Source organism: Lacerta agilis, chromosome 10, assembly GCF_009819535.1.
Source record: "Lacerta agilis isolate rLacAgi1 chromosome 10, rLacAgi1.pri, whole genome shotgun sequence".
Taxonomy (NCBI): Eukaryota; Metazoa; Chordata; class Lepidosauria; order Squamata; family Lacertidae; genus Lacerta; species Lacerta agilis.
The window spans coordinates 51907903-51958942 of record NC_046321.1 but is presented as its reverse complement, the minus strand read 5'-3'; the positions used below and the strand labels follow the sequence as shown (position 1 = coordinate 51958942).

At 43.7% G+C, this 51040-nt stretch overlaps 1 protein-coding gene across 1 annotated transcript; it reads right to left on the bottom strand.

Moving 5' to 3' along the window:
- Positions 1 to 16085: 16085 nt before the first annotated feature.
- TES (testin LIM domain protein) lies at positions 16086 to 42211 on the bottom strand. Its single transcript, XM_033162348.1, has 7 exons — positions 41921 to 42211; positions 31328 to 31413; positions 25633 to 25885; positions 23804 to 24139; positions 20754 to 20969; positions 19494 to 19652; positions 16086 to 16396 (listed from the first exon to the last, which is right to left on the bottom strand). Exons 1-7 carry the CDS (start codon positions 41945 to 41947, stop codon positions 16205 to 16207), a joined length of 1269 nt encoding a protein of 422 aa, XP_033018239.1. The 5' UTR covers positions 41948 to 42211; the 3' UTR covers positions 16086 to 16204.
- Between the last annotated feature and the right edge of the window lie 8829 nt (positions 42212 to 51040).

The window sequence follows — 51040 nt, the reverse complement described above, 5'->3', positions numbered from 1 at the left end:
GGGCACCAAAGATGGTGAGTAGTATGGAAGAGAAATCCTATCAGGAAAATGGTTGAAGCAACTGAGTATGTTTAGCCTGGAGAAGAGAAGGCTGGGGACGAGAATGATAGCACTCTCCAAATACCTGCCACATAGGACTGAGCAAATGCTTGTAATAATTAGTATTTGGCAGTTGACAGTTTATGAGATTTTCTATTTGAAGTTTCCTAAGGCTCCAGTACTTTGGCCACCTCATGAGAAGAGAAGACTCCCTGGAAAATACCCTGATGTTGGGAAAGATGGAGGGCACAAGGAGAAGGGGACGACAGAGGATGAGATGGTTGGACAGTGTTCTCGAAGCTACTAACATGAGTTTGGTCAAACTGCAGGAGGCAGTGGAAGACAGGAGTGCCTGGCGTGCTCTGGTCCATGGAGTCACGAAGAGTCGGACACGACTGAACGACTGAACAACAACAACAAAGAAAAAACACCGAAGATGTCAAAAGCATTCAGATTTCAACATTTCATAGTCGTAATGTTCAAATTTTGCCTTCAGAATTCAAGCTCCAAAGATTTGCACAGCAAAGTTGGAAAGAAAGTATTAGATTGCAAGTAATTCAGGACACTTGTTTCAGATTAGTTCTAATACACAGTGCCTGGCAATTGGTGCAGTACTCAGCAGCTCTAAGTGCAATCATCATCATCATCATCATCATCTTCATCACCCATCCCTTTTAACCAATACTCAGTCGTACCTTGGAAGTCAAATGGAATCCATTCTGGAAGTCCGTTCAACTTCCTAAACGCTAGGAAACCAAAGTGCGGCTTCTGATTGGCTGCAGGAGGCTCCTGCAGCCAATCAGAAGCTGCGGAAGCTCCGTCGGACGTTTGGCTTCCAAAAATAGTTCGCAAACTGGAACAGTCACTTCTGGGTTTGCGGTGTTTGGGAGCCAAAACTTTCGAGAACTAAGCTGTTCAAAAACCAAGGTGCAACTACATGGGACAAAGCAGCATTATTAGTACTCATAAAAGTTAACTTGATAGTTTTGTATGGCTGATGGGTTTGGGGACTTAATTCTCTATTTCCCTCAAAAAAAATAATGTTCTCTAGTCTGCTTAAGGTTCAGGATGCTGAAGAAGGCACTCTTTATTTCAGAAAGTGGTGAGATGAAACCCACCACACCTTGAGGTCAAACAGAAAAACGTTTACAAAGGCAGCAACACTGCTGAAAAAGGAAACATCTATCAAAGGATGTTCTTCAGAAATTTCGGTGGTCGGAGAGCAAATGCGGCATGGCCTTATATTCCAGCATTCTCTGGCATCTCTGCTGTTGCCATGCCAACAAATACACCCTCAAAAAGGCAAATGCCCTAGTCTGCCACCAACTTTGCAGCCAAGTTAAAGCAAGGATAATAAATTACACCTAACATTTTCCTTCTCCGCCCCCACCACAAGTATTATGCTAAATATTCAGCCCCAATTTTAAGAGGACGGATTAATTTATGTCAGGGGTGGGGCTGGGGAACCCTGTGGTCCTACAGATGTTGCTGGACTCTGTGGCAGAATAATGCCTGCTGATGATTCAGGTTCATTATGGGTTAACCTATCACTCCCATGTTAGGTAGGTGTTCCCTGGGAGGCGGAGCTAGTTGGCATTCTAAAAGGAGGGGGAACAACCATTGAAAGGCAGTTGGGGGTTTGGCAGTTGGGGGTGGAGGTTTAGAAAGAGAAACTGCGAGGTTAGGCTTTGGGGAATGGGAGGAAAGGTCATTACCATTGCTAAAGGGATGCAGGAAATATTATAACAAAGCTGAATTACATGAGAAGAAGATTTGTACCAGTAATAACCCGAGACATCCATGTTTTCAAGTTACCTAATAAAGTTAAATGTGCTTAAACGTTCGCTGACTGTGGCAGTGTATCAGTACCTTAAGAGGTGTGACTAAGAGGAGAGAACAAAGCTTTCCTGTGGAAGAGGAAACTGTTTGCTTATTCTCCTGTCATACAGAGGGCTGGACAGTGAAGCCAAGTGTGCCACTTATTTGCCTAAAGGGAAGGCAAACTGCAGTAGTTGGGAACCCTGGTAGGGAGATCCCATAGGTGGCAAGAGGTTTTCAAACGTAGTGCCCTGAGGTACCCAAGAGACAACTCCCATATGAACACTGAAGGATTCATCCTAGTTGTCAGTGAAACTTAGGGAGAATCAGTGTTGGGGGGGGGGGAATAGGATCCCTCACAGACTCCAACTCCCGTCAGCCTCAGCCAACATGATCAACAGTCAGGGATGGGTGAAGTTGTAGTTCAACAGCATCTGGAGCACCACTGGTTCCCCATCCCTCATTTATGTGTTAAATATAGAACAGTTAAAAAGTGAAGAGGGCAGGAGAGGAGGCAGGAGTTCGAGAGAGTGTGAAGGCAGACACTCACATGGGGTGGGAAGGAGAAAGAATTACATTGATTACCTCTATTTCTCCCTCTTACCTAGTTGCCAGTTTTCCTCGACTCCCTCCTTCAAGATTCCATGCCGTTGAGTTAGTATAGGTTTTTTTTGGGGGGGGGCTCCCCCCTTAGTTTATCCCCTTCAAATTTATTTAAATTATGTGTACCTTAGGGTTACCCACAATCTCTTGATAGTTCTCTCTCATGTGTTGGTGGTGCAAGTATAGTTCTATAAGCATGAGTGCAGGAAGACTCAAATCAGTACAGAAATGTAATATCAACAACTTTGTAGGCTTAGGAAAGATTGGGAGGGAAATATTAAATAAGCAAGTAAGTTAGAAAATCAAGATTTTTTAAAAAAACAAAACAAAAGGGGGGAATCAAATCAAGTTTACTTTCTAAAGTACAGAGAACTTATCACTAGCTTCAGCACCACATTCTCCACCTCCTAAACATTTTCCTGGCATTTCAAATTACGGAATAATTCGTTTAGATGTGACAGTGATTAAATACCACCTTTAGCCTGTTTTCCTATGCTCTGCATTGGCATGTTAAGAATACGTTGCTGTGTGGGAAGCCAAACCTCATCTGTATATAAAAGATGCTATATTTACATGCTTCTTAAATTAAGAACACGGCCTTCTCTCCTTTGCTCCCATGGCAGTAAATTCATATAATGAAATTATGGGAAATAAAATTAATGTACGAGCCAGTGTGAACTGGGCTGCATAGCTGAACTGTTGACTTTCAGATCAATTGGAATAAGACATTCTCTAACAGTACATTTCGCATCCGCAATAACCACCATCTCTTTCTTCTACTGCATGGATGGGAAATCTGGGGCTAGCCAGATGTTGCAGGACTACAACTCCCATCATCCATGACCATTTGCTATGGTGGCTGGGGCTGGTGGGAATTTGCGGTTCAACAATATTTTGGTGCCACTGAGCCACTTCAGAATGGAGACTTGAGGAAGGGCCATTTTTTCAGTCCAAAGGTCACATACATTCCATTTGTAGGGGTGCAAGCCATAATGATCAAAGAAAATCACAACTTCAGTGCATTCTTATGTGGTAATATGAACACAGTCTTCAAAAGGGTGGGTTGTATGGGATGTTATATTTCCTTAGCCTTTATTTTCATAGTTAAGAATCCTGTCTCCCATTGCCCACACCAATAACTATTTTGTGAATACATAAAGTATGTGCAATTTATGACATGACTGCAAAGGGCTTGGTCTACAATGCATTGCTGCATGAACACCTGTTAGCCTAGGGAGTCAGGGCAGGATCTATTGTGCAGTCTTATTTTAGTTGTACAAAGAAGGTACGTTTTCATTCTTGCCAGACTTGGTCATAATGGCGATGATTCACCTATCTGTTTAGAAAAGGAAAAACTGATTCATCCTTTATCATGGAGCCTGACAGCTGGCAAATGATTGCAATCCCATTCCCTGCTCTCCCGAATCAGACTTTTCAAAAATTTATTTAGAGTAATCAGAAAGGAACCATCTGTTTTGTGACCTTTTCTGCTGGTGAAATTACTGTTGGCATCAGAAAATTGAACAGACCGAAGCAAAAATGTAGACAAGAGTCTGTTCCACTTGGCAGTGTGAACTGGCCATGGATTGCAAGTCTGCAGAAGTCGATCCTGTCTTATTCATATCCTATCTGTGCCGAATCTATGGAGGATTCCTTTGCTGCAAGCATCTTGAGTTCCGTCCACCCCAGAAATGGGACACTGTAGCGTTGCCAAATGCCCACCATTTAAAGCCCTTGTTGTAGAGCAAATCACGGGAAAGATTTAACACATCATATCCTATGAGGCAAAAAAAACCAAAACAGTAACAATCATGCCACATGACAATGCTCCTTGTGAAAATTGGGTTGGGGCAAAAAAGAATATTTGAGGGCAAGATGGGAATGCTGAAATCATTTCAAGGACAGCCATCTACAAAGGCCAAGAAGCAAATGTGAATGACAGAGCTAAGAGGGTGTGCAAGTACATTCAGGGATTACAGACTGATTGCTTAATGAGAAAGGAGCTAAAAGAATTTAGTTGTGGCTAATAATAAACTGCCCAAAAATCATTAACTCCTCAGTGCTTTATAAACCAGTGAGAGCATAAAATTGGTGCCTGGACTCAAAGATGTCTTTAATGAACTAGTGGAACCTAATATTGCATCCTTCCCTTTTTATTTGTTTATTTTTATTTTTTGTTATTAGGCAGTAAGGTTGGGGCCATCTCCAGACACAAAAATTGCTACTTATGCCTCTGGTTATAACCAAAGGTGGGGCAATTTCACTTGTGATGAAAACAATGCATAATAAAACCAGGTGAGATTTATTGTTCATGAATCTGGATGGTTTATACTTCTCCAGTGCTAGGAAGTTGTGGGTCCAGATTCTCAAATTGCTCATTTGTGCCAGAGGAAGATAAGTTATCATGACAAGGAGATGCTTCAGAAGCCTACAAGATGTGAGGGTGTCCCAGGGAGCTGTTTCAGAGATTCCCATTTCACAGAAGCTGTCAATATTGCAAATTATGTGAGCTTTCAACAATATCAGACTGAGCTTATCTGTGAATCATTTGTCTGGAATCTGGCTTATTTGGGTGGTGTTGTCAGAGATGGGGTTGAATACTTCCTTGACTGGGTTGGAAGGGAAAAATCCTCCTCCCTTTTGATAATAAACTCTAAGAAACAAGATTTCTATAAACAAATAACGTATCCATGTTAACAGTATCCCTGTTTAGGGAGGCTAAATGTAGACAGGTAAACATCTGTTTGCAAATATAGAGATCCCAATTGTGCGCTGGATGTCAGTCAATCCCTATATATCATGCAACTCTGTGGGATTTTGTTGGCTTCAATATGCCATTCCACTCATGCCAGTCCCACCAAGAATTAGACTTCATTTTCCCCTCATGAAAAAAGATTGCTTGATTCTGTTTTTGCGTGTGTGCTTTATTGAACGCTCTCACATATATACAAATCTAACTTGTTTCTATATAATATTACATGCTTTAGGTAAAACGACACGTTCCCCTGCATTTCTCCAACAGGATATTTTGCTGGCAGAAGTCACACCATGGTTAAAACTGTCAGAACTGCCTGGGCAATTTCGGAGACCCAGCAGTCCGAACTCTAGCAGGGTTCGACCAGGTTCGAACCTCCAGCGGTTGCAAGGAGCAGCTAAAAAGCAGAAGCAGCCATGTTGGTTCACGAGGAAAAGAAAGAAATCCCAAATCCACATTTATTGCATGTCAAGGCCACAAACCACCCCCTTGGAAATAAAGACGCAATGACACATAAGTTATGTTTAAATGTTAATGGGCGTATTCTGGCCACAACTTTATTGAATACAGAATGTGAGTGGTATTGGCTTAGGCATTGGCAACCTACGACTATATCTGACTCCTGCCCGCCTTGCAGGGAGTCTGGTAAGGGTAAACCACCAGAAGAGGGAACTCTGCCAATGGCAATCAACTGAAGCTTACCCCGGGGTTCCCGCTGGGTCATGGCATGGCCCTCACCCCTCTGTGGGCTTTGGACAAGATCCAGACCCCCAGATTCCTTTAACAGAATAAATACCCTTGATCATGGAGGGGCAGGTGATGGCCACACCTCACCTCCCCCTCCCACACCACTAAAAAAGAAATCCTAAATTCACATTCATTAGCACATGATGTGAAATACTTCTGCCGGGGACCTTGAAGAGCAGATGCCAGTCCAAGTTAGACAATACTGGGCTGGTTTGGCAAATAGTAGGGTGCTACATCTCTCCCATTCAGCCTTCAGCCAACCTCCCCAAGATGGATCTCAGACTTTGTTCTCTCTTCTTCTCAGAAAGAAAGAAAGAAAGAAAGAAAGAAAGAAAGAAAGAAAGAGAAAAGGTAAAGGACTCCTGAACGGTTAAGTCCAGTCAAAGCGACTATGGGGTTGCGACGCTCATCTTGCTTTCAGGCCGAGGGAGCCGGTGTTTGTCCACAGACAGCTTTCCGGGTCATGTGGCCAGCATGACTAAACCGCTTCTGGCACAACGGGATGCTGTGACAGAAACCAGAGTGCACGGAAACACCATTTACCTTCCTGCCACAGCGTTACCTATTTATCTACTTGCACTGGTGTGCTTTCGAACTGCTAGGTTGGCAGGAGCTGGGACAGAGCAATGGGAGCTCACTCCGTCATGGGGATTTGAACTGCTGACCTTCCAATCGGCAAGCCCAAGAGGATCAGTGGTTTAGAACATGCGTCTTCTCAGCACACCTTGCTAAAAACACTCTTTTCCTGTCACCTCACACCCATTTACCCTGGCAGCCTCTGTTTGCCCAGGCTCAAGATTCCTCTTGCAGGGGCCATCAACACCTTTTGTCATGGTAAGGCCTCTGGGACTCACAATAATATTTATTATGAATTTTGTGTTCTCGTTTTGTATTTTTCTGTTGTGAACCGTCCTGTGATCTTTGGATGAAGGGTGGTGTACAAATTTAATAAATAAATAAGAAATAAATAAATGCTTTTCAAAAAGCTCATTAGTGCAAGGAGCTCAGTTTTCCATCAGAAAAAGTCAGGTAACTGAGCACACATAAACACCCACGTGATACTTGGTGAACAGTCCCTGGTACCATTCTTCCTTCTCCTCTGGCCAGATTCTTACCAGGACAGGTTCCTGACGAGTCGAGTACTAGCCAATCACCCTTCAGCCCTAATATTATATAAGCTTCAGCAAGAGATCACAACTTGCTAGATGCCACATGATGCTATGTTCCTTTGCCCATACAACTTTGGAACTGGCCTCCAAACCCCATTATTGCACAGGAGATGAAATCACCACCTATATTAAACTTGGGGGGTGGGATTCATCATTAAAAAAGAAGAAGAGATGTACTTTGTTGAAATGCTTGCTCAGATTTCTATGCGTATTGAGGAGTAGCCCAGAGACTCAGGGCTTCAGATGAGTCATTCCCCTTATCAGGTGCCTAGACAAACACTGAAGGGAAGGGTGGGATTGGAATAGGTATCTATCAGGGGGAAGCAGGTTAGTTTGTTAAGACATTTTAACACAGGGGTATGAGCACAGGAAAGATAAGATATTGGCAAAGAAAAGTAACAAAAATGCAGGCCAATGTTTTGAGTGGACACGACTCTTTGTATACGCTTCTCTATGGAAAATAATGGCCTGAAAACAAACTTGAGGCAAAAGTTGGGTCACATTAGCCTAGACATTCACCAGTTTTCAGTGGAGGCTGTCCATTAGTGTGAATGCAGTACTACCACGCCAGCCTCAAGCTGCCCTCATCCGTTCCCCACCAGCCTGCCTTCTTAGTAACAGCCAGGCCAGGGGTGGCAATGGCTATCAGCTTCCTCCTTAGCTTCAGTGTTGCCTTTTGTAGAAATAATTGAGGAAGAGGCTGAGTTGAGGACAAAACAAGAATTAATCGGCTCTGCCTGTCATTGGCTCTGAATTCACCCGCCCTTGGCCTCCCTGTTTTCTGCCTCCCAAGTCCCAATGAGCACCAGTCTTCACTGCCAGTTTTGCAGACACATAAAATGGTACATTTAAGCATGACAGAATCCAAATTTTCTTCCTCTCTACACTTGCAGTTCATGCTGTGAGTGCAGTCAACACAACGGAATCTTCTGCTAAGTAAAAAAACATGCGCCAATCCCATCTATAACTTCCCAAAGGGAGAAATTAGCAACAGAGTGATCAATTCAAGTGAAGAAAGTTGATTACAGTCATACCTCGAGTTGCGTATACTCCCGTTGCGTACGTTCGACTTACGGGCCTCCGCGACCCGGACGTCCTCCCTGGAGCACGCGCGACGCATGGGTGCGCAGAAGTGTTCTGTGCACTTTGCGCACGCGCAGCAGCGCAAAAACGCACAAACCTCCGTCTTTTTTGTTTTTTGGGAGGGCGTTCGTGTTAAGCACGCCCGTGTTACATAGCGCGATCTGGAACGGATCACGTGCGTAACACAGGGTACCACTGTATTACTTTTTTTCCACTGTGATACATGCAGTAGGTTTTAGAAGAGCCAGATGCACAGTCCAGCCCTAGCAAATTCAGATCCTTAAGTCACCAGATACACTGATCCTTAAGTCACCAGATCCTTAAGTCACCAGATACATTGAAACAGAAGTCACCAGATCCTTAAGTCACCAGATCCTCACTATATACTATATTCAGTGTATCTGAAGAAGTGTGCATGCACACGAAAGCTCATACCAAGAACAAATTTAGTTGGTCTCTAAGGTGCTATTGGAAAGAATTTTTTATTTTGTTTTAAAGTATGAAGGAATTCATGAAAGTTCAAGTGATCAGTTCTCAACATGATGACCTCTGCTAGGCTTTATTGTCATCTTGTGATGGTGTCATGCTGTTTTAATGTTTCATTGTAGTAAACTTTTTAGTTGACTAATAACCTGAATTATATATAAAAAAGTAAGTTCCTACCACTGAATTTATATATAAAAATATGCTAAGTAAGGGTTAATAATCATTTTGACCCACAGTTAGGTCAATACATAGCGCATTCCTCTAGTAGGCTGTTTTGTCTCACAAGGAATATTGTTTATTATTAAGGACACTGAGGACCACACAGCATTCGAAAGATATCAACTATTAAATTCAACAGGACTCACTTCTGAGTAGATGAGGACAGTGCTGTAAGTTATCCAAAATATTTTTCTACTTTTATCTTCTGCTTTACTGCAATCCATAGCAATAAACATATTTGGTTGCAAATATATTTTAGATATCTAGTATGTAATGAACTATGATTTCCTGAAATGTTTTTAAAGCTACATTCTCATATTGACTACCAAGCTCCTGGCAGCATTCTGAAACCACTTATGTTCATGTTGAGCACAAAACTGGGGGTTTCTATTTTTACAAAAGCTGTGTGCCACCCCTACTCACTGCCAAGTGATAGCAGGATCCTAGAGGGTTCCGGGCACTCACCTAAGGCCTGTGTTCCTTTGGAGAACTGATATATGGGAGAAATATGGTTTATTCACCTATTTACACCTAAGTCTGCATAGAGGGAGACCAGATCTCACAGCATGGTCATTTCAAGAGAGGCTTGTACTCTACAGCAGTGCAGCCAGCCTTCAGCCAGCCTTCTCAAGATGGACCCCAGTCTTCCTTCTTCTTCCCAGAACACCCTGCCAAAAACTTTCTTTCCCTGTCACCTCACACCCAGTTACCCTGACAATCTTCCAAACTCCCAGTCTCTGTTCACACCTCAGGGCAAAGGGGGGGGGGGAGAGAGCAGTTCTCTAGCATTGCCAATGACTTTCATTGGCCCTGTGTTGTTTCTTAATGGCCCTAGCTTAGCCAATCCCTCTGCAGCTTGTATTTCTCCTTTCATATCCCAAACAATCAAAATCCTAGCCATTTATTAATTTCGAGGGCTTAAGGGGAGTCCTCCCCAGTCTGTAACACTATTTAGTAATTAACGCCATAGGTTGCTCTATACTATCCACAACCTGCTATTTATTTTTTCATATAATTTTATTGAAGTTTTAACATTATAAGAAAAGGGGGGATTACAGAAGGAAAATAAGAAAGGACAAAGAGAAGATAACAGAAGAAAAGTATTATGCACCTTCAATGCACATATCGACAGTGGCTGACAGTGGGGCTCTCACATTTCAAAATTCAGTGCCCCCTGCCTCTTACACTCCGTTCAACGCCATTGTAGTGGCTGAACCAGTCACACTACCCTAAAACCACCTCTGATGTGGAACATGAGTGCAACAGAATATTGTCGAGGTTTAACAAATACTTCTACGTATTTGGAAAAGAAAACACTGTGATAATTACCAACCAACCTGCTAGTAACAGGATTAGACAAGAAATGCTTTGGTTTCCATTTCGATATCAATCATACACTTTAAGGCTCCATATAAAAAAATAAATTTAGCATAAGGACACTTACATTATAATCCAATGCATGCCTGCTTAGAAGTAAATCCTGTTGGATTTATTGGCTGCAACACATACTTGCAACTAAAGCTACAGTCATATACACACGGCACAATCTTTACCATGTCTACTCAGAATTATTGAATTCAATGGGCCTTACTCCCAAATAGGTTGGGACTCAACTACATTAGTAAAAAACAAAAACAAAAAAACAATGTTTTGAATGCATTATAAACATGCAACATGAGATGGCACTGGAGAGCAAAAAACAACATTCATTTGCGACATTTACATAGCCGTTCCCCCCCTTTTGTTATAACAATTTAATTTCTGATTTATTTATAGCGCGCGCACACACACAAACCGTGTGTAGATCCACCCTGGGGTTAGAATTCCAGCCCTACTTGGGAGTAAGGATGGTGGAGAAATCATAATCTGGAGGAGAGGGGAGAGAAGGGGGGGGTGGCACCCACCCAAATGTGTCCATGAGCCTAAAAGGGTTAGGGAACCCTGGGGTAGGTAGGTCCTGCATTTTGTATAGCTTATAGTTTTTCAACACTTGGCTCCTTGCAGAGCCTCATGAAGTACTATTCTGAGGATGTAGTGAAGTGGGAGATCAACTAGGAGCGTGTTGAAACATGTGAGGTCCATGCTACACTCACATCCCATTGTTTTACCACATATCCCCTTCTGCCCCTTGGAAGGAGGGGGAGTTGCAGGCACCACGAGCCCTGCACGTGCGCAGGGGATGGTTCCATCCCCTGCCACCATTGGCTGCGCCCTGGGCGCGGTGCCCGGCCAGCTGGCCAACCGGCTCAGCTGTCGGGCGTGGCTGGCTGCACTTAAGCCAGTCCGTGGCCAGGGCTCAGCCTCTTGCTTCCTGCTTCCCACAGCACGCTTTCCCACCCTCCCACCCTTCAGTCAGCGCCCCTTTTAGCGTCCCGTTAGGCAGAGTTCTCTATGACCTTGCTATGGACCTCGGTTGGTCGCCGTTAAGGGGCCTGGTAGGAATTTTCCCATTTGGCAAATTGGCTTCCACCTGGTGGTTTTCGCCTACCTCGTAGCAACTCGTCACAACTTTGGTTTGGTGGTTAGGCATTGGATTATCTCAGTTAGGATGACGGTGGGGGGGGGGGAGGTTCGGCCATCACCTCCCCCCAAGGCGCTGAAGGGTACTTCAGTAAATGAGTTCGGGGGGGCGTGTCCCTGTCCGAAGCCACGGTGGGTGAGGGCCAAAGGCACGCCCCGGGCCGGTGATCACTGGGTGAGTCCCTAGCTGATGTGCAGCAGCAGGGTTCTCACCCGTCGGTGGTTAACCCTTCTCAGACTGCCAGCACAACTTGCTGGAGTCGGATATAGTCGGTTAGATCCAATGCCTAAAGCCAATACCGCTCAACATCCTTAACCAATCAAGTTGTGGCCTTTTATGCCCTTTTAACCTTATTTACCTTGTCCTGTGTCGTGATTTCACCCCAGGAGGGATCGGGTATTGACATGCAATAGTCTATGGATAGTGTTCGAAAGCAATCTGAAACTGCATTAATTCAGATTGGGGCTTTCATGCAAATGATTCGGCAGGCAGAAAAACCATCCTGAGTGTTCGCAGTTTTCTTCATGGCTATTTAATACAACCCCCCCCCAAAAAAAAAGAGTATTTACATTGTGGTGCCTTCTAAGCAGCAAGAGCTTTACAACTAAACAACAGCCCAACCCTCGATATAAGAGACACAGTGTATTCTTGAAATATGTACTAGTGTACATTTTGTTACCATACAAGGCCGCTTTGCATTCTTGCTGGTAACCTTTTATTGCCTCCTCAGTTTTCCAGAGCTCTGCCAAACATCTTGAAATTCACGGAATGATCACAAAGCTTCGTAAATATAAGCTTCACATTGTGCTTTGCCATTCTGTGCTTGAAATTGCACCAAGTATTTAAAGGAGAGGCAGGAATTCTCTTTAATTTGGCTGTCAGGAAATGGGTTAGTATGTTAGTGGAGTTTTAAAATATTTTTTTCCGATAGAGGTATTATTATAAAAAAAATACCACCTCTCTGTTAAAAATACTTCAGCTACAAAATTAAAGGATCTGCATTTGAATCCCTCTTCTGTGGAACACTCTGCCTTCTGACATCTGCACCTCTCTCTTACCATCTGCTCCCTGCAGTGGTTTAAAAAATATCTGAAAAAAGACAACTCTTCTTCTGATGTCCTTACCCCTAATCTCTGTGTTAGGAGTGAGCCAGCAGTAAATCACACTGTGCAAATTGGAGTTAGTCCAGATAGCTCAGTCAGTAAACTTTTAATCTCAGGATCGTGGGTTCAAGCCCCACGATGGGCAAAAGATTCCTGCGTTGCAGGGGGTTGGATGAGATGATCATTGTGGTCCCTTCCAACTCTGCGATTCTATGATTCTAACTCTTTATTAGCAACAACAAGATCTGCACTGGAGTGTCAGGCCTAATGAGTACAGTTGTTAATCTCCAATAGGTCTTGCCCTCATGAAGCAGTTTCTGAGAAGGAAGGTCCCCACCTCTGAAATGCCACTTATGTTCCCTCCTCTCTAGGGTTTCCTCCCCAAGCAATCAGAGACTGTCCCTGTGTGTAGCCAACCTCTCCTCTACCCTTTTCATGCCTTTTCTGGTTCTGGGAGACAAGGGGGAAGGGGAGCTTGTCACATCAGGAGGGGGAAGACACCTCAGCCTCTTCACAAGCCTGATTCACCTATGCTTCATGGTCTCTCTCTCAAAGTGTTGGTGCTGACCTTTAAAGCCCTAAACGGCCTTGGCTCAATATACCTAAATGAGCATCTCCTCCCCCATCATTCAGTCCAGACACTGAGGTCCAGCTCTGAGGGCCTTCTGGCAGTTCCCTCACTGCGAGAAGTGAGGTTATAGGGAACCACGCAGAGGGCCTTCTCAGTAGTGGCGCCCACCCTATGGAACCCTCCCTGCAGTTATCAAGAAAATAAATGACTACCTGACTTTTAGAAGACATCTGAAGGCAACCCTGTTTAGGGAAGTTTTTAATGTTTGATGTTTTATTGTGTTTTTAATATTCTGTTGGGAGCCACCTAGAGTGGCTGGAGAAACCCAGCCAGATGAGGGGGATAATAATAATAATAATAATAATAATAATAATAATAATAATAATAATAGTTTTTTTATTAAAATGGTACAGAATCTTCCAGAAGCCGTTTCTGGTGTCCAGTAGTCATTCAGCATCTTTTGCCCAATGTGCTTTTCTGGATGAAAAGGTTTTGTCAAGCTTTTCTTAAGAGAAATAAGCAGTTGTAAGTGAGACTGGCATATCTTGGGATAAATTACATCTGAGGACTTGTGTCCTTTGAACTATAAAAGCTACTTTTAACTTTTGTTCCTGGAAAGCTTGCAAAAGAAGAGCCTAATCTTATTGTTAGGTTCTAAGTGCCTAGGTTTTCAGACGAATCTCCTGCAAGCACAAAGGAATGCAAAAATAATTCTTGCATTGTTAGCTGTTCAGAAAAATAATCGCACCTTGTTTCCTCTTGCAGCTCACGGCGTCCGTTGTAAAGGTTCAGTTTTATTACTACAGTATTCCATTTTACCAGAGCCAGGTGATACAAGGCTCCAAAAAGTGCTATCATTTGAGCAAGGTGAAGTCTCTGGTTTTGTTTTGGGTTCCCCCCCCCCCCCAGAGCAAAAGTAAGAGAACAACTCTGCATGCATGCAGGACCCTCCCCTCCTGGTAGGTGTGTGAAGCACCACCCCTGGTCCGAGAAGAACATGGGAAGCCTACTAGGTATGTCTCTTTCTGAATATACCCTGTTTCTCCTAAAATAAGCCATAGCCATAAAATAAGCCATAGCAGGATTTCTATGCATTTGCGAAATATAAGCCGTTCCCCAAAAATAAGCCATACCTTGAAAATAAGCCATAGTGACGTGGTACCTCCCATTAAAACAGCCTGGGGAGGCGTGGCTATGCAGCGTACCGATGCGACACGGTTAAAATAAGACATCCCCTGAAAATAAGCCATACTGTGTTTTTTTGAGCAAAAAAATATATAAGACGGTGTCTTATTTTAGGAGAAACACGGTATGTATTAAAACCACTGAATCATTGCCATGGGTCACATTTCCTAACCCCACATACCCTCCAAGAGATTTTAATGCAAAGCTTCAAGAAACAAATTTAGAGAGCGAAGAGTCTAGTGCCCAGTTTTATCCAGACAGACCATTAAGCGCTTAAAGCTATGGAAGAGAAAGCACGGCTTTTCTTCGCAACTGTATTATCAAAAGCTTCAATTTGGTCAGAGAGCGCTTTTTTTTTTTGTCTTTGAAACTATCACCCCCTTCTGGAATAGCCTTGCCATTACAGTTACCAAGAGGCAAACGAAAAATTTCAAGCTAGCAAACGGTTTGGTAAAAGTTTTATTTGAGAGCATGAATATAAGTTTACACATTTCTTTAGTCTTAGAAGAGTTGAATGGAAAGAGTTTGCATAGTTTACAAAGCCAAGAGCCCACATTCCTTTGCTACGTACCTTCTTACATTCGTTATAAAGAAATTTCAGCATCACAATAACTGCGCTAGCTTGCAAGCTGCCTTATACAGAATCTGACCCATTAGCCTATATACTGTTTACACCAGGGGCTGACAACTTGTGGCCTCCAGGTGTAGATGCCCTGTATTAGAAATCTCATTCATGTGCACAGGCACGGGCAAATGTAAATCTTTCCTATTGCCTATAATTCTGGACAATACATAAAATGAAGAGACGAAATGGACACACTTGATAACAAGCCTGATTGGAAGAGGACAGAGAAAGAGGCACAAAACTTCAGATTAATAGAGGGCAAGTCACATTCTAAGCACCCAAAAATCCACAGCTGCTTTTAAAAAAACCCAAACCAAACAGTTGAAACCTAACAAAGAAGGGAAAGTGTTTTAATGCAAATATTAAAACTTGGAGCCAAAGCTTTGGGACATTTGCTTAAGATCCTTAAGTGGAAGTAGGAAGGCTTAAAAGTATTTATTTCAGCCTAATTATGTTTGAGGGCTGCTGTACAGAATCAGCAGGCCAACAAATATGATCTGTGGTTGGACTAGTAACGCTTCAGACTGAAAGTGAGGAATTCAAATGTTTGAATGCCACTTCACACACTCAAAATCTCACCTCCGATATGAATGAAGCAAGCATGTCAGGAAAATTATTCTTGCTTGGCATTCCCCCCATATATTGTGGTATTTGTGAGATTTTTTGAAATGGTAGAACCCAAAACATGTGGCCTTCTATTTGTTACTAGACTCCAACTCCCATCAGCTCCATACAGCATAGCCAATGATCAGGGATGAAGGAAGTTGTAGCCCAGCAACATCTGGAGTATGGTATAACATTTACAACGGTGTTTCCCAAACTTGGGTCTCCAGCTGTTTTTGGACTACAACTCCCATCATCCTTAGCTAGCAGGAACAGTGGTCAAGGATTGTGGGAATTGTAGTTCAAAAACAGCTGGAGACCCCAATTTGGGAAACACTGATTTACAACATACCAAGTCATTGTTTTATTTTTACATGGTTTGTTTAAAAATGTGTATAAAAGAAGACTTTAGAGCATCTAGTATTTGAAATACACCAGGAATACCAGTCTCCCTATATGCGAGAAACATTTGCAACAAGTAGTAACAAAGTAGTAAGAATACAGAAGTGCTGGAAGTACTTAATCAAAAGCTATCAAGTTAGAAATGTTAAAAAAAAATTCTTTGGAATTTGCCATTTAATACGTTCAATTTTGTTTTGAAAAACGCCCCAATACAGTAGAAATGCAGAGGGTTCTGAAGTAAAGCGAAACTTGGCTTGATCCGGGTTCTCTTCCCATTAGGACATCATCTTTTTCTTACATTCCACCGAGCAGAAAACCATTCCTTCTACCGGCATGAACTTCTGGCCAATGAGACACTTGCTGCAACAGGAGCACAGAAAACACTCTGTGGTGGCATGCCAGTTGAAATTGTTGTAACTCACACGTTGAACTTCGGGGTCGATAGCGTTGTGGCAACCCTGGCAGACCTAGCGAGGAGACAAGAGGAATGAAAAATGCATTTGTTTCCTGTTCTATACGACAACGAAACCCAGCATATTCAACACAGATGTTGTTATGGCTTCAGCTCAGCGTTTGGTATTCGCCAGGCGCATTTTGCACCTGGCTATTGCCCACTTGCGACCAAGTGAAGATGCCTGGGCGCCAGGATGGTGCCTGATGTTACCACCACCTGGTGGTGCATGCCTGGGGATCCTTCAACCTTGACTGTTTTCACAGACTAGCAACACATCCTGTAGAATCCTACCAGTTATATTTTATCTGCGCAATCAGAATGATTTTCAGGAACCAAAAAGTCGCATGGAAGAATATGACCTTTGAGCCGTCTTGCCCCAAAACGACAACTAGGGATTCTGTAGTCATTTGGTGCCTAGCTTATATATCCGAGTTTCTAACACTGCTTCAGTTGTAACATAATTTATCACGATGGCAACATTAGTCAGCACCCTTGGTTTCTCCTTTGTGCCTTGAAATTGCATGTGGAATGTAGAAAAGGTAAAGGCTGAGGACTGGATTTTCCCTCATAGAAAGGGATCCTCTGCAGGCAGAAGAGGCAAGGCCTACTGTTTGCCCATTCTGTGGATTTGTCCTGTGCTTCCTTGTGGCAAGAGCCGCTATACTGAATGCCTCCACTTGGTGGCGATATTGTGCAAACTGCGAACACCACACTGTGGACTGGTGAACCATCCTGTCTATTCTACAGATGAGGAGCCGTGAGATACAAATTGCTGCAATGCTAAAATAAGCACCCTGAAAATTCACAGGGATGGGTGCCTCGTTGAAGGATCATGAAAGCAGAGAGAAAATATTGGTAGCAAGTCTACATACTGAGTTGAACCACCTATTCATCGAATCAGAGTTGGAAGGGACCACGAGGGTCATCTAGTCCAATCCTCTGCAATGCAGGAACATTTTGCCCACCTTGGGTCTCAAACCCAGGCCCCTGAGATTAAGGGTCTTATGCTCTACCAACTGAGCCATCTCATCTCTGCTTACAGGTAACATATATACTGGGTTAGTCATGCTCAGATCTGACCCACTGAAAGCAATGGACTTAAATAACAAGTCCAATAAATTTCAGTGGGACTGTTTTGAGTATTACTTCATTGGATATCCCCCACCAAGTCTCAACAACCCTGCTCTTCCTTTCCAAGCAGTTGTTAATCAGCATGGAATGATTGTGCCCAAAAGAGCTGCCATCTCTCTGGCATGCTAGTTTTATACACGGAAGACTTTGTGCTTCTTGTGTGTTTGTATGGAGTGTTATTCAGTTATGCAAACTCCCCTCTGCAGTGGCACACTCACTGCTTCATCTACTGTGAGAACAAGGCCACCTCTTTTGCGACTTCTTAAATTCTGCACTTCTCTTTTAATGTGAGTCAGTGTGTGTAATGCATCAGCAAAGTTCTTGGGGGCGGGGGGAAGAAATAGATGCCCTGAAGAAACACAAAGAAGTGTTTTCCAGTCAGTTCGTTTCAGATAATGGCCAGAACAAGAGGGGAGACAGAGTGTCCTGATGAATCACTGCTCTATCAGTGGGAAAGCTGAATTTAAGAACTACAGATTAAAAAGCACACACAAAAAGCTAAGCGAAACTTACAGACAGAAGACACTCATTAAGAGAAGGAAAAACCAAACAGGAACAATAATATAAATAAAGAAATAAAGCTACAAAAAAGCAGCATTGTAAGTAGAACAAAGGAAACCCAGGAACCCGAATGAGGAAGTAATTAACTTTGGACTAACTGGTGCAGATGCTAAACAATGTTTTAAAAACATTTCATTCTTTGACTCCGCATTTTAAAGAATAATATTTATAAGACTGCACACTGAGATACTCCCCTGGTGGTCGTGCCGAGTGGAGTTCACAAGAAATACGGCTGTCCAAGATTTTGGACAATGCAGTGAAACTCACAAAAACTTCAGTCTAGATGATAGCAGGAGAGTTGTTGTTCTACGAAAGCATTAGACAAGGACAGTTGCCCCAGGAGTTTTATACCCAAGGTACATTAGGTCTATTCAAATGAAATTATATCCCAGCCCCCTGTTGTTTTCTGTCTGCATTTATTCAGGCGCCAGAGCAAAGTTCGACATGCAGATCTCTAGTACAGTTAGAACACTGGAAGTCAAGAATGATTCCTTTGAAATCATTTCACCACTCCACAAGCAGGGTGAGCAGGTGCAATAAAATATGAACATCATGCTCTCCCACTGGCCTAAACTAGCAATAGCACTTCTGCATTCTGCAGAAATTGCAAGTGATGGAGGGGGACACCTGGAAGCTCATAAAAAGAGCCATTAAAAAACCCACATCTCATGGGAATGATCTGGGAAGGAGACACAGTGGCCAGGTCAACTTTGGTCAAGCAAAGGGACGGTTTACACAAACTGCCCAAAGTGGTCAAGGATGATGCATGAAATCTTTACTTAAACTTGGTTGCTCTTCAGCATACAGGATGATGGCAAGAGGATAGGGCACCTTCATATAAACTTCCCTTCCTTACTAGCGTAATCTCAGTTTTCCCCCCTACTCTGGAACAAAATGGGAGTTAGCTGTGTGTCACCAGCACATTCCTGCTATTACCAGTCTTTTTGCCTAAGCTGGCCATTCCAAAGAGTTTGCGTGTAGATGCTGAACAAAACATGTGATAAGAGAAGTGGACCTTGCTGGTGCTTACAGGAAACACTATCAAAGACAAAACATTGGGTGGTATTAAACCAAGTTCGACTCAAGTGTATACATCAATAAACCAACATCCTTAAACATTGACATTAATGAACATTCCTATATTGCAGCGGGTCTTGGCTAGATGACCCTCAAAGTGTCTTCTAACTCTACAGTTCGATGACTATGTTAGGTCTATTAATTTCATTAAGTCTACTCCGATTAAAACTTAGCTGACAACCACCAGGTTGGGGTGAGGCATGGATAAGCCAGTAGTTTTTTGTTATGGATAACAGTGTTTTAAGAAACCACTGTTCTAGGCAGGATATGGGAAAGCACATCTGGGCACATAACTGTACATAGTAGTTACGCATCACAGGCAAATCGCGATTCTCTCTTACCACGGCATGATTCTTCACATAGCACGGTTTGCAGACAGGCTTTTCGTTTACCATGACGTAGATCTCCCCAGCCAAGACACAGTCACAGTCAAAGCAGCAGAAGTGTTTCAGATGCCAGCTTTGACCTTCTGCCTGGGTGTACTCATTGCTGAATATAAGCTGAAGGGATACAAAGAAGGGAGGTACACATTCAATACAACCACCCTGGTATTTTGTTCTAGAACGCCTTACAATGCTAAGGAAAGACACATTTTCGGCCATATGAAATAGCTCCACCGAGCATTTCAGCTTGTTGCATTCACCGTTCTGTTCCCTGACGTTTTCACCAGGGCCTCTTGGAGATCTCTGTCAAAAGCAGCGAATGCAAAAAGCAGAGATTTGACTCTCCCAGAGAAAAAAGAAATGGCTTGCGGGCTTCCGATGGGTATTCTGTGAGAACAGGATGATGGACCAGATGGGCCTCTGGCCTGATGCAGCAGAGATATTACGTCCCTTTGAATGCCTTCCAAGTATTGAGAAAATGAGGGTAATGTACAAACAGTGCAAATGGGACACAAAGAAAGAGGCTCCAGGGGTTGTGGCAAACCCTCGACAGGAGGACCCACAAGCTGAGCTACAGGTAAAAGGAGTTATAGCCAGGGCTCCTGCACACCTCAAAAGGAGAAGCCAGCATTAGAAGCTGCCAAATTTATTTACCCCCTCAGATTAAAAACCAGAGCAGGAAAAGAATGGATGACTTTCCCATCCTCTCTGCTTTGGGTTATGGAGTCATGTCCCTGATATATACTTTTTAGGGCCAGGTGCTGCCTCTCACTATCACGCCCTGCTTGTTACTGAAATCCTAATGCTGGGCTAAATGGACAGCAATGGAAGAAGCTGCGTTGTACAGAATCAGGCCATTGGCCTATCTAGTATAGTCTATAGCAGTGTTTCTCAAACTTGGGTTGTTGGACCACAACTCCCATTATCCCTAGCTAGCAGCGCCAGTGGTCACAGATGATGGGAGGTGTAGTCCAACAAGAGCTGGGGACCAAAGTTTCAGAAACGCTGGTCTACAGTGGCCTTCCAGGATTTCAGGCAGGGATTTCCCCCAGCTCTTCCTGGAGATGATGGGAATCCAACCTGGGACTTCCCGTGTGGAAAGCAGATGCTCTGTCGCTGAGCTACGGCCCTTTCCCCTTGGTCTGCTCAAAAGGCAGCAAATCTTTACAGGCAGGTCTTTTCTCCATGGATGCGGAGCAGAAGGGGGACCTTGCTTACCTCATCGCAGCCAGCACAACGGGGCTTCTCGCTGTCACAGTAGTGTCGGCCACAGTACAGTTTCCCATTCTTCCAGAAGTAGATCATATCCACAAGGAGCTCGCTGCAGGTGCAGCAGACAAAACAAGCCGGATGCCAGAGTTTGTCGTAGCCGGCCCGCTCGGCGTAGACAGCCGGGTCCCCTTCCTTCATGCTCAGTTTGCACCGGAAGCAGTACTGCGAGGAAGCCAAGGGATTTTAAAGTTTATGTATAGGGCTTATCCAGACTTCCGCTTACCCCATTGCACCAGAAGTGCTTTAGTCATGCTGGTCACATGATCTAGAAAGCTGTCTGCGGAAAATGCCGTCTCCCTTGGCCTGAAAGTGGAGATGAGCGCAGCACCCCATAGTCAATTTTGACTGGACTTAACCATCCAGGGGTCCTTTACCTTTTACCTTTACCTACCTCCCGGGACGCAGGTGGCGCTGTGGGTTAAACCACAGAGCCTAGGGCCTAGGTCGGCGGTTTGAATCCCCGCGAAGGGGTGAGCTCCCATTGCTTGGTCCCAGCTCCTGCCCATCTAGCAGTTCAAAAGCACTTTGAAGTGCAAGTGGATAAATAGGTACCGCTCTAGCGGGAAGGTAAACAGCATTTCCGTGTGCTGTTCTGGTTTGCCAGAAGCGGCTTAGTCATGCTGGCCACATGACCCGGAAGCTGTACGCCAGCTCCCTCGGCCAATAAAGCGAGATGAGTGCCGCAACCCCAGAGTCGTCCGCGACTGGACCTAATGGTCAGGGGTCCCTTTACCTTTTACCCCCTGGAAAACCCAATCTTGACTGCTAAATCAGAGCAAATGTAATTCAGATTTCTGCAGATTGATGTTTGCTCCAACTCAGTGCTAAAAAATGGGTTTTCCCAGGGAAAGCAGTAAAGGCAAACAGAAAACTACTCAGATCCATCAGACAAGCCTTCAGTTTATCTACACACAGCCTTTCCATAGCATAAACAGTGCCCAAGGCAGATCACAAATAAACCACATTGGCTTATTAATATATAACATTTTTTTGGGGGGGGGGGGAAGACGACCCAAATTGCACAACACAGTTCATGTCTTCACATCGATTTCACACCATTGTGAAATCATCTTTGCATTTGACACATCGGTACATTCAAACAAGGTAAAACGGTGCAATGAAATAATGTAGGCTTAATATATGACAAGGAAAGTGCTAAATGAAAACCAACTGCCCCCAAAATAAATACCGGTATGTAAATATAAGGTTAGATATACTAGTGCTGGCCTTTCAGGACTCCCAAAGACCACAGCAGCCTGGCTTAAATACAGCCCAGAAGGGGTGGAGTCTTCTCAGCAGTCTGGCTGATACAGCCAGCTCCTTCTAACTTAGTCTTATAAGTAATAAGTGGATCAATGCTGTTTATATGGCTTAATACTTTCTGCCAACAGTAAGTGAAGCCATGAGATGTCTGCCTTTGTATTTATTAGTTTGATTTCAAACAGAGGCCTTTCCTCATTAAATTTAGTTGGGGTGCCATCTCCACCCCACCCACCCCCGGCTTCCACTTAGGAGTCCTTCCCTCTTCATCTCAGGAGTTTTCGTTTTCTGTACGGTTCCTCAGTTTTCACCTTGAAAAGAAATGAAACCCACAACACACTGCTTCTTCCAAGAACTAATGGCTCTCGTTTAAATATAGCAAGACTTGCCAGCCATCCCAAGAGACAAAAATATTGATCTTCGTGCAAGTACTAAATATAGCATTTTATATCTCGGTAGAAGCTGCAGGACCGTCATGTAGATGGTGGAGCAGACTTGCTCCCCATTGCTCCAGGTTGAAGGAGAAAACTAACGGGTGGAAATTAGGCAGCCTTTGCCTAAGTATTAAGAAGAAACTTCCCAATGAGAAGAGCTGTTCAACAGAGAACCTAGCTGGTTCAGGAAATAGCGGCCCCTTCATCACAGGAGAAATTTAAGTAAATGTTGGACATTGCAGGGGGTTGGACTAGAGGACCCTTGGGTGTCCCTTCCAACTCTACGATTCCATCTTTTCTGGGATGCTGTGCCTGCATGATTCCTGCACTGAGACGTGGGGCAGAGCAGATCAGGGTGGCTTGTTGTGGTCCAAGGGATGAACTCTTCCTTGACCAATCCTCTGAGGGTCACATGCCCATGTTGGCTGTGGCCCAAAGTAGGCATGGTCACTACCCAGCCAGATGGGCAGGGTATAAATAATAAAATTATTATTATTTTTGCACTCTCTTCAATGCACACAGGCACATGCACAGTGCTCAGGTCAGCTGAGAGGTGTGTGCATGCATTACCACTCACTCCCCAGTCGCACCATGACCAACAGGGGGATGATCTTAACCCCCATCAAGGCATTGGGCAGACAGGTTTAAACTGGCTTGCCTACCCTGTGCCGAGTTCCATTTTTCTTTCTTTTCGGAGCCACTGCCAAAATCATCTGGGGCGAGGAAAAACTGCTGGGTGGAGGGGAATCATGCTTCTGAGCTGCAGTTAGCCACCCCTGGCCTAGATGGTGTCAGAGGTCTGTCCCAACTAGGGGATGCTATGCTTCTAAGTCGGTGGAGCACGGGACTCTTAATCCCAGGGTCTTGGGTTCGAGCCCCACGTTGGGCAAAAGATTCCTGCATTGCAGGGGGTTGGACTAGATGACCCTTGTAGTCCCTTTCCAACTCTACAAATTTTATGATTTCCATGTTTCCTTTTCCCAAGAGTTACCTCCAAGGCCCAGAACGGGTCACATTTTAGAACATACTGTGTTTTCCTTAGTGGAGGACCCAGAGGCATTTTCCTTCTGCCCCTGTTGCTCTTAGCTTGCAAAACAAGCAGGCTGAAACAGTCAATAGTTTTAAAAAACTAAAATACTTAATAAATAAACCCTGTGCAAAGGACGCGGCAGCGTGAAATACCAGGCTAAAAGAATACAAAACCTCATTGTTTTGCTACCCTTTATCGACAGTTCTGCTCCCGTTTGCAGCACACAAGACACACACAGACAGGAAGACAAATATACATATATGCCCACTTACATATTGGGATGCCTTCTGACCAGCCAGTTTGTCTTCCATGGCTCCTACGGTGGCCGAGGTGCCCCTCTCCCCATTAGTCGGGACATCCTTCCCGGCAGCTTTGCCTTCCACTTCGCTCGGCAGCTTGACATCTCCCACCCCGAGCGCCTCGTTCTTGTATTTCTTCACAAACTGCTCCATCTGCTTCACCTCATTAGGACTCAGCTCGTGGCATCTGGACGGATCCTGGTCGTGTGCGGGCAGCTGCTTGGCCAACTGCTTCTTTCTGTACTGAGCACCTTCCGAGCCAGCCACGGGTTGCTTTTCCTTGGGAAGCATCTGCATATAGTGTCTTGCCTAAAGAGTCCGGAGGGATTGCAAGAATTAGTTTATCAGGTGCCCTTGGGATTCCTGCTTTTATAAACGGGGAGGGCGGCAGCGGGGAGGAAAGCAACCAAGGGGAGATTAACAGGGCTCAGCAGAAGCTGTTACTCTTCGGCGCGAACAGATACCAAGAAGTGGACAGCGAAACTGAAGGGACGTAACTGTGGGACTGAGAGTCAGAAGCTCACTGCAGGCTCACTGTAAAGGCTCGTGCTTTACAACAACAACAAAAACCCAGCCATTTACTCCGCTGCAGTAGCAGCTTGAACAATGTTTAGCTAACACTGAATCTTCTCAGATACTGACATTGCAAGAGCTCTCAGGCTGCTAATTGCAATCTTTCTCACAGAGGAAAACCAGCATGTGAGGGTTGGAACTGAGATCGAAGGCTTTTTAGCTTGTTTAAATAACAGAAAATGAAATAAAGTACTGCAAGATATACATGAAAAACTGAAGAAAAACTATTTCTGCACACTGAAGTCACCCCCCCTTGAAAATCTCGAAAACCCTCTTATGATTACAAAGCTGCACACACATCTCCAGCCTTCTGCTTTAGATCAGCCAGCAAGACACTACATAAACTTGACTCAAGATTGAAACATGCAAGGGGTTGGGCTGGGTGGGGAATCCCAACAAGGCTATCCAGCTATCGCATCTAGATGAGCCATTAATAAACCAAGGGCAGCTTTTCGCTCGGATCCCAGCTCTGAATTCGTTCTGACCATATACAGTAACAGAAATGTGCAAGCTTGAGTGCTTTTCTTCAGCTTTTAAACAATGACATAAATTGTGCAGGTTTCTCCAACGCTATGTCCTGTTTCTGGAAGTATTCTTGAAAGGGCTCGTCTGGGAAGTCATAAATCGTCCTAAGTGGTGGTGAACATCTCTAATGCAATGCTTTATCCTAGCCATTAACACGACCTCTTTCCTCCACCTCAACCTTCTTGCTTCCACAATCATCCCATTTCCATTGTGTGACTATTTTATAGCAATCAGAGACTTGCAAGGGGAGTTGACCACCAGACCCAACTTCATGTTCACATGTCTTACAGCAGGGAAGGAGAACCAGGGGCGCTGGGCTACATTTCCCATCTTGGACCACTGGCGATGCTATCGAAGGCTGATGGGAACTGGAGGGGTACCAGGGTTACTGAGATAATAATTCCATTTATATTTTCCTGTTGTTTCACATCAAAATATGGCCCCAATCCTGGGTGTTCTATACACTCCAATCCACCCCTCCTTCAGTTTAAAGCAGGATTTCCCAAACTTGGGTCTCCAGCTGTTTTTTTGGACTATAATTCCCATCATCCCTGATCACTGGTCCTGCCAACTAGGGATGATGGGAGCTGTAGTAAAAACAAACAAACCAACATTTGGAGACCCAAGTTTGGGAAACCCTGGTGAAAATGATACCTCCTTCTGGTTTTCATAAAAGCTTCCAAGACTGTATCATGACAGCTCACCAGGGTTTGATTCTGAACGGGAGGTGCCCATTCGTAAGTCACAGTATTGATGGACACGTTCTTCTTGGCAGCTACTGGATTAGTCAGTATCATAACATTGCGCTTGTACATAGGGATCCCATCCGATTTCAGCTTTGCAATGAGGGTTGTATATTTTGTATCCTCAAAGAGCTTCCCCACTTTGCGGTCGTCCTCGTTACTAGTGGGAACATCGTGCTCCTCCTGCCCACACTTGCAGTTTCGACATATTTTCCTAGCGATTCAAGAGAAAAGCACTGATTAGGACATGTTCATATAAGTAAACAGAAACTGTGTGATAGCCTGCTTTAGATATCATTCAGGAGGGCATGACCACAATTCTGTGAAAATGTAGGCTCCAGGAGAGGAAACCACAGCTGCTTTGCTCCTCTAGGCAAATGTTGAGCTGTAAACAAAGAACCGACCTTGGTTGCAGTTCACAACTATCTGGAGCGAGACAAACCACAAGCCCAGGTTCTGATGATGTGCTAAGCCAAACCATGGCTTAGCTCACAGAAGCAGCAACACTAGTGAGGAGGAGCAGAAGGGCTGCAATCGCTTCTCTTGGCTGAGTGCTACGTGCAAACTGGGTCACTGTCTGTGATTAGAAGTAATTGCCTCAACTGTCCCTTCCCTGCTGAAAATGGAGCTTAGTGAAGTCCCATGATGAATACGACAGATTCCTTTGCTTTTTCATTTCTTAGGAAATAGCCCTTTTCTCTGTGGGAGAGAAGAGCATTCTGGGAAGGTGGGCAGCAGCGTCAATATTACTCTGGTAACACTGATGTGAACAAGCAGCTCAGCAGTGTGTTGTCTTTGGTTTCCATGAATAACATTTTCCTCTTCCCTCCTTAGTATAAATAATCTGGGAGCAAAAGGGGCAGATTAATATCCTATATCAGTAGGAGTTCTATAGTTTTAAGACTATGGACTGAATGCTCTTATGCTGCTGCCACTTATAGAATAGTATGCACTACTTCACTTACTTACATATTTGGGAAGCTAACCCTGCTGTGTTTGGGGCCCTGGACTTCTGCCCTGAAGATCTATCCTGATGGCCTCAACACCTTTCTTTCCTCTGACTCCCTCAAGGCGATGCATGTGGGTCTCTCTTCACCCAATTTAGCCTCTCAACCACTCAGAGACACAGAGAGGCTGACTGGGCCATGGCCACCCAGTTTACTTTGTGGCCAAGTGGCAATTCTACCCTGGGTTTCCCTGGTTCTAGTCCAGCACTCTAACCACGACATCTCTCTGGCTCTTACTAGTGTAATTACAGACAATATTGAGCTGGATAGACCAGTGGTCTGCTGCTTCAATACAAGATGGACAGATCACGTGGGAAGTTTATTCCTCTGAGAGAAATCTGCACAGTTGCACAACCAAGGGCCTAGAAACCAAGCTTTATGAGGAATGGCTGAGGGAGTTGGGTATGTTTAGCCTGGTAAAGAGGAGACTAAGAGGAGATATGATAGCCGTGTTCAAATATATAAAGGGTTGTCACACGGAAGATGGAAGAAACTTGCTTTCTCCTGCTTCAGAGGGTCTGAACCAATTGCTTCATGTTACTGCAGAATATGATCCGGAACCTTGCATTAGATGTGCCAAGGTCACATGCAACAAGAGACTATCATATCCATAGTTTTTACATAGTGGCAATATGAATTTTCCGGCAGGTATGTCAAGAATGCTCCAGTGTAACAGATTTCCACTCACAGCTGGCTTTATATCCTCACAGATGTTACACTCCCATCTAGTGGAAAAGAACATAATTGTACTGCAGACCCTAAAGGCATATTTGTTTTGCAGAAAGCTTTTCAGAGACGTTCGTGCACATATATTCACTGGGTCATGTATCTATGGGGGGGGGGAGTCTAGGTTGGGTCATTCTGAAATTCTTGACAAACTACCTTCACACTTAAGAGAACCTAACAGAGTTATGAAAATGATATACAGATGGTATTTGACACCAGTGAAGTTAGCTAAGATATATCATGTTACAAGTAATATGTGTTGGAAATGCAAAACTGTGGAAGGTACCTTTTATCATATGTGGTGGACATGCCCAAAGGTTAAGGCTTTCTGGGAGAAGATTTATAATGAACTTAAGAAGGTAATGAAAATTACTTTTAGTAAGAAACCAGAGGCCTGCCTTTTGAGCATGACCAATCATGAGATATCCAGTCAGGATAGAGTGTTCTTTATGTATGCCACAACAGCTGCTAGAATTTTACTTGCAAGAAACTGGAAAGGTGAAGAGATCCCGACAGTGGAAGAATGGCAGATGAAGCTAATGGACTTTATGGAACTTGCCGAACTGACCGCGAGACTCCGAGACCAGAGGGAGGAGAAGGTGCAACAGGATTGGAAGAAATTTAAGGACTATTTGAAAAATCGTGAAAAGTTACGATATTTGAAGCAGAACTGGCTTGTTTAATTGGCTTTAGCTAGTTGATGTTAGATGAAAATAGTATACAAGAAGTAATGTTATGAATGGTTTAAAATATTTAGAAATGCTTAAGAATATGTTGTTTAAGTAATGAATTATATATGATTAGTTAGTATTTTAAAGATTATTAAGAATAGTGGTGAATGTTAAGAAAATAGTTACAAAGTTACCACAGTATATTAATATTGAACGCAGTTGAGGGAACGGGGGAAGTCCCCCAAAGAAGATAGAAACTAGAGTTAAACAATGATTTTTTTAATGTTCCAGTCTAGGTATATATAAGCTTTCTTTTGTTGTTTTTTATGTTATTTTAATATGTTTGATGTGTTTTTATTATTATTATTATTTGTCAATTGTTTTTGTTTTATCTGTTTGATATGTTTGTTGTTTAATATAGAAAATAAAAATCTTATTAAAAAAAAGAGAACCTAACAGAGATCTTCTTTTAAAAATATACCATGTATAAATACATATACATAGAATCATAGAATTGTAGAGTTGGAAGGGACTCTAGCTCAGTCTCTGCAATGCAGGAATCCTGGCCCCAGCCATCCCTGGGTGGACTTGAACCACCAACCTTCTGGCCACAGTTTATCTTGAAATGGGAAAGGTGGCAGATTCAGCAGAGCTCAACCTGGGACTACCCAGCTATTGATGCACACCAGTTGCCATCATCACAATTCCGAGCCAATGGCTTTATTAATCTGAATTGGGAGTCTTGTGTTTATTTAGTCTGCTGGAATAATGCTGATGTTGATTCATGTATTATAAAAAATATGTACCTTCAGTGGTGGATTTATGATCTGTGGGGCCCTTTGTGCAGCCCTTTTGGGGCCCCACCCATTCGTTTACCTTAATAAATGCGACTGTCTCAAAATTGGAGAAAATGATAATTATGTTTCTGCCTTTGCTCTGTGCTCCCTTGGGAACACTTCTTGCTGTTGCCCAAACAGGGGGAAAAGGTGAGAACAGTAATGGTTAATCTGAAATGGGTGCCCCCCCCCAAAAAACAACCTTGGGAACAATCAGGAAAAAGGTGATGATGATCTCTCAGGTTGTCGCCACAATCATCTCATTGCTTATATACCCAGTTGATCACTGCACTCTGCAGGTGAAGGCCTCATGCAGGTACCATCTTATCAAGAGGAACATCCACACAATATACAAATCGGGCCTTTAGCGCTCTGACACCTACCCTTAGGGAACTCCCTCCCTGTCAATATTCGACAGGCCCCGTCTCTGTTCTCTTTTTGTCACCTACTGAAGACTTTCTTCTTCCAACATGCCTTCCTCTAGTTCAGGCTTTTTCCGCAGCCTGCACTGTACCAGAATTGTTTTAAAAAATTTTTACTGCTTTGTCGGTTGTTGTTTGCTACCCTGTGTTTCTTGCGGGAGGAAGGGCAGAATATAAATTTAATATGCCAATAATACCTCTGCCACGGGGTCCCCCTGCTCAACAACTTTGGGAAAAGGTGACAGTAACAACAGCGGTGGTAATCAGTGCCATTTTTCTAGAAAAAGAAGTGCTGGAACTCGCCATGAATGCCTCCCTGGTTCTCTTGTAATGACAATGGCGCCTGCCAGAGAGGTGGAACTGGTGGTAACAGTGATGATGCCCTAACCCACAAAAAGGTTCATCTAGCGTTATGTTATTTAGAAAGGAATTTATTTCATTTCCTTTTTTATTCTCCCTCACCTCTTATCCTTAATGGTAATAAAGCTTACAATACAGCTTACAAGCTGTAATTAACTGGAAGATGGGGTTCATAGGTAACATCTCAGATATCACAAGGAATTGGCTGCCTGTATAGAAGATGGTTCTTACACACACACACTTTGAGAGCCAGTGTGGTGTAGTGGTTAAAAGCGGTGGACTTGTAATCTGGTGAACAGGGTTAGATTCCCTGCTCCTCCACATGCAGCTGCTGGGTGACCTTGGGCTAGTCACACTTCTTTGAAGTCTCTCAGCCCCACTCACCTCACAGAGTGTTCGTTGTGGGGGAGGAAGGGAAAGGAGAATGTGAGCCGCTTTGAGACTCCTGAAGGGGAGTGATAAAGCAGGATATCAAATCCAAACTCTTCTTCTTCTTCTTCTTCTTCTTCTTCTTCTTCTTCTTTGGAAAGGGAGACAAGGTAGCCCAGCAGTGGTCAGCATGCAGAAAGTCCCAGACTGTTCAATCCATGGCATGCAGTATCAACACATTTGGCTCCTCGGCTAAATTCTATAGCAACACCAAGCACCGGTAGCATTACCTCACTGTACAGTCAAAACTGTACTCTCACTGGGAGCAAGCCTCACAAAAGTCAGCTGACTTCTAAGTAAGCCACTGTACACAGCATTAAATTGCCTCAAGGCTGGCCCAAGACATTTTGGCATCTGAGGCAGACCTCAAAATGGCACCCTCCCTTCCCACCAGGGAGGAAGGGGGTCAGGGAAGATCCACATCAGGAACAAGGGTGGGCGAGGGAAAGCAAGGAAGATCGTCAATGGGATTAGCCGCCCTGGTGGACCCTGCCGCCTGGGGCGGTCTCAACTCTCCTCATGGGCGAACTGGCCCTGGCTTGCCTGAACCCACATTTTATTTATATGTTCATAAGAATCTAAGAGCTCTACTGCAGGGGTAAGCAAACTTTTTCAGCAGGGGGCCGGTCCACTGTCCCGCAGACCTTGTGGTGGGCCGGATTATATTTTGAAAAAAATAATAATGAAGGAATTTCTATGCTCCACAAATAACCCAGAGATGCATTTTAAATAAAAGGACACACTCTACTCATGTAAAAACACACTGATTCCCGGACCATCTGCAGGCCAGATTTAGAAGGCGATTGGGCTGGATCCAGCCCCCAGGCCTTAGATTGTCTACCCATGATCTACTGCATGGGACCAAAGGTCCACCTAGCCAAGTATTCTATTCTCATAGTAGATGTGTGCACAATAGCAGTGAATAGTATGGTGTCTTTTTCATATCCTTGAAAATGCTAGCATAACTCACGCTTGCTGTTCTAATCAGAATCAATGCCGGCAAGAGTCGTAGCTTCTGAGTTGAACTTTCACATGGACTTCACAATTCCTCCATGCGTTAATTTTCCCCAGTTTTGTCCATATGGGTGGTGTAGTTAAGTTTATGTCTGAACGAGTCAGTTTGTGGCTGAATGAGGCCTGTGTTGTGCAGATACGCTTATCTGCAATAGAAATGTTTCGGTAAATCAGGAAACCTCTCCTCTTACCTCCAGAAATGTAGCTCAAATCCTTCACATTTGTCTTTGCACTTCAAGCAAGGGGCTCCAGATCCTTCTTCATGTCCTAAGCCCATCTAGAAAATGAAAAAGAACAGTTTTCTTTAAAAAAAAATTATTTCCCAAGGCACACAGCATTATTTTTAATACTGTGGAACGCCCTCCCACCAGATGTCAAAGAAAAAAACAACCACCAGACCTTTAGAAGACATCTGAAGGCAGCCCTGTTTAGGGAGGCTTTTAATGTTTAATAGATTATTGCATTTTAATGTTCTGTTGGAAGCAGCCCAGAGTGGCTGGGGAAACCCAGCCAGATGGGCGGGGTATAAATAAATTATTATTATTATTATTATTATTATTATTATGCTTCAACTGGCAAACTTCCAAAAATCTATCTAAGATATAGACAGGGGGAGATCTCAACTTTCAACAAGATAATTCACTTGAAGCTACACCACGGAAGCTTCACACCTTTCTTCCTAGCCATGTAATTTCTGAATAATAGCTGGCCCTTTAATGCATTTGGCTTTGTGATAGCAGTAGTGATTTCAGGACACTGAAATAAGAAACATATGATTGGACCAGGGCTGGGTAATGTATCGATATATTGTCCAAAACCGGTTTGAAGTCCATATTGTGGTATCATTGTCATAGTTCTTGACCTGGCAATATATTGCAAATCACAATGTGGCATAAACTGTGAAGCCAGCCAATGTCTCTACATAGCTTCATCCTTATTTCAGACCTTGTGATATATCAGTATATTGCGATGTATATTGTGATACATCACAAAGTTGAAAATCAGGGCTATTCTTATTTCAGACATTGAGATATATCAGTATATCACACTGTTTAGCTGGCAATATATCACCAAGTTCAAAACCAGATACCACCCAACCGTACCACTCACTTCTACATAGTTCCATTCTTATTTCAGACATTGTGATATATCGGTATATCACAATGTTTAGCTGGTGATATATTGTGATGTTGAAAACCAGATATCCCCCAGCCCTACTGAATCAGCTACCCCCTCCAGCAGTTTAGCAAGCCACTATGTAACACCTCCTGCCTCTGTTGAACAGTTTGCCTGGGCCACCTGCCACCAGTGGTGCTTGCTTGCTTGCCTGCCAGACATTTGTCCTGCTGGAGTTGATGTGGCCACCTACTGGCTACTAGGCGACAGCCTGGTGTGACAACAGCCTTACGTTTCTATCAATATAGAAAGAAAAGACCACATGAAACTTATGTTCTGCAAGAGTGCTTCAGCAAGCAGATTTGTCGAGCAGAAAAGAAATTTTCATGAAAATGAGTACTAATGGGCTGTAAGCCTGTGGTTGGCTACTTATGAGGGGACACAGGCTTTTGCCCCTGCGTAAGTAAAAGCAGCAAGCTTCAAGGTGAAAGGGTTTCAGACATAATATTCATAATTATCATTACCACTTACCCAAAAGTGTGTGTTGCAATTGCTAAATAATGCTTTACACCTGTGTGGAATTCTGACTGAACACCAAGCTCGCCTTTCAATACTCAAAAGTATAAGAAATTTGCCTGCATGCTTTTTTCCCCTTTCTTCTTTTTTAAAGAGGATGGAATCAATTTATCCATAAATGGAATCATGGAAGAAAGTAAGACACATAGGTCATTTGAAATGTAGCCAAGAAGAGGTTTCTGGATGTCAGTTGCTAAAAATTCTTTTTAAAAAAACATCTGGCATTTCAAATACGCCCAGTTTGATTTCAAGGCAGTCTGCGAACGAAAAGCATTACAAGTCTACTGATTGAAGTCATCTGCTTCCCAATGCCTTCACGACTAAAATATTACTTCAGAGCAAAGTGTTATAAATGGTTGCAGGCCAGCCTCATGTTTGAAAAAGAAATCTTGCTTTAATCAGCTTGGAATGTTTCTGGGGACTCAAAAGCTGGCTCTTTTATATTAAAGAGCACTGACCAAACCTCAGCTTCCTGGCTGCTGCCACTCAAATGTCTAGGGAAACAGAAGTGCTGAATATCATCTCTCTCTCTCTCTCTCTCTCTCTCTCTCTCTCTCTCAATAAATAAATAAATAAATAAGAAGATGAAGACCTGCACCATCAAATAATGTATTCATATGTTGCATATTCTTATTGGAGACTAAGGTTTGCAGGGAAAATTACTGGGTGGGGAGGGACAAATTCTGAGAGGAATTGTCACCTGTCACCTAATATAATGGTGGCCAACAAACAGAATGCAGCCACAAAGACAGTGTCACATGTCCTGCTGCAAGAGGATGTGGTGGCATCATATGCTGGCATCCTCGTGTGGCTACACAGTGCTACAGAGAAGCAATGCAAACCAGGTGTGCTTCTAGACTCTAAGAGACACAACATCAGGAATATATGAGCAGGTGCCCACAATTCCTCTCGCCCCTGGCAAATGCCCCTGGCCTGAGGAGGACTGCCAGCAGACTCCAATCCAGTGTTATATCTTGAACACCCACGGGTAGTGGTAAAGAGAAACCAATGCAAAGATACACAACCACGCAGCTCACACAGATGCCTTCAGATACAAGCAAGTGGATATTCTTTGTTCTTTTGGCCCGACACCAAGATCCAGCACCGAGGGCCTTCTGGCAGTTCTCTCACTGCGAGGAGCAAAGCTACAGAGAACCAGGCAGAGGGCCTTCTCGGTAGTGGCACCTACTCAGTGGAACGTCCTCCCATCAAATATCAAGGAGACAAGTAGCTATACAATCTTTAGAAGACATCTACAGGGAAGCTTTTTAGTGTGTGATGTTTTATTATGTTTTTATATGTGCTGGAAGCCACCCAGAGCAGCTGGAGCAACCCAGTCATCTGGTACTACTATCTTAGTTGACTACGAGTGAAGATGACTACAACTAGTAATAATAATGGGGAAATATACACAAAGAAGCTCCCCTTTTCAATGCCCTGCCAAATGCACAAATATTGGAAGGGAGTGGAGCTGACGTGATGTGAGGGGACACAGCAGCTACGGGCCCTCTCTATGAGCGGAGTGGAACTGACCTTCTGAAGATAACATGTATATTCTAACACTTAAGCGGCTGTCAGAACCAGCAGCTATTATGCGCAGTTGATTTTCGTGCAGGTGAGCCTCAGTGTGATTGTGGCCTTAACCAAACCCTTTCTAACATTTATCCATAACAAGACCATATGCACTACCATACACGTACTGGCAACATGGATTGGCTGAGGGAGACAGGGAACAGCGAGAAGCCTCAAATTCAGCAGGGAACTTCTTTTACTTAGGCTTCACTTTTTCAGCATTCTTCCATACAGATGATACATTAAAGAAGAACGCTGTCAGGCATCTTAAGCCCGGTACCTCTGGTCCATGTTTTGTGAGTGCACACGAATCCTGCCCTGGTGGGGCTTCCCATCGACTTTATTCGTGGAAATAGGTCTGCATAAGTGACAGGGATGCATGCAAATATTTGTTTCAGGCAAAGAAGCTGTTCCTCGTGTTTGAATGCCATGTGCACCTCAGGCCTTGTGCACCACACTGGAAATGAGTGGGAGCTATGAATTGGGAAAACTCTGGTTCAAACCTGCGCTCGGCACTGGGAAAGCCTTGGGCAAACCACCACTTCTCAGCTTCATCTATAAAATGGGGATAACCATATTAGCTTGTTTTACAGGGCTGTTCTAGGGGCTACCGAGGGAATGTATATAAAGCCTCGATAGGTGTATTAAAATCATATATTGCAATGAAACACAGCACCAATGCAAGAGGTTAGAAATGTTTCTAATGGACAGAAGGCGATTATTAAGGCCTAGTTGGTATTAAAACATGTTCTTTAATTTTATTGCTTTACATTTTGATTGTGTCACTTTATGATTCCTGCCCCCCCCCTGCCACCCCACAGAAAGCTGCCCAGGCCATCTTTGAGAGTATTCCCACACATATAAGGGAATTCTGATCTATCTTGCTAACTAGCAATTTTGACAATTATAAAATATAGAATTAATTTCGCTGGTGCAAAATTACCCAAATGGCTGAGAATGTTGTCTTGATACACACACACACACACACACACCAGGACTTTTTCCCATTTTCAATTTGTGTGCTTAACTGGGAAGATTTATTGAAATGGTGACTGGATGTTGATTTTCACTCTGAACTGGTTTCCAAGGCAGCCGCCGCAAAACAACAAGGATCAAGAAATGCCCTGCAAGAAATGCCAAGTGGCACTTTGCAGTAAACAAACGGAGCAGAAACTTTTACTTCTGCATATAAAGTGCTGCTTGCAATGCAGGATTATTATTTTTTAGCAAGTTGTCTCTTTGCCTACCTTCATTTTCATTTTTCAGGCACATCCCAGAGTTTACCTACTCTCAACCCCACCCCAACCCTTTTTAAAAAGGCAGACACATACCATTCTTATTTAAAGAGTAGCTGTCTGAATGGGAACGTCCCCCCTTATTTTCCAAAAGGACGCAAATTTCTATGCTTCAGTGCCAGCCTCTCCTTTCCTGGGGCAAACTATGTGATCACAGCATGCAAATGGGACCGCGAGGCAGTGACCTACTGACACGTTTTTATGGAGTTCACCAATGTCGCAGACAGGGCAGAGCGGATTCTAACTTGGAACAAAGGTTTAACTAACAGGGGCTCAATAAAGCACCAACTGTAATAGCTCTCAGCATCTCCATGGTGAAGTTAATGGGAAACACAGACACTGGGGGAAATCACAACCTCCGTCAAACACATAGCATTATCCTCAAGAGATTCCTGCATTGCAGGGGGCTGGAGTAGATGACCCTGAGGGTCCCTTCCAACTCTGCAATTCTACGATTCTATCTATAAAAATAGATAAAATCAGGTAGCTGTTGTGTATGTGGGAGAGATTAGCCTAATGTTAAAGGCATCCCTAGCACATGAATGAATTAGGCATTAAGATTGTATTTTGTTTAAGGTATTTGATAAGATGTGATTTTTTTTAAATATTTGAAATTGGAATCAGAAGGAATATAGGCTACAGTATTACAAAGCTAAGTTAAGAGAGGATAAAAGAAGTTGAGATGTGGAATTTGATGTGTTGTTTGATAAGAATAAGATTTAAGATATGTTGATTATAATTGTAAGATTAAGATTAGGTGTAAGAAAGAAGATTTTACAAGGTTACAAAGTTACTAAAGAAGATTAGAAATGAACGCAGAAGAGAGGACGTGAGGAAGTCCCAAATTTAGGATTATAAAAAGGATAAGGATGGATAAATAAGTGTTTTGTTTGTGTGTATTTTGTTTTGTAGTTTTTGTGTGTTTGTATTTGTATTTTGTGTATGTTTACTATCAATATCCAATAAATTCTTATTAAAAAAATAATAAGATTGTATTTTGCAATTCCCCAAACTCTAACCTCGGACATGAAATCTCGCACAGATGCCAATGGTATCATCTTACCTCCCTACCTCATCCCATTTTACCACATACCCAAAATAAATATCTTGCCATTTCTCTCTGCTGTGTTATTCGTCTACAGATGAAATAAAGACAACCCAAGAGGCCCTTAGTATGCCAAGAGCTCTTTTCTAGCCTTTCTGCTTCTGGTTAACTTTTCAATGTAAGCATGGAGACCTTCAAGGAAATTTGGCTGCAATCCTATACCTGCTTACCTTGAAATAGGCCTCACTGAACTCATTGAGACTTCTGAGTAGGCATGTGTAGGATTGCACTGTTGGAAAGTTGCTTTTCTGGGATACAGAAGGCCTACGAATCCTCAAATCAAAGGGGGATAATGTGTGCTGCCAGATGTTGTTAGACTTCAGCGCTTATCAACCTGTCCAATGGTTAGGGATAATGGGAGTTAACAGCCCAACAATATCCGAAGGGTACCACACTGGCTACCCCTGTTCTTAATGTTTCCATTTGCATCTTGAGTTTTGTGCAGGTATTCCACAGGAAAGGCACCTTACAGGAATACATTGGAATAACTTTTAAAAAATAAATAAAAAAGAGCCAGCAAGGAAATGACCCAACACAAAAACGTATATTTATTCATTTGTATATTCAAGGCAGCTCAGAAAATTCTTAAAAATGTGATTCTAGGAAACGTGAGAAGGGAAATAATAAAGGTTGATTGCCTGTATATCATATAGTTTCTTTACCACTGAATCCTTCTCATTTCCAGCTTGGTGCAATGTCTTCAACAGCTGAAGAGTGACAGGGAATTATGCTCCTAATTTCTCCCCCGCAGCATTACTTTTCTCTTGTTCTTTTTTGTGTGGAACCAGAGAGTAAGTCTTGATAAAAAAAAAATATGAAGCATGCACCACATCTATAAAGAAGTAGCGACCTTTGTCTGCAATGTCATTTTTGAAAATGAACACGCTCTATAAAGCAATTAAGAGCTATAATAATAGAAGTGCATTCTCATTCAGCTCATAGGATGGCTTTGAATTAAGGTAAAGTATGTTCCAGTGAAAAAACCAAGTTATGGAATTTATGAGGAGAGCAAAGCGGTAGCTTTCAAAGATGGGAGAACCAGATGGATGTTTTTCAGATGTACTTTTCCACAGGTCTTCAGATTTCACACAAGATCAGGTAACGAGAAGAAGGTCTCAAGCCTTATATTTATGTTCACCATTGCATCAGGAAGCCTGAAATCACAGAGCATCAAAGCTCTCTGTTGGCCACAGTTAATGGAGTCAGTTTTCACCAGGACAGAACTACCAAAGAGCATCACTGAGATCAAAGGGGATGCACAGTTTTGCCTATTAGGATGTGCTCAGTTGCCAGGACTGGAACGGATTAATCCACCTCACATTAAATTTCTTAAAATTTAGGAAGTGGGTTGGTTCCAACTAGTGGCAGGGACAACGTTTATGAAGAAGAGTTTCCTACCAACATATTATATGTTCTCTTCTATTCTTCTGGCCTCCAGATTACAGCGATACTTATACAACTACCACATAGCTTATGCCAACACTGGCGTGTGTTTATCCTTACTACATTTTATATTCCTCTGGAACGGGATCTCTTAAATCTTTCATAAACATTTATTTCCATTTATTCCTAAACAAAGAGGTTGCAGATGGCTGCGTAAGAGAGTAAATATATCATTCACAAATTTCTGTTCATGGCCAAGGGCTGGACACAGTTTCTTGTTCTTCACAACAACAGCTATTCTTGTACAGTGGTACCATGGTTTACGAACTTAATCCGTTCCGGAAGTCCGTTCTTAAACCAAAGCGTTCTTAAACCAAGGTGTGCTTTCCCATAGCAGCGGGGGACTCAATTTACAAATGGAACACACTCAACAGGAAGCGAAACATGTTCTTATTTCAAGGCAAAGTTCACAAACCAAAACACCTACTTCCGGGTTTGCAGCATTCTTAATCCAAATTGTTCATAAACTAAGCTGTTCTTAAACCAAGGTACCACTGCATATTCTATAACACACTCTTGCAGGTAAGATACCCACATGAAAACATTTTCCAGGGTCTCAACAGATTTGTTTAAATGACAGATATGTGGTCTCTTATAATTTTCTGTAATCCCAAAACGTAACTGAAAGAGTCATACTTCCTCTAAGATTGTGTGTGTGTGTGTGTGTGTGTGTGTTAACAAAACCTGGACAACAGATTGACTACTTCAGCCTAATGCTTGCTAATTGTAACATCAAAGAAGCAAGCATACAAAGAAGCAAGCATACATTCATCAACAGACCCAATTTTCCATGTAAAATGTTCTGAAGATATATATGATGATGGAAAGAGCTATGTTGCTAAACTATCACTTTCAGCAAAAGTTTTAAACTGCCCTTAAAAGTTGCCTTTTGGGCAACAATTAAATACATAGTACCTTTATGAAGTGTCACAAGAAGTTTGCATGTAGCACTGGAAGTTGAATGCAACACAAAAAACACCAGCAAGTTTCCCGGAGTTCCTTTCACTTGTGTGACACTGACCAATTATTTGAGACCTCTTTCATATACTAAAGGAGAAGCAGTGACATCTGAAAAACTAATATGGAGCAGATTATATACATTCTTGAAGAAATACACGAGTATAAAGTTGAAGCCATTAACTATACAGTACTCCTTCCCTGATCATGTTTCCAGTGAATATACATTCCTTTTTGTGCAAAATTACCACCATCCTAAGTGAAGTTCTGGCTAACCGGGATATTAAGAAATTTCCCCTTTCTTTCATTTATTGAGATAGCTCACGCAGCTTCAAACTATTTATATTGAAAGTTCAGAAGTTGCGGTCCATATGGAGTTGTACAGGTGTGTGACACAAGAATTGTTGCATTTAGAGCCTGCTAGCTCAAGTTCAAGTCCATGCCATTTGGTATCCCTGGAGAAACAGTCACAACCTGGCCTATTGCTAGTGCTGCCAGAGCACCATCAATCTCAGTCAGCATGACCAATGGTCAGGGATGATGGGAGTTATGGCCCAAAACATCTGAAGTGTGCCAGGCTGGGGAAGGCTGCTCTAGGCCAGCGTAAGGGACATGCAGCCTGGGGCTCAAGCGCTCAGGTTCCCTTCTTTCTTATATTCTCACTCTTCCAAAAGAAATAGCAAAATAAGACTGCGCAAATAGACTATTAGCGTACATCAACAGTGCACACCAGCATCCAATCTGTTCATCACTTTTCACTGGTGTGAGCTACAAAAAGCGAATGAAAGAACTATTTGAGCATGAACCATGCTGTTTCGCTGCCCTGGAGCAATTGTAGGTTCTGGTAGGCTCCCCAGGTCTGGAGCTCGTAAGGTTACGTACTTCAGTGGCAGACATTGGGCTCTCAAATTTCAGCTGCGCCCTGTGCGATGCTGAAATTCGGGCCCTCCACCACTTGTGCCCCATTCTACAGCATTGCTGTGGCGCCGCCTGCAGTGATGCACCCCCCTGTGGTGGAACCGTTTGCGCCACTCTAAAACCGCCTCGTGCTTACTTCGTAGGACTTTGGTATAACTCAACAGTAGGTTGACCTCAGCGTGTAGACCCTTCCTTCTTTCCTCCGATGATCTGTGTGGTTTATCAATAGGCTTTTCAACTTAACAGAGCAAAGAGTGCATATGCGCTCAGGGTGCCTAACAGCTAAGCTGTGCTCTTTTGCAGAGAAAGATTTGCTGCTGATGGGGATCGTGTGAGCACACGTGGGGATCCACTAAGAGCAGGTCAGCGGTGCACCCAAGTGGATTGTGTAGCTGAATGAGAATTAAGTAAATAGAATAAATCAACAATAATAAGAATGTTAAAAAAAGATTTTAAAAAAGCATTAAAATACTTATTGCTTTTAAATAACACAGCAGCACTGGAATGTTCATACGTTCTGGCCCTCTCTAAGGTAGAACCTATCCCAGCAAGAAGTCAGAGGTGAATTCCTGTCATTGATGATTAGAGCAGAAATGTCTCTAATCTTCTACCTTATTTTGGAGCCTATGCATGCCATAAAATTGAATAAAAGCGTGCAGCACAAATTTTGCTCCAGCTTTAGAAAATGCCCACTCAATTAAGACTTGGTTTTTCTATAACACCCTGCCGCCTCCAACAAATCTGAGTAACCAATACGGAATATTTTGTTCCAAACAGCTCAGGTGCTGCAAACATTCAAGTTGCCGTCCTAAACTTACAGAATAAATTAAAAATGGTAAAAGAGGTGAAAACCCTTAGGGAGTTGCACTGCTTTTAATGTGGGTGCATCACAGAATTAGAGAACACTTAAAAGAGATCTGCTTGTCCATACATATTGACCTGTACACACTAACACAGAATCCATCACAGCAAGCACAGATGAACTCCTGCTTGGTAATATTTGGGCATATCTAGAGAACAAAGAATCTGAATTTTGGGAAGGGGAAAAACCACCTGGAAGGACTGGTGGAGTGGTAGATTGTGCTAGGCACAGGAGCCTAATATTTCCTCCATTTTCTGTTGTCATTCAGACTTTACTGTATACTTTTGGTTTTATTTTCGGCACAGCTTTCCCAGATTCGTAGAATCATAGAACTGTAGAGTTGGAGGGGACCTGGGGGTCATCTAGTCCAACCACCTGCAACGCAAGAATCTTTTACCCAACGTGGGGCTCGAACCCGCGGCCCTGAGCCTAAGAGTCTCATGCTCCACTGACTGAATCGAACGCACTTTTACCTACTTACTAGAGGGTACGCCCCATTAAACACACAACGACCTAGCTCTGAGTAAACGTAGGTAGAACTTGCCCTGCCAGGATTGTAGAACCTACCAATAACCACAGTCTCAGCCAAATCCCTCCGGGCCAATGCTTTTAAAAACAAAAACATATATATATATATTCGCATAGTAGCAAAATAATAATAATAATAATAATAATAATAATAATAATAATAATAATATCTGCAGCAGCGTCCTCTCCACTTCAATATTACGAAGGAGGCGCATTCTACTATCCAAGGATGAACTTGAGACGGAGAGGGGTGGGGTGAGGGAAATAGGTTTGGGATCTTACAAACCGAGGAGGAGAACAATAGCAGGCAACAAGCAAGAGTGTCAGGGGCGTTGGCAAGCGCGGACAGGTAACTTTAGCTGCCCTCGCTCCCTCCGCGCCCGCGGTGAAGTTGCGCGCTACTCCCCCTTACCTTCTTGATCTTGCTTTCCAGATCCATGTTGGATCCCCAGCGCGCACACGCGAGATCCGGGGCGAGGGAGACTCTCGGAGAACAAATGCCTTCCTCCCTCCTGCTGTTGCTCCCACCCTGACAGTCGGATGTGGTTAGAAAGGAAATGAGCGCAGGGAGGCTCACTTCGCTCGCTCGCTCGCTCGCCCCGGGCAGCTCCAGCTGCAAGCGAGTGCGCTCAAACTTCCGCTCTCCTGCGGCAGCAGCGAAAGGAACAAAGGAAGCCCGGCAGCCAATGGGCACGCAGCTGCTAGCAGGTCCGAGAGCCAATCGGGACGCCCACCAGCCAAGACCTCCTCGCGGAGCAGGGGCGGCTCTTGCGCGGACGCGCAGCCACCCGGGCGCAACTGTGTCCGGGCCGGCGCGGAGCTGAAGCGGCCACTTCCTTATGCGTGTAAGCGGAACTCTTTGGCTTCGCTGCTGAGGCGTTCAATGAATGAGCTGCCTGATCAGGTCACGGCAAAGGTATTTGCTGACGCAGCCTGCCAAGGGCTTCCAAGCCATAGCTGTCCAGTTTCGGATTTGAAAATAAGGGATCACATGGAGTAACACATGACTGGAAAGGTTTGCAATTCCACAAACATAGGTGTGCACTCACTGCCTCAAAATTAAAAGAAGTGAACAAAAAAAGGCTCACAGCAGCTCGGCAGCACAAATCCCTTCTGCAGGCAGGCACCCTTGCGTAAGAAATGCACTCCGCTCCCCACAGCAGACCCATGCTCCCTCGCCCTCTCGAATTTCCCCTTTGCAAGCTGCATCCATGGATAGAACATTGCACCTAAATATTTCCATTCTGCACAATGCGCAGCATTTGCACGACCCCTTCCTGACAGCACCACACAAAGAGGGATAATTCCCACACACAGCTTGATGGGCACATGTGCAAACCCCCCACCTCCACCCCCATCCCCAATATATATATATCATATCTGCATCAGAGGGAATGGCACATGCCTCTTTGTCAATTTGAGCATAGTTGTGCTCTGTGGGCAACAATATACGGGAACAGAAAGAGATGGGCTTGGCCTGGGCAGGCCGGGTCGTCCTCTTATATACCTTATATACCTGCTGGGATTGACAAGTCATCTGACCCTCACCCTCACCTGAATCTCATAGCTCGTTCTCTTATTTACCTGCTGGGATTGACAAGTCATCTGACCCTCACCCTCACCTGAATCTCATAGCTCTCCGGTAGCTGCCTCTGATCAATTATCATGTAACTCTTGGGGGAAATAATTAGCATCACACATCATGTGCCTGGAAGTTGCCAAACCAATTAACCAACCAGAAGGATTACTGTTAATAACACCAGTTTTCCTATAACTTGATATTGTTGGATAGTTTTGAACAACTGCAAAAGCATTTTTAGTTTGCTTTCTGTTGCCACACTGGAACGTTTCTTTATTAGTGCCACTTTGTTTTGTATGATTCCTTGCAAATGAAGCAAAACAACTTTTCTGCTTGTATATATTGATAATATAATTTTGGTTACTGAGGACAAACAAGATTGTACAAAAACAACACTGGGTGCAGGCCATGCTGTAGTGTAGTGCTTATGCGACTGTGAATAAAAGGTGGCTGGGCTCATTGTCTCAGGGTTTGGCGGGAAGAGGTGACAAAACTGATTTCCAATAAGTGCCCCCCTTTATTTCCATAACAAGTCCTTGAGTCTGTACTCTGTATGGTGACATCAGGGACCTAGAAGGTGCAGGGCTTGTCAGTCCAACCCCTACACATCTCATCAGGGCTGACCTTAAGGCAATTGGAGCAATTGGGCCAACTTGGGCCCCGTGGGCCGCTCCTAAGGGGCCCCCTGCACCAAGGCAATCTAGATGGATTTTATTTATATCTATAAGATTTTGCAGACTTTGGGTGTGAACTGAGGTGCTACAAGAAAAAAAAAATCAAGTTACGCCCCACTGCTTCAAATTGGGCCCCACTGAGTAGCCCTGAGTCTAATAGTTGCTGGGCCTGAATGTGTGAGATAGGGGCTGAGTGGGGAAGGGCATCATGAGGGCATTGCTAAATAAACAGAGACATAAGCAACCTTAAATTCCCATTAAACTCCAGTGTGGACAACCCCTCAGAGAAGAACATTGAGTTGCAACCACTCTGGGACAACAAAGTCCCTCACCACTCCTTTTAAGGCAGGCCTCTGGTCTTCTGCCTACTACGTAGACCAAACAATATGATGCTTAATGTCCTCCCAGTGCTATTTTTCTAGAGAAAGAGGTGCCAGAACTCACCAGGAACAAATCTAGGGTTGGGGTTGGGGGTTAGAGACCCACCGGAAGAAGGAGAGAAAGCTCTCTACGTCACCCCCATAAAAAAAGCCTCCCTCGCCATCTCCTCCTGTCTCTGCCTGCTTTGTCCCCCCTCTCCTTCCCCGGACGAGCCACACGGCTCTTGCTGTCCCTGCAAAGATGATGGGGGGGGGGCGATGGAGCGAGAAAGAGGTGGGGTGGGAGTTAAAGGTCCAGGCGGCTTCATGGGCAACCCACGGAGCCCACCTCTCAGTGTTTTTCTCCTGTGCTGCACGATAGCTCTCAGATCCAGGAGAACTTTTAAGGGTCTCTGACGCGGCTCTCTCCTCATTCCTCACACTTGGCGCGCGCTCAGCAGCTGGATGTTGAGGAACGTGGGGCAGGAAGTTTGGGAAGCGTGGCCTCTTTCCCTAGCTTGGTCCTCCAGCTGCGCAGGCGGGGAGGTGGGTGGGTGGTGGACTCTCCTCCTCCTCTGGCTCCTCCTCCTCCCTCAGCGGTGCTCTAGGATTGCAGAGGGGGAGCAGCTCTGCTCTCCCTGGACTCCAACTCTCCTTCCCGGACACTCAGCTTGCCGCCCGGCCCTGGTTCCCCATGCCACTGGCGCCACAGGGTAGAGATATGCCTGGGAAGAGCAATATTCCCTTTGAAATAAGGGAAATTTAAGGGATATAAAATATCAGGGATAGCAGCGGGGAAATGGCTTGGAATGAGGGAGTTTCCCGCAAAAAAGGGAGACTTGACATGTTCCAAGCCTCAGTCCTATCTATCTCTCGCTGGATTAAAGAGGGGGGGGGGAAGCAGTTTATTACAATTATGAGCTGGTGGCTGATAAGAAGATAATCCCCTTTTCAAAAAGTGCTCCCGGAGGCCCTGTGATTTATAGCGTCTGGGAAATGAGTATGTTTTGCTCTCACTGGAAAAAAAAAAAAACCACCCGTTCTTTTACTTATTTTTCTTGCTTGAAACTAGCTGCAGGAGCTCAGTGGTGTGTGTGTGTGCAGAAGGGTCCCAGGTTCAATCTCAGGCATGTTCAGATAGGGCAAGGAGGAGAGTAACCTGTCAAAATCCTGGAGAGACACTGTCAGTCAGTGTAGACCACCAGCGGTGAATCTCCGGACCAGCAGGGGTCTTGCTCAGCGTTTGAAATTCACCAGGTACATTATGCACCTGGCTAACAGCCACTTGTGTGCAAATGAAGATGCCTGGGTGCCAGGATGGCGCCTGATGTCTCCACCATCTGGCGGGGCATGCCTGGGGATCCTTGGACCTGGACTGTTTTCACACACTAGCAACACATATAGGATTCCGTCTGTTATATTTTATCTGCACAATCGGAACGAATTTCAGGAACCGAAAAGTTATATTGAAAAATACGACCTTTCGAGCCGTCTGGTCCATAAAGGACAACTAGGGATTCTGTAACCCTGGTTTAAGGAGCCATTTGGTGCCTAGTTTATATATCTGAGTTTCTAACATTGGACTTGCTGTCCGTAAGGCCGTTCAACACTACCATGACCACCTGATGACATCAGATGCGAAGCAGGTTCAGACAGACCAGGTCAGGCATAGGCAACCTTCGGCTCTCCAGATGTTTTGGCCTACAACTCCCATGATCCCTAGCTAACAGGACCAGTGGTCAGGGATGATGGGAATTGTAGTCCGAAACATCTGGAGAGCCAAAGGTTGCTGACCCCTGGACCAGGTTATGAAAGAACAACGAGGAGCTTAAAGTGAGCTGCTGATTCTTCCTTTGCAAGTGGGGCTCCTTGTCACTACTGCAGACCTGCTGAACTAGATGGACCAATGGTCCGACTCAAGATGAGGTGGATTCCTGTGATCCTGAAGCTGCAAAGTCAGTCAATTTAAGTCCCTATTTTCTTTCCCTGCTCCGCCTTACAACGGGATCCCGTGCATGTTTTCACCAAAGTAAGCCCCGCTGGCCTCATATGTGGGTAACACTAAACCATGGTTAACATTAAGCATAGTTAAATGTTAGGCGCCTGGCAGATTGTAACGCAGCCCATGGTTTACTATGTCACAGAATAGTTAAAAGCACAAGCAAGAGCAGCTGAGCCTTAAAAGTGGTTTTACCTGTGGCTCTGTAGCTTTGTGGCAGTGACAGCTCCTTAATCATAGTTAATTAGGAGGTCTGGGTTTGAATGTACTGCTAAGCTATGGCCAATATTGACTAATGTTTACAAACCAACTATAAAGCTTGGTTAGGAACATAGCATTATAGTGTTGGAAGGAGCCACGAGGGCCATTTCGTCCAACCCCCTGCGATGCAGGAATCTTTGCCCAACGTTAATAAACCACAGTTAAGCTGCTGAGTTGGGTTCACACATAATGCTAAACCATAGAATAATCAATGGTTTAGCATTATGTGTGAACTAGGCCACTGACTCAGTGCAACATAATCCCAAATGAGCATAAAAGAGTAGAGGCTGCAAAACTAATATTGAGGAGTAAACACCAATAGAACTTTTTTTTTAAAATTAACATGATTTGAGTTGCCTTTTGGAGCAACTGGCAGTCTTTTCCTGAAATATAATGAAAGGTGACTAAAAAGTGATGCTATTTACATTTTATTTCTGTTTAGAAAAGAGGTGGAAGCAAATAGCGTGGCTAGGAAATTCATTTTCCATCTGGATCAATAAAAAGAATTGTTACAAAATCAGGCTTTTGATTTATATCCTACAAGACAAGGTAAATTATCTGGCCTTTCCATAATTTGGTATGCTAACAACCCTTCCCAGGCATAAATACTACCAAACACACAGCTGCAGGGTGTTAAAAGTATTAGGAAGGAATGTACAAATTACATCTACTAACTTTTTGGAAAAACTCCAAAACTCACAGTTGGGCCATACCTTTATTAGGCATTACCAAACTGTCAAAATAGTGGCAAGCTTTAGAGGTCTCTAGAGGTCTCCATCTGGCAAGATGCAACAAAATGTGGGGGGAGGGAGAATGAAAAAAAACCAAAAATATTTTGTTCCAGTATGAAGATAGCAGGCTGAATAAGTCTGCTGGGTGCTGCAGATATCAGGTTGCATACCTAGGATTCTGGAATAAAGAAGCAATAGTCTCCCCATTTCTTTTTTAAAAAAGAATAACTCAAAGCCTGACTGTAAAAGGGATTGCCCAGTTGTGCGTTTCTTTTTGTTTTCTTATGGACCAACACTTTTCTTGTGGGCCTTTGGTTTTCATGAAACTTTTTGAAGTAAGCCCCACTACTCAGATTCTGTATTGCACTTGTGTCAGTGAAGTGTCCAACACAGAGTTGGTGTGATGGCTTTGGAGTATTCAGCTGCTTGAGGAGGAGCAGAGCAGTAAATCATCCTCTGCCCAGTATACCTGAAAGAGCATCTTCACCCTCATCGTTCAGCTCAGACACTGAGGTCCAGCTCTAAGGGCCTTCTGGTGGTTCCCTCCCTGTGAGAAGTGAGGTTACAGGGAACCAGGCAGAGGGCCTTCTCGGTAGTGGCACCCGCCCTGTGGAACGCCCTCCCATCAGATGTCAAGGAAATAAACAACTATCTGACTTTTAGAAGACAGCTGAAGGCAACCCTGTTTAGGGAAGTTTTTAATGTTTGAAGTTTTATTCTGCTTTTAATGTTCTGTTGGGTGCCACCTGGATGGACCCAGCTGGATGGACGGGGTATAAATAATAATAATAATAATAATAATAATAATAATAATAATAATAATAATAATATTCCACCTTCTGTGACGGAAGGGAAAGTTGTCATTTTGGCTGATATTAAAACCTCACACAGGGGGACTCAGAGGGAAGAAGGCTCAAGGAACAATATAGACACACACAAACACACACACACACACACACACACACACAGAGAGAGATGAACTTGAGGAGAAGGTCAAGGGTGTTACAGAATGGAGGGGGGAACAAACTAATGAGAGAGTAGACTCTATAAGTAACACAACACTTCATGTTGCGGAGGGAGAGAGAGGTCATAGGCAGGCTAACCAGAATGTGTGAAGGAAGTGGAGTAAAAGAGGTAGTGGTATGAAAAGCAAGAACCTGTGTAGGCAATAGCTTCCCACTTTGTGGGCAGGGACTGATTCTGAGACAGCACCTCCACCCACTCCCCGGCACTGCTCTAATTCTGTAGAAAGAACTGTGCAGTCAGCCCATACCCACATGGTTGGATCATTTATTTTATTTTTATTTTTTTAAAAATGCATTTATTGACTTTTTTTCAAAACACCAACAAAACACATAAAGTAAACCAATACAACAACTACAAAAACACCACAAATACTAAAACAAAAACTATACAAACTACAAAATACAAAATACAAAAATACAAAAATGAAAACAAAAAATTATTTGTTAAAAACTACTTCTTTCCTTAACATTGTTGCTTGACTTCCTCACATCTGCCCTTCCTGCGTTCATTGTCCCTCATCTTTAGTAATTTCTTTACATTGTATCAACCATATTTTCCAATAAATCTTATCCATTTCTTAAATTTTTTTCTTAATTCATTATTTCGCATTTCATTAACACTTAACATAATTCTAAATCTGCAGTCTAACATGGTTGGATCATTTAAACAAGAATGGGGAACCTGTGACTCACCAGATACTGCTGAATCACAAGATTCACAACTCTGTGGGCAGCTTGATGTAAATCTCTGACCTTTGGACATGTGGATGGGAGTCGGAGTCCAACAGCATCCAACAGGTTCCCTCTTCTTGATTTCGATGCTAGGCCAGCTGTACAGGATCTGCTTGTGAAAAAGCTGCTTTGGCGCTGTTGGGAGAACAGCTAAGAGGCACCTTTGAGTGTTGAAGATGAAAGAATATGGAGCTGTGGGAAGTATGGCTGCATTCAGGCAGCACTTTCCCCCCATTTCCCTGATATTCCCTTACCCACAATTTCCATATTTCCTGTGATCTTTTACTTGATGTAAATGCTACTTCTGGAAATCTACTTGAACTCAGGTGGGTAGACATAAGCTGAAAAGTAAGGAGCAGGATGCCTCTGAGCCTAGGAATTTGTGACTGGTGCCAGAACAAAACTAATGAGTCCTTTCAAACAAAGCACATCCGCCTCCCCCCATTCTCCCAGCAGCCTAATTTAACGCAGGAAAACTTTCAGTTGTTGCCATTGCTAAATAATTGGGAGTCAGAAACCCTTGCTGATCTATGATGAATCACTCAGGTCAGCATATAATGTAGTAGCTATTGATCTTCAGCTCTCCCCTGTTGAACAAGATTACACCCTCCATTCATTCATTCATTCATTTGTTTGTTTGTTCCTCCGCTGCAAGACTCTTACAGCTTTATCTGCTGCTTGAGATTAATCCATTTCCCCACCCCTCTCCAAGTGAAACTTTGTCGTGTCATCGCCATGTCAGGAAAAGCTTTTAAGCCAGGGGTGTATAAACTGTGCCCCTTCCAGATGTTGAACTACAGCTGCCACCATCCTTTGCTGTTAGCCAACCTGGATGTGCCTGGTGGCAGATGTAGTTCAGCAACATCTGGAAGAGGTCCACAGGTCAACCACTCCTGCATTAGCTGTTAAATTTCTACATGCCACGCAGCCATTGGAGATAAAAATGAGCTCACAATTCTGCTCTCTGAACAAGTACACAGCTGGAGAATCTGTGAGTTCAGGCTCACCAATGCTGCGGTGTTAAGGCTGCAGTTGCATAAATGCATACCTAATTGGCAATAGGTCCCATTTGAATTTGGTGGCACTCATAAGTGGGAAGAGGGCTTTTGCATTCAGGCCTTTGTTTTTGGGCTTCTCACAGGCATCTGTTGGGAACCGTGCAAAGAGGAAACTGAGGTATTGGACTGATCCCAGCAGGCTTCTTAGTTATGAGTAAAGATGCTAGGATTACTGTTGTTCTGCTGGTGCTATTGATGTGTTATTTGTGCAACAAGTAAAAAGAGAGAGAGAGAGAGTTGGTAATAAAGTGTAAATGAAAGAAGAAATGAAATTGAAGCAGGTGGCATTTTAACACGATAGAAACCAGAGCAGGCTGTGTTTATGAGCACCAAAGTGGGAAGATCTGTATTGCTCTGTTCAAAGAACCAGAAGAAACTCTAGAGTCTAGAGCAACTGCAGATCTTTCAATTATTTGACTCCATCAAATAGCAGGAAAAGAAACGGCATTCAAAAATTATCAAGGGGGGGGAGTGTCCATTAAATTCTCATGTGTGGAGTGCAAGGTGTATGTGCCTATCTTACCTTTCAAGGGGTCAAGGGGTGTTTGCAACTGTTCTTTATTTCTAGAAATTATCTCACTACTGATCTGCAATCTGCAGAGTTTCTAGGTGCCCATCATTCAGTTAAAGCCCACGGGAAGATACCAAGAGGTAAACATTCCCATGGGCACTACCTAAAGGAGCGTCTCCACCCCCATTGTTCAGCCCTGAAACGGAGACTCAGAACCAAGGGCCTTCTGGTGGTTCCCTCACTGTGAGAATTGAGGTTACAGACAACCAGGCAGAGGGCCTTCTCGGTAGTGGCGCCCACGCTGTGGAATGCCCTCCCATCAGATGTCAGAGAGATGAGTAACTATATAACCTTTCGAAGACATCTGAAGGCTGCCTTGTATAGGGAAGCTTTTAAATGTGCAATGTTTTATTACATTTTTATATATGTTGGAAGCTGCCCAGAGTGGCTAGGACACCCCAGTCAGATGGGTTCCGGTTATTGCTATTGCGGGCCATTTTTAGATCAGGAAGCTCAGGCAGTTAGGGAGGTTGCAGAGCACTGGTGAAATGTATACTAGAAAGGAAAATACACACCATCCTCAGTCACCCCATTTATAAGTTC

Excerpts from the sequence above, each read along its gene's own strand:
- TES (XM_033162348.1), bottom strand. The coding sequence starts at position 41,947 with ATGGATCTGGAAAGCAAGATCAAGAAG. Across the intron at positions 31,414-41,920 it reads TGGAAAGCAAGATCAAGAAG|ATGGGCTTAGGACATGAAGA; the intron begins GTAAGGGGGAGT and ends TTCATTTTCTAG. Across the intron at positions 16,397-19,493 it reads ATGTGAAGAATCATGCCGTG|GTCTGCCAGGGTTGCCACAA; the intron begins GTAAGAGAGAAT and ends TCTCCTCGCTAG.